The following is a 72,089-nucleotide window of genomic DNA, read 5'->3' as shown; positions in this document are numbered from 1 at the left end:
TACAAGCTATTGCTTGGAAATCAACAAGAGAAAATAGTGGTTTTATGGAATTGGTATAACCCATTCATTGCCATTTAAACAAAAGGATGTTATAATTTACTCAGGTTATAGTCAATTTGGGGAAAACTATGAAAGCAGGGCTGCTTCAAATGGTGTTGTGTGAAGTTATTCTCATCCATGAAGTCAAATGATGGAGTCATACTAGAATGTCGCTGAGAATTTAGTTATTAGGGTGGGAGGATTATGAAAGAAATAACAATGAATTCCTTGTGTTGAATTTATGGCTGAGATAGGACAGGAGTAATGTCTGAATATCTGGATGCAAATATTTTGACATATGTGTTAAAGAACCAACAAACTCTAGATTAAACCCTACCTCAGCAGAATTCCCTATATTCTTTCTAGAAAAAAGGTATCCTCTCCTTGCCTGTGGACTATACAGATGCCATATCTGAAGCAAAGAACTTGTAGGAGAAAAATTTTCTTCCGTTAAATCTGGCCCTGCCTCTGATTCTGTGTTGCTCAATTACTAGGGCTATTTTCTGTTTAGAATAGGTTGAAAGGAAATGTATTCCCCCATCAAAGAGTAAGTTTTATTTTTACTAAATTGCTTCAAGTTTAAATTAATATGTAAGAAAACAATCCCCTAAAAGCATCTGGCTAGAATGAAGGGTCACATTAGAAAATAGGGAAATAATTCATTCAATGGGAGAATGTGCCCTTGACTGTAGATTTAACACAATGTTAGTAAGGATGTTCATAGGGGGTCATTTAACATTATTAGAATGCTTTCTAGAACTTGAGCATAATGACTATTACAGAAAGTCAATGAGGCATAAATGTAAGAACTGTTTTGTAAGAATTGGATGGAGGAGTCAGAAAGCATATGGAGGTAGGTGACTTAGAATGGTTTCCCTTGTAAGAGTAGTGAACAAATCATAGGTCTTGCATCCCCTGAGCTGTATTGGGGGGTGCACTCTCCACTTAGGCAATAGGAATGCATGGATGAAGGGAGCATCTTTGTAGGAACCCTGAATTGAACTGCAGGTTTGGTGTGGCAGCAAAGGCATTTAAATGTTCAGAAGCCTTGGGAGCAAACACCAGCCAATATGAGGCCCCCAACACACATACAGTAGAGGACTTCTGGGTCTCTGTTCCTTCAGAGATGATGCACCTAACCTTCAAGAGACTGGAGGTCCCAGACAGTTTAGAGTACAAAAGTACTTCCCAGTTCTTAGACCTACCCCACCACAAAATTCTACATTTTCATTGAACCTGACTTACAAGTTGTAAACGATAGTATTTTCTCCTAATGATGGAGACTAGTAGAGGTCAGGTGATAAACAAAAGTGTGGGCCAAATCTGACTGACTGTGAGCTGATCCACAGACATGTTGCCTGCTCATTCTTTGATCACAAATATATAACTGGGATCAATATATAGCAGACGATAGAAGCATGGTACTATTGTGACTATGGAATAAATAATTGTATGGTACCAAGGGCCAAGTGGATGTCCTGAAAGTTTCCCAAATTACCAGGAAAGTAAATTAGCATTGATGCTACAAAGATTTGAGCCATGATTGAAGATTTACAGTAATCAGGGCTAGTGATGCCCATTCCCAGCGTACTATGTGCCTTCAGAGTTAGATGTACCATTGTAGAAACAGGGCCATATGGTGAACTTCACAAGGAGAAAGAATTAATTGTAGCTGTACAAGCTGTGACAAATCAAGACAGACTGATTACTCTTGTTTCCAGGACAGATCACAATGATGTGCAGTTTTCCATCTCCACCAGTAAAGGAAGAGAATGCTGTGCCCAATTGATTGACCCTGCCACGTGTTCATTTTCCTGTTCTCACTCACATTACAGACTTCTTCAACGATCCTAATCACCTTAAACTTTATGTAGCATTAAGTTTATAGAGTAGTCTACTGTATTGACCCATAATATTAATTGGATCTGAATAGGAGAAAGATGAAAGTCCTTTTGGAATTTTTCTGTAATTTTTAAATCATAAAAATGTTATGACTTTAGAAAATAAATGACACTTCTTTTGTGTATGTAACCCTTTAATCTAACATCAGAGATTTTTAGCGTGCCTTGAGAAGTTGGGATTTTTTTCCACCTAAATTTTAGAGCATTTACTTTAGATTTCCTATTAATCTCTAAGCTCCCTCTTGATTTTTTAGAAATATGATTTTCTGAAATATATTAATTTTACTTGTAGTACTGTCCATACTTCATTTCATATATCTAATTATCAAGTACTATATGCTTTAATTTATAAAAGTATTTAACTGTATTTCATGTTTTCTTTTAAATGCTCCTTTCATATTTTTGTTTACATGCCCAGATACATTTTGCATTAAATAATTTCATAAAAAGTCTTGAGAAACACAATTTTGAAATTAAAACTACATATAACTTTGAAAAATTTAAAAAACTTTCCAATAATTAGTATTTTTCACCACAAAATATTAGTACTTATTTTATATATTCAGTATGTTCTATTGTATAAGAACTATGCATGTTTTATGAGAATAGCCATCTAAATTCTATAATTACAGCCACAAATGCAATTTTATTAATTAATAACAATATATTTATAAGGAAGTATCAGTCATTATAAGAAACCAAATACAAATCATAGAAAAAATGTGTGATACTTTGTATACCTGATCTAAGAATAGATGTATATGGGTTGGGAGAAAAATAATAATAGTGAATGTCCTTTTGATATCACATAAAGTAATTAACATAATGGTTAGCTCAAACTGATGAAAGTTGTTTGCATATATTGGATACGCATGGCAGGCGGTCACGTGTTCCTGTATACAGGGGTCAATACTCTGTTTTCTTGCCACTTTATTCCCTAGAAATAGGGTTGCCTTCTGAACCTGCAGCTAGACTGGCAACTAACAATCCCCAAAGACATTTATTTCTGTCTCATACTACCTTCTGACACACATCTCCGTGTGTGCACACAGGCGAGTGCACACATATACACACATAGTGCTAAGGTCACAGGCATACATGATCACATGTAGTTTTCCATGTAGGCTGTGTGGACTTGAGCTCAGGTCCTTCTGATTGTCTAGCAAACATTCTTACCCACTGAGTTATCTCTCCAGCCTGTAAGCAATTATACTTTGCTATGATAAAGTTTTTCATATGTACTGAATAGTATTTCAGTCAAAAGAAATACATTTTACCATGTTTCAAATTTTCAAATAAATTCATTTAAAAATAACAGTGGTATCTCGGATAGCTAATGTAGTATATACAACCAAGCAGGGAAAACTGCAGTCACTAGAAGGAAATGTGTGAATCAAGAGATGCTTACAGTATTGTTTTAAACACTGTTCAGTAGTAGTTTAGTAGAAGTACCTCCTACTTCATTTACTCCTCATTTTAATGTTCTCCTAATCCTCTACACAAGTTTATCATCCAAGCAGTTCTGAAAGAGGTTCATTCCCATGACAGCAACGTTCCAGCCCACAGTACAGAGGCATTTTCTTGGCAAATGTGAAATTGCACCTGTTACCTGGGAGAAAATTTGAGGACACAGCCTTTATTTGAATTCCTCAGAGTTTATCTTAGAGCAAATGGTTTCATCAGATGTTTGATGGACTTGATTCACATTGTGAGCTGCATTAATACAAATTGGGAAAGCCAACTTTACATTCCTTTGCTTGTGAGCAAAATAAATCCCCTAAGACAAAACCAAAGAAGGATGACTGACCTAACAACTTTTGTGCTATTATTTGTTGAGGAAGTGGAAAGGGCCAGAAGATTGATTAAGCCAAATAAATAGGTTGGGGTTGACAATTTGGCCAACTTATTCTTCGCTTTGTTTACCCCTCTTCTAAGTACTGCCAAGTCTATTGCCATGCAAGCAAACATGGTTTCTGGTAAATTATCACTTTTTGGAAGTGGAGTTAATGCTTGTTCCTCATTTAAAGAAATGGATGTTAAGACTATTGTAAATACCCAGCAGCCTACTGCTGTTTGTGTTTCGGTTGAGTGGTTTAAATGGTTTATGATTTTGTTTCCTCTACAGACTCACGTGACTCCGTTTTGCTTGCCTGCTCAAAACTAATTCCTCCCATTCCTTTGAGTGCAGCTAGTGCAGTCTGAAGATCTTAACCCAGAGTTTAAGGAAACATAATTTTATAATTACTATTATCCTATCCATTTCTAAGCCTTTCTACAGGCAGCAAGACAAATACAACAAAATTCACAATTGCCTTCTCTCAGTAAAGCCTGAGTATCTGTTGAAGCCCATTTTAATGACAGGTTTTATACTGTTATCTGGGGCTAGAGATTCAATTCAGTTTCTTTTTTCTTTTATTATAAATTTACTTTTGATAGCGTCAGAGATTTGTGTGTGCACCTGTGCTGGGTCTCAAGTTGTGCCAGTTATTGGTTGGCTATTCCCTCAGTCTCTGCTCCATCCCATGCCCCTGCACTTCTTGTAGTAAGCATAAATTTTGGGTTGAAATTTCTGTGGGTAGGTTAGTGTCCCTATCACTCTTCTGTGGTTCCTGCTTGGCTACAGGAAGTGTTCTCTTTAGGTTCTGTATTGTATCCCAAATCAAAACCAAAACAAAACTAAATACCTCCTTTTTTCTCCATTAATTTATTTATTCACTTTACATCTCAATCGCAGCCTCCCATTCCCCCATTCTCTCCTCTCATAGCCCTTCCCCCACCACTTCTCCCCTTCACCTCTGAGAAGGGACAGGTCCCCCCACCTCAGGGAACCAACACAACTTGTCACATCAATTCACTGAAGGATTAGGCATATTCTCTTCCACAGAGGCCAGACAAGGCAGCCCACTTAGGGGACCAGGATCTACAGGCAAGTAACAGGGTCAGATCCAGTTGTTGGGGGACCCAGATGAAGACCAAGCTGCACATCTATTATATATGTGAGGGGAACTAGGTCCAGCCCACATATGCTCTTTTGTTGGTATTTCAGTCTTGAATAGAATTCTATCAAGTAAAATTCTAAGACGTTCATCCACCACAATCAAGTTGGCCTTATTCAAAAAAATTCAGAGTTGATCCCAACACATGTAAGACAGTAAGTATAATAAATTAGATGTGTAAACTTAAAGACATAAAAGTCATATCATCATCACAATTAAAGACCTTAAACAAAATCAGTAGGGTTTGATGATAAAATTCCTAGAGAAAATAGTACTGGAAGAAACGTACCTCACAACCCACAGTCAACATCACACTAAGCAGAGAAAATACTTGAGGCATACTATTAAAATCTAGAATAAGACAGAACTACCCACTATATTGCTTTTCAATTTAGTGCTGATGTGCTAGCTGGGAGAGTAAGTGGATATTAGCCATAAGAGGACAATCATGCTACAATCCCCAGACCCAAAGAAGCTGAACAAGAAAGGAGGCACAAGCAAGGATGCTTGAATCTCACTTAGAAGGGGAAATAAAATAGTCATAAGAGGGAACTCAGTGGAAGAGGGGATGGTGAGGAGAATGGTGGGGCTCAGGATCAGGTATATGAATGCACAAGAAAGACAGCCAGATGGCCATGATAATGAATGGAAATATGCAACTGACAGAAGAGGAGAGGTGGAAGGGGCATCTTATGACAGAGACCTAGGAAAAAGGAGGGCTCTAAGAGTCAGTGAGGTAACCTTAGCTGTGACTTACAGCATTTTGTTATTCTTAGCCATTTTAATTAGGGTGGAATAAAAATATCAAACTTAATATTCACTTATATTAGCCAAAACAAAACAAAACAAAACAAAACCATACAGAATATTCAAGATACAGTCCACAGAACTCAAAAAGTTCAATAAACTGAAGTGCCCAAGTGAGGACAACTCAGTCCTACTTGGGAGAGAGAAGAAAGCAATCACAACTGGGGAGGGAGGGAGAGAGGGAGAAAGTGAGAGAGGGAGGAAAGGAAGGAGGGAGGGAGGGACATGGGAGGGAAAGTGGACAGGGTGGTGGGGTGGTGAAGGGAGGAGAATGGAACCTGATCTGGTATTGGGTGAGGGGAAAGGGCTGAAGCCCTGAGGGCCAGCAGAAAGAATGTAAACAGACAACCTCAGGAAATAGGAGGTTGTGGGGACTCCCCAGAATGTACTAGAGACTTGGGAGGTGAGAGACTTCCAGGACTCAAAGGGAAGGACCTTAGATGAAATTCCAGACAGTATGTAAAGGGAATTTATAGTACGCACCTCCAGCAGGGAGATGGCATCATGTAAGGGATGTGGTTGCTACCCCACAGTCACAACTCTGACCTATAATTGTTCCTCTCTGAAAGAATTACAAGGATGGAGAGCCTGAAGAAATGAAGATCCAGCCACAGGACCAAAGTGGGATCCAGGTCAAGCAGTGGTCCCAAGGCCTGACATTTTTACTGAGGCTGTAGAGCACTCACAAAAGGGGATCTATTATGATTGCCTTCTGAAAGATCCAACAAGCAGCTGAAAGAATCAGATGTAGATATTTTCATCCATCCAATGGACAGAAGCAGTTGGCCCCTGTTGTTGAATTAGGGAAGGCTGAAAGAAGCTGAGAAGAAGGGTGATCCTGTAAGAGGACTAGCATTCTCAATTAATTTGGACCCCCGAGATCTCTCAACACTGGACCACCAAACAGACAGCATACACCATCTGATATAAGGCCCTCAACAAAAATACAGTTGAGGACTTCTGGGTCTGTGTTCACTGAGAGATGATACACCTAACCCTAAAGAGACTGGAGGCCACAGGAAGTTTAGAGTTCAAGTGGGGGTGGGGTGGGGACATCCACGTGGAGAAAGCATAGGGTGGAGAGGATATGTGAGATGTGGAGCAGTTGGAGGGTGGATGGGAGGGCAGGGAATGGAATATGGAATGTAAAAAATAAATTAAAAATTTTCAAAGTTTTAATTTAAATTTTCCAACTGCTAAGGATGCTGAACATGTTTTGAGATATTTCTTAGCCCTTTTTATTCTTTGTATTGAGATCTGTCTGCTTAAATTCCTTGCAAAACAGATACATACAAGTAGAAAAACAGGTCAAAATATCCCTAGTTCCAGGTGATATTATGCACAAGATAACCCCCAAAAATTTCCACAGGAAGAATCTAGGATATCTGACAATATCTAGGAAATTAACAATATCTGAAAAGGGGCTAACAGAGACTAAATCCCTAACAAAAGAGTAGACATGGGCTGGACCTAGGCTCCCTGTACATATGTAGCAGATTTGCAGCTTGGTGTTCATATGGGGCCCTCAATAGTAGATCAAGGCTGTCTCTGATTCTGTGGCCTGCCTATGGATGCTGTTCCTCTAGCTGGGCTATCTTGTCTGGTCTCAGTGGGAGAGGATATACTTAGTCCTACAGTGAATTGAGGTGCCTTGTTAACCAGTGGATACCTCCACCTTGTCAGAGAAGAAGGGGAAGGGGGAGTGGGGAATGGGGAATGGAGGGAAGAACTATCTAAGGGGGAGACTGGGAGGAAAGGGGAATTGTGATTAAGATACAAGGTGAGAAAATAAATTAATGGGGAAAAAAGCAAAGTGTCAGGTACAAAATCAATCTATAAACATTAGTAGGCTTTCTACATGCCACCAGCAAACACACTGAGAAAGACAGCATGAGCACTTCCATTATCAATAGCACCACACACAGTAAACATTGTGGAATAAACTATCCAAGGAGGTGATATTCCTTCATAATGAAAACCTCTAATCCCTGAAGAAAAAGATTGAGAAAAATACTAGGCAATGGAAATATATCCTATGTTCATGGAATAGAATTAATATTTTGAAAATGAACATCATACCAAAAGCAATTTATAAACTTAATGCAACCACGGTCAAAATGCCCATGGTATTCTTCACAAAAATAGGAAAAACATCCTAAAATTCATTAGCAATGAGAAAAGATCCCAGATAGCTAAATGAATCCTGAGCAACAACGATGATGATGATGATGACAATGACAAGATTACCATTTCAGACTTGAAGATACAGAGCTTCAATATATAAAATTCCAATACTATAGAGCTAGAGTAATAAAACAAACATGGTACTGTCACAAAAAATATACATGTAGGGGATTGGGGGGGTGGGTATGGGGGACCTTTGGGATAGCATTGAAAATGTAAACGAGGAAAATACCTAATAAAAATATATATACATGTAGATCACTATAAACTAGAAGACTCAAATGTGAGTCATATTTGCAGCCATATGATATTGACACAAAGGCATAAAGCATACCTGGACTCTTTCTTTTCTTTCTTTTTCTTTTCTTTTCTTTTCTCTTTCTTTTTTCCTTTTTTGTTTTTTTCTTTTACAAAAAGAAAGTCTTAAACAAATGATTCTGGAAAAACTGAGTGTCCATTGACAGAATGAAATGACAGCCACATCTATCAGCCGGTAGATTGATATAAATTAAAGACTTCAATTGGAACCTGGAAACACTAAAACTGCTACAATAAAGTGCAGGGATGACTTTACAAGATATAATTGTAGAAAATTATCTGAACAGATTCCATTTGCTCAAGAGCTAAGGCTGACTACTGTGACCTCGAAAAACCAACAAGATTCTGTACAGCTAAGAAAAAAAATCTACACAGCTAAGAAGAAAGAAAATTGGAGAGAGTATTTACCAGATATACTCCTGACACAATATTAATATCCATAATATAAAAAAAACTCAAAAAACAAAGTGTCAAGAAAACAAATGAACCAATTGCTTAAAAATATGCCTGAAATTTAAGCAGAGAGTTCTCAATACAATAAACTAAAAAAGGCTAAGAAATATCTCAAAAAAAAAAAAAGTTCAGCATCCTTAGCAATTAGGAATATGCAAATTAGAACAACTTTGAGATTTTTATTCTACCCTCATTAAAATGGCTAAGATAAACAAAACAACTAACAATGAATATTGCCCATGTTCTGGGGAAAGAAGAATTCTCATTTATTGCTGGTGGAGTACATATGCATAGCCACTCTGAAAATCAGTACGGAGAATCCTCCAAAGAACTAAAATAAATATGAGCACATGCCCAAGCTCTATCATTCCTTGGAATATGCCCAGCGGACTCAGTATCCTCCTTCACAAACACTTGATCAACAATGTTCATACCTGCTGTATTTACAATAGGTAGGAAGTGTAGACAACCTAAATGTCTTTCATCGATGAATGGATAATAACAATGCCATATAGAAGCATAATGGAATACTATTCAGCTGTTAAAAAGATTATCATGAAATATGCAGGAGAATTGATGCATCTAGAAAAAAAATATTGAATGAAGTAATCCAAACCCAGAAATACAAAAGCTTGGTCTTATTTAAAAGTCTTCTTCCTATAGTCTGTTCTCCATAGTACCTGAAAACACTATGAAAGCTGCCTAGGACAGGAAGCAAGGAAACAATTCTACTTAACAACAACATGCAACCTAATAACCATAAGAGCATGGCATGATATTCTTAAAGGTGTAGCAAATGGCACCTACGTGTCAGTCCTAACAAATAGCTAATTGGATTTAAGGCCTACTTAACAAGAAGGAAATTATGTCCAATACTGGACACTTAGGATATGGATTCTAGGGACACCTGAAATCATGGACATTAGAAAATATTCTAGTACTTCCACTATGCTAAACCAACTCAATTCCTTATTACATTCAAAATCTTGTCTTTACATACACAGATAAATTTTGCTAAAACACATTGTCAAAAAAGCTTGCTTATATACTGCATGGAGATCATCACAGGAACCGATACCTGAGCCCAATGCATAAATAAACAGATATTGATGAGTCCAACCACAGTGGATTGACTCATAACCTAGTTCTTGCATCTGTAGGGCATGGGACATCATGGGGGCTGGGTAGAAAGATTCTAAGGGGCAGAATACCAGGAAGTTCACAGTGTAACAGTCTCTCCTAGAAATGGCCAGATAAATCTGGAACAATAACAATACTAGTAGACATACTAACATTGAAGGGGAAAATTTTTTGCAGGCTCTATTGACAAGACAAAGACCTACAAGCAACTATTGACTGCTAGGAGAAGAAAGGTGGCTATTGCAGCTCTTCCTGCAGATGAGCCCTTAGTGGTCATCCGATACAGAGTGGTCAGCCATAAAACCATATACACTACAAAACACACACACACACACACAAAGCAGACACAGCCGGTTCTCCTTATGTGCTTGTGTGTGTATATGTGTATGTGTGTGTGTGTGTGTGTGTGTATTATGTAACAATATTAATCAAAGAAAGGCAAGCTATCAATTTAAGAATGGGGTGGCTTATGGAAGGGATTAGAAGGTAAAGGAAAGTGGGAAGTAATGTACTTACTTCTATTTTAATTAAAAAGAATTTTAAAAATTAAATAGAAGCTAAGTTTCTATCCCTCCATCTTTGTGTCTGTCTGTCTGTCTGTCTGTCTGTCTGTCTGTCTGTCTCTCTCTCTCTCTCTCTCTCTCTGTGTGTGTGTGTGTATGTGTGTGTATGTGTGTGTATGTGTGTGTGTGTGTGTGTGTGTGTGTGTGTGTGTGTGTGTGTGTGTGTGTGTGCCATGTACAGTAACCCTTGGAGGCAAGAAGATGGCATCATCTCCCCTGGAGCTAGAGTTACATATGAGTGTGAGCTGTCTGATGTGGGTGCTAGGAACTTAACTTGAGTCCTCTGAAAAGGCAGTATAGGCTCCTATTTGCTGAATCTTCTATCTAGCCCCTGAACCCAGTTTCATAGTTGTTTTTTTTTTTTGTAAGATGGTGGAGTCAAAATATTGACACAATGAAAGAGAATAGATGTCCCAGTTTTCAGAATGAAAAAGAGCTTTAAGTTAATTATTTAATCTCTTTGCTTTTTAAAACAAGGTCTCACCATGCAGCCTTGTCTTCAAACAGAGTCAAATTTGGGGGTTCCCAATCATCTCTGGAATAATAGAGTAAGATAAGAGAATAAGAATCAACTTAAATGGAAACACAGGAACAATTTCTTAGAGGTGAGAAGAAAAGCCACAAGGCAGACAAGCTGGAACTTCAACAGCTGCTCAGAGGCAAGAGTGGAGGAGAGAAGGGGAAAGCCATGCCATTCAAGCTCACAGGGGAGGACAGACATGGCTGGCAAGCAGGCACATGACAGGGAAGGAGACTTTGTGTGAGGAATTGCAAAATATTTGGGGCAGGAATAGGGCATGATGAGAAAAGAGAAAGAAGGAAAGGAAATGATTGCTTTTTTGAACGACCTATGACCCTTACCTTGACTGCTTCTACCTGCCACCTTCCTCATTGAGGCAAGGATTCTAGCAAAGAAAATTATGGCATCTCCTTAAAATTCCAATTATCCCACCTATCTCTTTGACCTGGCTTAAGATGAAACCGCCTTTTGTGATTTAGGCAAAGTGGTTGAACCAGTCTTATAGGAATGTGAGATACCCACCAACACCAGAGATTCTATTTCGTCAGGGGTGTGTGTGTGTGTGTGTGTGTGTGTGTGTGCGCGCGCGCTTGCTTGCTTGCTTGCTTGCTTGTGCTTTACTCTTATACTAGCTGGCCTGGACCTCTCTGTATACACCAGGTTAATTTCTTTTTTTTTTTTTTTTTTTTTTTTTTTTTAAGTTTTTTTTTTCCATTTTTTATTAGGTATTTAACTCATTTACATTTCCAATGCTATACCAAAAGTCCCCCATATCCACCCACCCCCACTCCCCTGCCCACCCACTCCCCCTTTTTGGCCCTGGTGTTCCCCTGTACTGGGGCATATAAAGTTTGCAAGTCCAATGGGCCTCTCTTTCCAGTGATGGCCGACTAGGCCATCTTTTGATATATATGCAGCTAGAGTCAAGAGCTCCGGGGTACTGGTTAGTTCATAATGTTGTTCCACCTATAGGGTTGCAGATCCCTTTAGCTCCTTGGCTACTTTCTCTAGCTCCTCCATTGGGAGCCCTATGATCCATCCATTAGCTGACTGTGAGCATCCACTTCTGTGTTTGCTAGGCCCCGGCATAGTCTCACAAGAGACAGCTACATCTGGGTCCTTTCGATAAAATCTTGCTAGTGTATGCAATGGTGTCAGCGTTTGGATGCTGATTATGGGGTGGATCCCTGGATATGGCAGTCTCTACATGGTCCATCCTTTCATCTCAGCTCCAAACTTTGTCTCTGTAACTCCTTCCATGGGTGTTTTGTTCCCAAATCTAAGGAGGGGCATAGTGTCCACACTTCAGTCTTCATTCTTCTTGAGTTTCATGTGTTTAGCAAATTATATCTTATATCTTGGGTATCCTAGGTTTGGGGCTAATATCCACTTATCAGTGAATACATATTGTGTGAGTTTCTTTGTGAATGTGTTACCTCACTCAGGATGATGCCCTCCAGGTCCATCCATTTGGCTAGGAATTTCATAAATTCATTCTTTTTAATAGCTGAGTAGTACTCCATTGTGTAGATGTACCACATTTTCTGTATCCATTCCTCTGTTGAGGGGCATCTGGGTTCTTTCCAGCTTCTGGCTATTATAAATAAGGCTGCTATGAACATAGTGGAGCATGTGTCCTTCTTACCTGTTGGGGCATCTTCTGGATATATGCCCAGGAGAGGTATTGCTGGATCCTCCGGTAGTACTATGTCCAGTTTTCTGAGGAACCGCCAGACTAATTTCCAGAGTGGTTGTACAAGCCTGCACTCCCACCAACAATGGAGGAGTGTTCCTCTTTCTCCACATCCACGCCAGCATCTGCTGTCACCTGAATTTTTGATCTTAGCCATTCTGACTGGTGTGAGGTGGAATCTCAGGGTTGTTTTGATTTGCATTTCCCTGATGATTAAGGATTTTGAACATTTTTTCAAGTGCTTCTCTGCCATTCGGTATTCCTCAGGTGAGAATTCGTTGTTCAGTTCTGAGCCCCATTTTTTAATGGGGTTATTTGATTTTCTGAAGTCCACCTTCTTGAGTTCTTTATATATGTTGGATATTAGTCCCCTATCTGATTTAGGATAGGTAAAGATCCTTTCCCAATCTGTTGATGGTCTTTTTGTCTTATTGACGGTGTCTTTTGCCTTGCAGAAACTTTGGAGTTTCATTAGGTCCCATTTGTCAATTCTCGATCTTACAGCACAAGCCATTGCTGTTCTGTTCAGGAATTTTTCCCCTGTGCCCATATCTTCAAGGCTTTTCCCCACTTTCTCCTCTATATGTTTCAGTGTCTCTGGTTTTATGTGAAGTTCCTTGATCCACTTAGATTTGACCTTAGTACAAGGAGATAAGTATGGATCGATTCGCATTCTTCTACACGATAACAACCAGTTGTGCCAGCACCAGTTGTTGAAAATGCTGTCTTTCTTCCACTGGATGGTTTTAGCTCCCTTGTCGAAGATCAAGTGACCATAGGTGTGTGGGTTCATTTCTGGGTCTTCAATTCTATTCCATTGGTCTACTTGTCTGTCTCTATACCAGTACCATGCAGTTTTTATCACAATTGCTCTGTAGTAAAGCTTTAGGTCTGGCATGGTGATTCCGCCAGAAGTTCTTTTATCCTTGAGAAGACTTTTTGCTATCCTAGGTTTTTTGTTATTCCAGACAAATTTGCAAATTGCTCCTTCCAATTCGTTGAAGAATTGAGTTGGAATTTTGATGGGGATTGCATTGAATCTGTAGATTGCTTTTGGCAAGATAGCCATTTTTACAATGTTGATCCTGCCAATCCATGAGCATGGGAGATCTTTCCATCTTCTGAGATCTTCTTTAATTTCTTTCTTCAGAGATTTGAAGTTTTTATCATACAGATCTTTCACTTCCTTAGTTAGAGTCACGCCAAGATATTTTATATTATTTGTGACTATTGAGAAGGGTGTTGTTTCCCTAATTTCTTTCTCAGCCTGTTTATTCTTTGTATAGAGAAAGGCCATTGACTTGTTTGAGTTTATTTTATATCCAGCTACTTCACCGAAGCTGTTTATCAGGTTTAGGAGTTCTCTGGTAGAATTTTTAGGGTCACTTATATATACTATCATATCATCTGCAAAAAGTGATATTTTGACTTCCTCTTTTCCAATTTGTATCCCCTTGATCTCCTTTTGTTGTCGAATTGCTCTGGCTAATACTTCAAGTACTATGTTGAAAAGGTAGGGAGAAAGTGGGCAGCCTTGTCTAGTCCCTGATTTTAGTGGGATTGCTTCCAGTTTCTCTCCATTTACTTTGATGTTGGCTACTGGTTTGCTCTAGATTGCTTTTATCATGTTTAGGTATGGGCCTTGAATTCCTGATCTTTCCAAAACTTTTATCATGAATGGGTGTTGGATCTTGTCAAATGCTTTTTCTGCATCTAACGAGATGATCATGTGGTTTTTGTCTTTGAGTTTGTTTATATAATGGATTACATTGATGGATTTTCGTATATTAAACCATCCCTGCATCCCTGGAATAAAACCTACTTGGTCAGGATGGATGATTGCTTTAATGTGTTCTTGGATTCGGTTAGCAAGAATTTTATTGAGGATTTTTGCATCGATATTCATAAGAGAAATTGGTCTGAAGTTCTCTATCTTTGTTGGATCTTTCTGTGGTTTAGGTATCAGAGTAATAGTGGCTTCATAAAATGAGTTGGGTAGAGTACCTTCTACTTCTATTTTGTGAAATAGTTTGTGCAGAATTGGAATTAGATCTTCTTTGAAGGTCTGATAGAACTCTGCACTAAACCCATCTGGTCCTGGGCTTTTTTTGGTTGGGAGACTATTAATAACTGCTTCTATTTCTTTAGGTGATATGGGACTGTTTAGATGGTCAACTTGATCCTGATTCAACTTTGGTACCTGGTATCTGTCCAGAAATTTGTCCATTTCATCCAGGTTTTCCAGTTTTGTTGAGTATAGCCTTTTGTAGAAGGATCTGATAGTGTTTTGGATTTCTTCAGGATCTGTTGTTATGTCTCCCTTTTCAGTTCTGATTTTGTTAATTAGGATTTTGTCTCTGTGCCCTTTAGTGAGTCTAGCTAAGGGTTTATCTATCTTGTTGATTTTCTCAAAGAACCAACTCCTCGTTTGGTTAATTCTTTGAATAGTTCTTCTTGTTTCCACTTGGTTGATTTCACCCCCTGAGTTTGATTATTTCCCGCCGTCTACTCCTCTTGGGTGAATTTGCTTCCTTTTTTTCTAGGGCTTTTAGATGTGTTGTCAAGCTGCTAGTATGTGCTGTCTCCCGTTTCTTCTTGGAGGCACTCAGCGCTATGAGTTTCCCTCTTAGAAATGCTTTCATTGTGTCCCATAGGTTTGGGTACGTTGTGGCTTCATTTTCATTAAACTCTAAAAAGTCTTTAATTTCTTTCTTTATTCCTTCCTTGACCAAGGTATCATTGAGAAGAGTGTTATTCAGTTTCCACGTGAATGTTGGCTTTCCATTATTTATGTTGTTATTGAAGATCAGTCTTAGGCCATGGTGGTCTGATAGGATACATGGGACAATTTCAATATTTTTGTATCTATTGAGGCCTGTTTTGTGACCAATTATATGGTCAATTTTGGAGAAGGTCCCGTGAGGTGCTGAGAAGAAGGTATATCCTTTTGTTTTAGGATAAAATGTTCTGTAGATATCTGTCAGGTCCATTTGTTTCATAACTTCTGTTAGTTTCACTGTGTCCCTGTTTAGTTTCTGTTTCCACGATCTGTCCTTTGAAGAAAGTGGTGTGTTGAAGTCTCCCACTATTATTGTGTGAGGTGCAATGTATGCTTTGAGCTTTACTAAAGTGTCTCTAATGAATGTGGCTGCCCTTGCATTTGGTGCGTAGATATTCAGAATTGAGAGTTCCTCTTGGAGGATTTTATCTTTGATGAGTATGAAGTGTCCCTCCTTGTCTTTTTTGATAACTTTGGGTTGGAAGTCGATTTTATCCGATATTAAAATGGCTACTCCAGCTTGTTTCTTCAGTCCATTTTTTTGGAAAATTGTTTTCCAGCCTTTCACTCTGAGGTAGTGTCTGTCTTTTTCCCTGAGATGGGTTTCCTGTAAGCAGCAGAATGTTGGGTCCTGTTTGTGTAGCCAGTCTGTTAGTCTATGTCTTTTTATTGGGGAATTGAGTCCATTGATATTAAGAGATATTAAGGAAAAGTAATTGTTGCTCCCTTTTATATTTGTTGTTAGAGTTGGCATTCTGTTCTTGTGGCTGTCTTCTTTTTGGTTTGTTGAATGATTACTTTCTTGGTTGTTCTAGGGCGTGATTTCTGTCCTTGTATTGCTTCTTTTCTGTTATTATCCTTTGAAGGGCTGGATTCGTGGAAAGATATTGTGTGAATTTGGTTTTGTCGTGGAATACTTTGGTTTCTCCATCTATGGTAATTGAGAGTTTGGCCGGGTATAGTAGCCTGGGCTGGCATTTGTGTTCTCTTAGTGTCTGTATAACATCTGTCCAGGCTCTTCTGGCTTTCATAGTCTCTGGTGAAAAGTCTGGTGTAATTCTGATAGGCCTTCCTTTATATGTTACTTGACCTTTCTCCCTTACTGCTTTTAATATTCTATCTTTATTTAGTGCATTTGTTGTTCTGATTATTATGTGTCGGGAGGAATTTCTTTTCTGGTCCAGTCTATTTGGAGTTCTGTAGGCTTCTTGTATGATCATGGGCATCTCTTTTTTTATGTTTGGGAAGTTTTCTTCTATTATTTTGTTGAAGATATTAGCTGGCCCTTTAAGTTGAAAATCTTCATTCTCATCAATTCCTATTATCCGTAGGTTTGGTCTTCTCATTGTGTCCTGGATTACCTGGATGTTTTGAGTTAGGATCCTTTTGCATTTTGTATTTTCTTTGACTGTTGTGTCGATGTTCTCTATGGAATCTTCTGCACCTGAGATTCTCTCTTCCATTTCTTGTATTCTGTTGCTGATGCTCGCATCTATGGTTCCAGATCTCCTTCCTAGGGTTTCTATCTCCAGCGTTGCCTCGCTTTGGGTTTTCTTTATTGTGTCTACTTCCCCTTTTAGTTCTAGTATGGTTTTGTTCATTTCCATCACCTGTTTGGATGTGTTTTCCTGTTTTTCTTTAATGATTTCTACCTGTTTGGCTGTGTTTTCCTGCTTTTCTTTAAGGGCCTGTAACTCTTTAGCAGTGCTCTCCTGTAATTCTTTAAGTGACTTATGAAAGTCCTTCTTGATGTCCTCTATCATCATCATGAGAAATGTTTTTAAATCTGGGTCTAGATTTTCGGTTGTGTTGGGGTGCCCAGGACTAGGTGGGGTGGGAGTGCTGCGTTCTGATGATGGTGAGTGGTCTTGATTTCTGTTAGTAGGATTCTTACGTTTGCCTTTCGCCATCTGGTAATCTCTGAAGCTAGCTGTTTTAGTTGTCACTGTTAAGAGCTTGTTCTTCAGGTGACTCTGTTAGCCTCTATGAGCAGACCTTGAGGGTAGCACTCTCCTTAGTTTCAGTGGGCAGAGTATTCTCTGCAGGCAAGCTCTCTTCTTGCAAGGCAGGTACCCAGATATCTGGTGTTCGAACCAGACTCCTGGCAGAAGTTGTGTTCCACTCACTAGAGGTCTTAGGATCACGTGTGGAATCCTGTGTGGGCCCTTGCGGGTGTCAGGCGACTCAGCTGGCAAGGTAGCCCGGGGCTCGAGTGGAGTGGAAGGGGTTTGTGCCCCAGATCAAGCCTGGGTAGCCTGCTTCCCTATGTACCGCAGTCTCAAGTTCCACGCGATTGGATTGGGGCAGGCGCTGTGTTCCACTCACCAGAGGTCTTAGGGTCCCGTGGGGAGTCCCGTGTGGGCCCTTGCAGGTGTTGGGCAAGACTCTGCTGGCAAGGTAGCCCGGGGCTCGAGTCTCGAGTCGAGCGGAAGGGACTTGTGCCCCAGATCAGGCCCGGGTAGCCTGCTTCCCTATGTACCGCAGTCTCAAGTTCCGCGAGATTGGATTGGGGCAGGCGCTGTGTTCCACTCACCAGAGGTCTTAGGGTCCCGTGGGGAGTCCCGTGTGGGCCCTTGCGGGTGTTGGGCAAGACTCTGCTGGCAAGGTAGCCCGGGGCTCGAGTCTCGAGTCGAGCGGAAGGGCACCAGGTTAATTTCAAATTAACAGAGGTCCACTTGTCTCTATCTATCCTAATGCTGGAAGACCCACCATGCCCAGCTAATTTAGAAGTTTTTGAAACTGAATCTCACAGCGAAATCCAAGCTAACCTGGAATTTGTTATGTATCCCAGACTGTCTTCTAACTCACTGCAATTCTCCTGTCTTGGCTCCAAGAGGTATAATAATTCTAGGCAAAAATCTTCCTTGGTCGACCAGAGCTTGAGAACTTAGATGTTGAGGTTGGACAGCTTTTGAGGCAAGAAAAGAAAATGAGGAAGGAAATAAGTCCCAAATAACAGGGACGTCATCTACTTTCTAAGTGGATCAAATAAATTCATGAATTGGAAAAGCCTATCCTTTGGTCTAAGGCAAAGTGGATACTGCCCTTTACAGCAATTATTTTCGTAACTAAATTAGGTCATCTGTAAAGGTTTGATTTTGGGGGCACTGAAATCATATATCACTATAAAATCTCCAGAGAGCCCTGACCTGCTACTGCATATAATTGAGACATCCCCACTTACATTAGGGACTAAATCAGTTGATTTTTCAACTCTTTTGTTCACCTCTAATTTATGTGTCCTCTTTCTAAATGATAATTTGACCCAGAACATCTTTGAAATGTCTGAGACATTTAGCAATCCCTCAAGGAGCTTTTAAACCTATGACTCCAAGATGAATTCAAAAGGCAGAACAAGTTAATGACTTTTAGGGGGGAAAATGTATTTGCTATGGTAGAACTCATATCCAGGAAATCACTCAGCATGAAATCTAAAGGTCAGGAGGGTAGGAAGGAGAAACACAGTTGCTTAACATTATTCTTTATGGTTCATTCCAAGCTATTTCTTAGTACTGGTCAGAAAAGACCCTATAATAAATCAGAGTCATTGAAGCTATATATTAGTGCAAGAGGATTGATTGGGGGACCTGGAAGTTATGTCTGGCTTTTCCACAAATTTCCCCATTACTCTAATCAAATTAATTCTACTGAGGCCACGTTTTCTCCTGACTCTCATCAAGTGAAAGGATTGATCAGAATCAGCAGAAAGTTATGGTTACATGTCAGAGAGTTACCTTGTGTTCCAGATATTTGTTTCAACCATTTAGGAACTGGTAAAGGATGGAGGCTGACTATAATTCACATGGGTGAAAAGCCTGGAAATTATTTTAGTGTGAATTAGCAAAAAACAAATGACATTAGGATGAGGCTAAAAATAAAAATGTAGGTCATTTGCTCACAAACAAGGGTCTAAAATTCTAGTGTTCAAAGAAACTGAATATATCATTATATAGGAAAGCTTGAGCGCTTTAAAAGGCTTTGCACAGCTAAGTTTTATATGTTGCATACATTACTCTCTGAACTACCACTCAATCAGCCAAAAGCTGTTTCTCTTCCACAGGACTCACCTAAGGCCATTAGAAAACACAGATGTTTGCAATGTGATTCATAACTGTACCAAAATTAGTTACGAAGTAGCAACAAAAATAATTTTATGTTTAAGGTCATAATAACATGGGAAGCTATATTAAAGGGTCACAGCATTAGGAAGATTAAAACCATTGGCTTGGAGGTATTTTGACCAGCTGCACACATGAAGTGCCTCCTTGCCATAAATATATATGGTTACACCTAATGCACCTGCATGACAAGAAGTCCCCAGGCTACAGAAGTTCTCTTGGATGGAGCACCACCCAACCAGCGTAGCATGCCTAATGAGGAGAAGGATGCATGTAAATACATACAGTTTGTCAGAAGTCTGCTGCGTCTGCCTCTGAGTATTGCAGCTTCAGCCATATAGACCAAACAATAAAGAAACCTTCTTATTATCTAAAGATGAATTATTTCCCATATCTCACAGGAGAAGGGGATGGATTCTCTTGACCAGTGCAGGATCTCATAGTATTCACCCACATCCTAAAATGCCTCAAATAACAAGGAGGCAAATAGCAATCACTCTCCCCTCAGCATCACCTGAATTATCATAAGAGAATGCTGTGAATGAGAACCTTATACCTAAGCCTGCCACCCTACTGCTATGGAAACTGCATCCCGATTCAACTAATCATGTTCCTTACCTTGGCATTCACTTCTTCCTCTTAGTAAAAGCTAATATCAAGGTCTATACCTTAACCACCCATTTTCCCTCATTAAAGGAGGATCCAATACATCCTGTGATTAAACTCACAACTTTGGAAATGTATTCAGAACATCCAGGCAGAGTCTTTGACAGTTGGTTTTTGTATCTCTAGAGTCAACAGATGATGCTCTTAAGTAATATCCAAGGCCTTTAGAGTCTTCATGAGGAGATGAATTAGATCAAGGAGATTCTCTCTAGCCTGTGCTTGCCTGAGTGCTTTGAGAATATAGTCTAGTCTCTGCACAGACATCAAGCTTCAGGGCCAGTGCTTGCTCTCTTAGCTTAAAGCATATAAGGAGTGCATAGGCTTTGGCGGTGTGGCGAGTTGAGTGGGATTGACCCCCATAGGCTCATATACTTGAATTCTATGTCAGCAAAGAGCGATTGACAACCTCTGCTCAGGTACAGGTCATGCCAGCCAGAACAGGTAAAAGCCTTGACTGACATCTCAACCTTCCCATTGTGTTGGTTCTGTTCCAAATTTTAAAGACCTACCCCGAAGACATTATTTTCCATGTCCCACCCTGCCGTACCTTTATTCATACATAGGGTCGATTTCAGGAACAGGTCACACCAGCCAGAACAGGTAAGAGACCCCAACCTGTCTTCTGAGCCTTCTCATTCTCTGGATTTGGAGCCGAAAGGCCCAAGCCATTGGCATCCCTGCCCAGACCTGCCCCTGCTGCTGTGCCACCTGCTCACCACATGAGCAGATACCCTGTGCTTAATTGCAGGCCTCACAAGACAGAAGAACAGAGATCCGCTGCTCAACCAAAGACTAAATTCCAAAATGTATAACAAATTTAAGAACTTAAGAGTAAAAACAAACAAACAAACAAACAAACAAACAAACAAAAAAACCAAAACAAATAATCCAATTAGAAACGGGGTACAGATCTAATCAGAAATTTCTCCACAAAGGAATCTCAAATGCCTGAAAAGTACTCAAAGAAATGTTGAACATCCTTAGCCATTAGGGGAATGCAAATCAAAATGGCTCTGAGACTTCCATTATATATCTGTCAGAATGGGGAAGAACAGAAACACTAGTGACCCTTCATGCTGGTGAGGATGTGAGGCAGGGCAACATTCCTCCATTGCTACTGAGAGTGAAAATGTGCACAGACACTATGAAAATCAATATGGTTGTTTCTCAGGAAACAGGGAATTGATCTACCTCAAGACCCAGCTATGCTATTCCTGGGCACATATCCAAAGGATGTGCCACCATACCACAAGGACACTTGCTTAACTAGATAAATTCATATCAGCTTTATTTGTAATAGCCAGAAACTAATAACAATCTAGATGTCCCTCAACTGAAAAATGGTGAAAGAAAATGTGGTGTGTTTACACAATGGAATATTACTGAGCTGTTAAAAAAATATGAAATTTTCCAGCAAATGGATGGAACTAGGGAGTACTGTAGAAGGCAGAAGGAACAAGAATACAAGACACAACTACAAAATGAACTAACTTGGACTTATAGGGATGCACAGAGACTAAATTGTCAATCAGTGAGCTTGCCTGAGTCTTACCTAGGCTCTCTGTATATATGTTACACTTCTGTAGCTTGTTCTCCTTGGGACTAAAAACAGTGGGAGCAGATGCGGTCTCTGACACTTCTGACTGATTTTGAAATGCTTACCTGCCCCTGGGTTGCCTCATCCAGACCTAGTACAAGCTGATCTGCCCAGGCTTGTTGAAACTTGATATGCCATGATTGTTGGGCATTCTTGAGAGGCCTGCCCTTCCATGAGAGGAAACAGAGGAGAAGCATATGGGGGTAAGGGAGTGGGATATGGTCAGGACAAAACATATGAGAGAAAAGAAGAAAAAGACTGGCACTGTTTGATAAGGATTAGGTTGTGTGTGGCCTTGTTGGTGGAAGTATGTCACAGGGGTGACCTTTAAGGTTTCAAAAGTCCAAGCCAGGCTCAGTGTCTCTCTCATTCTGATACCTGCAGATCTTGCTGTAGAACTCTTAGCTCTTTCTCCAGCTTCGTGCCTGCCTGTATGCTGCCATGCTTGTCACCATGATGAGAAAGAATTGAAACTCTGAACTGTAAGCAAGCCCTAACTTATTGCTTTCTTTTGTAAGAGTTGATGTAGTCATGATGTCTCTTCAGAGAAACAGAACACTGTCGAAGACTGACAGCAACACTCATGGATGTTTTCTAAGAAACTCCAAAAGGCAATATTTAATAAAGCTCTTTTAATTTGGTTATCTGTCTTTACAAATTATGCCTCTAAACAAACGATCTATTTTAAAATAGAATGACATTAACAGATTTTCTTACTGCTGTCAGTATTTGGTGACCTAGAGATTGGTTCATCAACAAAAGAATAAAGAGTGGGCTTTATTTAGCCTATGTTAATGCAGTCTATAAGTTATTTATTACACAATTAACATGACTGACTGCTATCCTCGTACTTCAGTTTTCTGAGTGTATGGAATGAAAATGCTGTAGAGAATTTTAGGGGGTATATTTAAAAAAAACATTTTAGTTATTTGGTGGCTAGGCGTTTGTTTCTTATGTAGGAGTCTGATGTCAGTGAACAGCTAATTAATGCTCCAGACAGTTGTATAATTGCATTTAACTCTATGTTAACTTTATGTAAAAGATTTTGTCATGTATCTTTGTCTCTTAATTCCTCACAAAATGTGCAGTTATTACCTAATTTATATTCTGGATCTTTGCCAATTGTTAAGCTTTACCATGGCCCCTTGGATGGACCCTCTTCTGAGGCACTCTAACTGCTGCTCCCCTCTTTGCCCTCTGTCAGCCTTGAATCAATTACTGAGATTAATGCTCCCAAGCCTCTAAAAGCTGTTCAAGTGACCTCAAAAAGGGGACCAACGGGCCACGGGCCATCTAAGTCATCCTTCTACTTGGTATTCTGAATGGGAGACTCCAGCAGCTGACCTGAAGCCATCCTTTTATCAATTAGATCTCTGTCTCACTAGCTCAGATCAGCTTACCATCCTCAGGACTAGCTCAGCTCCTTGACTGCTGAGGTACTCCAGTACTCAAAAGATTTAGATCTTACTAGCAGAATGGGATTTGTGCTCTCATCTGCAAGCATGTGTTTCCAGGCTTGCAGTTCCTAACTGGTTTGAAATGGGGCCTAGGGACATGGGCCAAGCCAAAAAAAAAAAAAAAAAAAAAAAAAAAAAAAAATGCAATTGCAAGCCTCCTCCTACATATGGTCTTCTAGTTCCCTCCCACTCCTCTTTTCTTTCCTTTCCTCTGCCTCCTCTTTTCTTTTCTTTTCTTTTCTTTTCTCTTCTCTTCTCTTCTCTTCTCTTTTTAAAAAAATTGTGTTATCAGGTTTTCTGCAGTCTAACTTCTTGTGTTCTTTTTATATTTTGAATATTAGCCCTCTATCAGATGTAGGGTTGGTAAAGATCTTTTCCCAATCTATAGGTTGCTGTTTTGACTTGTTGACAATATCCTTTGCCTTATGGAAGCTTTTCGATTTCCTGAGGTCTCATTTGCTCCTTTCCTCACTGCTATCCTCATCTGTACGTTTTTAGCCTGTCTCTTAAATGCTTTACTTTCCCCCCTGTATCCAAACAAAAGCTTCCAAATAAGCTCTCTGAATAACTTCCAACCCACAGCGGCTCCGTTTGTTTCTGATGCATCTGCAAAAGGTCCTTTAGAATCACTGTGGAGAAACTGGCTGAAAGGATCCTCATGCTTTCTACGCTAGGCCAGATACAACTCTTTATTATTGTATGGTCTTTTCTTTTTGTCCCTTCCTGTGGTACTTTGCAGCTCTCTACTACTTCTGCTAGCTCATTTTGGTATGACAGTTTTGACATGAGATCAGTCACTGTTACTCTGAATCAACTCTGTGTCCACTTTTCTCACTGATCTGCTGTGCTTCTCACCCCTCTGTTCCTCTTCCTCCTCCATCCTTTCCAGAAAATCTCTAAGTTCTACTCTGTAACCAAATCATTGGCTTACAACCCTTTAATAATTATTTTCCAATTCTCTTCAGGAATACAAGGGCAATCATTACCAGAGGACACCCTCTTCAATGTGCTCATAACATCTCTGACACAGACCTCCTCAACAACAACAAAAATTGCTACACTACCACCCCCTCTGCCATCCTGAAATTTTTATATTATTTGAAAGACAGGAATGATAATTTCCTGCTAAAAGACTTTACTTCTCAGCTTTCCTTGTGAACTCTGAGAGTAATTTTTTACTCCTATAAGGGGCTGCATCCAATCTTATATAGACACTTTAACCATGATGAGGAGAGTGTTCCTTTACTGGGAATAAGCATAGCCAGACTGAGCCGCTCTCTTTCTACCTTCTATCTGTCTACAGATGTTTTAAAATAATTCACAAACAGGAAGTAGGGTTCAACATTTGCATCATGTGAGGCAACTATGATATCCTTCCTTTCTTCACTTCTATATCCTCCCTCTAGTCCCCTTACCTCATAGACTAGGGATTTTCAACCTGTGGATCATGACTCCTTTGGGGGTGGTGTCAAATGATCTTTCTATAGGAGTCAAATCTCAGACATCTCATATATCAGATATTTATATTACAGTTCTTAATTGTAGCAGTTTACAGTTGTAAAGTACAGAAAAATAATTTTATGAGATCACAACACCAGGAGGAACTGTATTAAAGGGTCACAGTATTAAGAAGGTGGAGAAACACTATCCTAGACAGGTCTGCTTCTACTTTTACACCATTTACACATATAAGACTTTGTGGTCCATATAAATTCTAGGAAAGTATGAGTACATATTTCATTGTATCTATTTTAATTTCTGCAAACACAACTTTGTTCTCTGGGCTTACAAGTGTCAATAAGTATATATATACTTATTACATTTTCATTATCCACCCTTCTGTTGTTGGACAACTAGCATTGTTTCATAATTTATTGGGAATAGTACTATAGTAAGTATTAATATGCAAGTGCATCTCTTACATGGTAATGGAATTCTTATATGGCCGTTTACATGGTAGATATAAGTTTCAAATACCATGTGAACATCAAGAAAATTAACTGGTTCTGATCCAGAGCATGGATAACATAAAGTAGTATGTGGATGAATGTAGTCCAGAAGAAATGTATAGAGCATCCAATATCTGTGGGCTGTCAATGCTCAAAACTGAAAGCTGATACAGGGCCCTCTTTCACTTTGTGCAATCTCAGTGACTCTAGAAAAGACTTTTTTTTGGGGGGGGGCAGGCCACAGCTTGAGATAACCCCCCAGATTACGCAACCCAGAAGATGCAGCAATTTATAGATATTTATAGATAAAGGTGTTATGAAGTGAATGACTAAGTCTAAACTGAAGTATTTCTAGATCTTAGCTGAATTCCAGCAGTCAGCAGGCTTGTGGTCTTAGGTCTCTACAGCACCTTGCCATCAACAATCACTCAGCTCACCATATCCTAGTACTCAAACTCCTTAGCCATATCCTGGTATCTCTGAAACTCTTTAGCCACCTACCAGGTGGCCATTGTGGGTGTGCCTGGGCTAAAAGCCCCAGGAATCACCCATCCTTTGTGTCCCCAGTTCAGTTTATTCAGCCAAAAAAAGTTTTGAGTGAGAGTTCCTGAAAGCAAGGCTTTTCCTCAAATTCTTTATCATTTGATTGCATGGGTAATTTAATCAAATATGTTATTTAGTTGAAAGCCAGAGAAAAATGTAATAACTTTCTAAGTAAGACCATTTCTTACTTAAAAATGAAACAAGGCTATTTCTACTTGCTCAACCAGTTAGCATCTACTAATTTGTTCCAGCCAGCTGGAGCTTCTTTTATATGAATAAGCCGGGACAGTTTCAGTGGCCTTTAGCTCTCAGGGTTATAGCTGATAGAGTTAGATTCCATTAGCCCTCCACTTGTTCTGTGTCAGCTTTCAGTGTTGAGCACTGACAGCCCACAGATATTGGATGCTCTATACATTGACTCTAAGTGGTTCTCAGCAGTAATTCCAGCAGTCTGCAGGCTTGTGGTCTTAGCTCTTCACAGCACCTTGCCATCAACAATCCCTCAGCTCACCACATCCTGGTACTCAAACACTCTCTGGAACTCTTTAACCATGTTCGAAGTGGACCTTGTGGATGTGCCTAGGCTAAGAGCCCCAGGAGTCACCACTTCAGTGTCCCGACTTCAGTTTTTTTTTTAGCATGTGATAATGGCTACCCGCCAGCTCACAACAAAATCACAGGAATTAGGGCTATTGGGATATAGGCTGCTGTCATAAGGGGTATGACATTGATGTTTGGACTAACTTGAGTAGAGTGTGAAGGTTTTCAAAGAGCTAGCACAGTCGTTTTGCTTCGTTTTACAGGGCTGGCATGGCTGCCATTGGTCCAGGAGATGTGTCTTTCCCATTTATGCTGCAAAATTGCTGCATCTTCTGGGTTGCGTAATCTAGGGGGTTATCTCAAGCTGTGGCCTGCCAAAAAAAAAAAAAAAAGTCTTCTCTAGAGTCACTGAGATTGCACAAAGTGAAAGAGGGCCCCGATTCTCTACAACTGTTGAACTGTAGTTCTTTGGGTTTCTCCAGCAGCCATAACACCTGCATTGCTTTCTGCTTTTCAAGTCCCCTGTCTTCATTTATGTTGAGATTGAAGTCTCTATGAGCAGGCATGAAGCATTTAAAACATCTAAAGCTGTCATCATCAAAAACTCCCCTGACTGTGGAAGAAACAGTTGATGGACAGCTGGATGATTTCCAGCAAACCAGAAGGCATGAACCTGGAGTTACTACCAGATTCCAAGGACCTTCTACAGGTACAGTTAGGTCACCTTAGATATTTACAAGAAATATCTAATGTTAAATACAAAATTTCCCAGAATATTTATTTAACAAAATTTAAATCTAGCCAAATAGTCATAAGTAAGGTTAGGACATTTTAATATCCATTTCTAAATTATTTTTGGGAGGATTTTAATACAGTCCTCCTTCGTTTTCTTCCATTTAAACTCTCCCACTCTCCTTCAAATTCAGGTTTCTCTTTTAAATAATTTTTTATTGCATATATCTCCTATGTAGAAGAATGAATATATATGTATACATACATACGTGTATATATATATATATTTTTTTGCATTCACTAGGAGATAAAATCCCACCGCAAACTTCTTGATCCTCTGGCTCTTACAATCTTTCTACGCCCTCTTTCCAATGTTCATTGAGTTTTAAGTGCACAAGTGTTTTGTAGATGTATTCTCTATTTCCTCTTTCTCAATAAATACTCATATATCCTAGATTATTCTAAATGTCTGAGGTTTTTGTTAGGGGAAGGAAAGAATAGCTATTCTACCCTATTTCAAAGCATCTCTGAGATACAGGTAATGATCATTGCTAACTTTGTAATACATATGTTCTTAGGAAAATGAAACTCCTAATGCCCAATGATTCTGGGGAGCAGGCCTAGCCTTACTATTTGATGCTGTCTTGTCAAAACACTGTTATATGGTACTTAGTAATAGTGCAGAAAATTTTGTTTTTACAAAACCAAATAAATTGCATAAAGATGAATGATTATGTCCTGAAAACACAAATCTTGGTGATATTCATGTGTAATAATAATCCTTTAAACTGGGACTGGTGGGGTGCGAACCTGTGACCCAACCTATTTGGGAAGTTGAGGCAGAAGGATCTAGAGCTCAAAGCTTACCTGAAAGACAAGGTGATTCCAAAGTCACCCTATGCAATTTAGGAAGACCACGTCTCAAAATAAAATGGGGCAGCAAGGAGAGTTGGGAAATAGAGCCCAATGTAGAGTAATTATTTACATGAATAAGGCCATGGATTCAACACCCAGTATAAAAAATATGCAATAATCTAGAAATATTTAGTACGTATTTTACTTGGAACAGTGGACCAGAAAATATTTCACAGTATACAAATACTCTTAGATAAGTGGTTGTTAAATATACATGAAAATTTTGTAAGCTAAATATTATTATTCTCATTTTAGTATTGATAACATATGCTCATCTAATATAATGGGAGCATTAAGAATCAGAGGCAGAACTATGACATTTAAATTCAGACATCTAGTTTAGTAAGAACTTGTCCAAAGCTAATACAATTGCACAAAGAGAAAATTGGCAAACAGAATCAAATACCACCATCCACATAGAGCTACTTAACCATCTGCTACCTAACCTGTCAAGAACATTCATTGCAAGTCACTATGCTTCTCTTGGGGGCTCTGGAGCTGTTTACAGCACCACAGGCTATTTCAACTGTAGATTGTTTTCTTTAGAAACTTGAAAATTTTCATTCCAGAGTGAGAAACTCTTAGATAGAAAACTAATGCTCTCAGATGGAAGACAAATGAAAAATTGCGTACCTAAGTAGAAGAATACAAAGCTCGTATTTTGGAGCAGCACATTGTTGTTTTTAGAAGATGCTAGGCAGATACTGTTTACCAGTGTCACAGTGAGCCAGTGCCACAAATATGATCTTCAGGCTTAATACAGGGTTTTCATTCTCTATGTATATAAGTAAAATTTTAAATTATATTGATTTAGTGTCTCTCATACTCCAGAAATAAGGTTACAAATATTCTTGTTTAGTTCACAGGGCAATGGGAAAGTGAACTCTATCAGAAGAAATAGTTTTGGAATTCCATTCTTTCTGGCCATACGAAGCCAGATCTAGTTTCTAAGCTTCCATTTATTTGAGAAATCATGCAAAGGTATTAGCAATTTTCCATATGACTAACAATGTGAATCCATTAGTTAGTGAAAATGTCAATGCCCTAAGCTCATGGAAAGGAGTTTCTGTGATTATATAGACTGCAAGCTGTATTAACTGGGTGTCATCTCAGTGATAGTATCCATAATAGTATTTACATTTCTGTAATTAGGTACAACTGACTGTACGTGGTGAGCTTTCTCATTAAATCTAATTAGTGTTCATTGCTAGGTAAATAATGCTTGAAGGCCTCTGGTATGTCTTAAAAGTATTACTCTTATATGAATTCCTCTCTAATGAAGGCCTAATTGTATTCAATCAATAATGAATGAGCAATAACTTAGGCATAGACTAGAGGTAACAAAGAGTGGTAATTCAAGTGCTCCACCCTGCTTACTGTAAAGTTGCATAAAGTATTATAATGATACAATAGCTCAGTGAATGGTAGGAAGTGTCAGAGTTTAGATAAGGAACTAAGAGGGGAAAGATTGTGCAGGGAGGGAGTTTTATTGTTTATAGACAGTGCAATATACTAAATATCTTGAAATTCCAAAAAGGACTTGAACTTAGTCAAATAGTCCTCAAATGCATCATTTATTCATGGCATCCATCATGTTACTAGTCATAAATATATAAAAATTTCTACATTTTAGAATGTATTAATGTTTTGAGATTTCCCCCAGCACCCAAAATGCCACATTCGAAAAGAGCAATTTGTGTTGCCCAAATATTCTTGAGTGAATGCCCTTCCATTGGAGCATGGTCAAATTAGTCAGGGCTACACTTTCAGGGAAAACATATATTTTTTTTTCCAAAAGCTAACAACTACTAATAGTTCCATAGCTATGAATGGGAATTCATGCCCAACTTTCCTCTCCAAATTGAGTTTAGTATATCTTGAGCTTGCACAGGTATCATGCTTGCTGCCCTAACTACTGTGAATTCATATGTGTACCTGCCCTGCTGTGTCCCAAAGATATTGTTGCCATGTAGCATCCACCATCTTTAGCTCTTACATTCTTAAGACTCCTTCATCTGCAACAATACCTGAGCCATGAGTGAAGTACAGTGCATATATTTAATTTAGAATTTAGCATTCTTCAGTTTCTTATTCATCTCTGTGTTAATCACCATATACTACAAATAGCACCATCTAAGATGAGGGCTAAGGTAGATACAGTGATCTATCAGTATAATGATAAAGCATTAGGAGTTGGTTTATCAGCATAATAATAATAGGTTGTCTTCCAAGTCCCATGATATCTTGGTCTGGCAATGTTAGCAGGTATGGGTTTCATCTTGTGTAGTGTGCCATAAACCTAATTAGAAAATGGCTTGTTACTCCTGTGATGATTGTGCCACTATTGCACATGCCCTGCACATAGGTATGCCATGCCACGGAATGTCATGCCAGGGCAGTCAATGATGTATCACACAGGGTACATGGCTGGGCTAGAATGATCTTCTGGCACTATGAGAGCTAGAGAATAGGAATGAAGTTTCCGTGTGAGAACATGCTTGACTTATTCATATTCTGTGTCCCAAGCATGTGTTATCTTCAGCAGCAGGGAGTAACTATTAAGTTCTTGAAGGTTACTGTGCTAGATAGTTTTATGTTAACTTAATACAAACTATAGTCAACTGAGAGGGGGAAACCTCAGTTTTGTTTTGTTTTTGTTTTTTGTTTTTTGTTTTTAAATGCATCCAGTTCAGGCTGTAGGCAGACAATCTACCTTATGGCATTTTCTTACTTAGTGATTGAAGAAAGAGAGTCTAACCCATAGTGGGTGAGGCTGTCCCTAAGCAAGTGGTTATGGATTCTGTAAGAAGGCAAGCTGATCAAGCCATTCAGAGCAAGTTGGCAAGAAGGACTCTTCCATGGCCTCAGCATCAGCTCCTGCCTCCAGGCTCCTGCCTAGTTTCAATTTTTGCTTTGGCTTCACTCTGTGGACCATAATTCAATTCATGTACACCAAATAAACTCTCCCTTGCCCAGGTTGCTTTGGTCATGGTGTTTTATCACAGTAAAAACTACAAACTCAATAGTAGTCAAGAGCACTGGAATAGCCTGTACTACTTTTTGGGGGTGGTGTCTATGGGACCTCACTAGCCAATAATTTCAGAAAAGTAACTTAATCCTGGCAGTGAACTTTTCATTTGTAAGATCTTGGTATTTAGTAGGGGCAGTATGTCCTACTGTTTATATATTTTTACAATTTACCACAGGAGAGCTATCTAACTCTATTTTCTAACTCTATTTTCAGATCTTCTGACATCCTCTTCAACTTTTATGGGCACTGTACACACAGGGTGCATACTCATGCATTCAGGAAAATTACTCAGACATAAAATAAAAATAAGAAAATCTAGCCAGATGTGTTAGGGCAAACCTTTAATCTTAGGAAAATGAAGCTAGGGAGATCTCTGTGAGGTCAAGTTCTAGGACAGTTAGGGCTATAAAGAGAGACCTTGTCTCAAAAGGAAGGAAGGAAGGAAGGAAGGAAGGAAGGAAGGAAGGAAGGAAGGAAGGAAGGAAGGAGAAAGAAGGAGAGAGAGAAAGAGAGGGCGGGAGGGAGGGAGGGAGGAAGGAAGGAAGGAAGGAAGGAAGGAAGGAAGGAAGGAAGGAAGGAAGGAAAAAGGAAGAAAAAAGAAATATTTATTTTTAAAAATAGCACAGAGTTGCAAAAAAAAAAAAAAAGAGAGAGTTAGAAGAAAAGAATCCTGCACAGCTGATAATGTGATAATATAAAGCATGGATCATTGTGTTGGCTAGTTTTTATGTCAACTTGATCCAAGATGGATTTATCTGAAAGAAGGGAACCTCAAGTGAGAAAATTCCTTCATAAGATAAAGTTTTAGAGCATTTTCTCAATTACTGATCAATAGGACAGGGTCCACAGGGTCCAGCCTATTGTGGGTGATGTTATTCCTGGGCTGGTAGTCCTGGGTTCTAAAAAAACAAACAAACAAACAAAAAAACAAACAAACAAACAAAAAACAGGCTGAGCAAACCACAAGGGGTAAACAAACCAGTAAGCACTAGCCCTCTACAGCTTCTGCATAAGTTCCTGCTTCCAGGTTCCTGCCCTGCCAGAGATCCTGTCCAGACTTCCTTCAGTGATGGACTACAATTTAGAAGTATAAGCCAAATAAACCCTTTCGTCCCTAAGTGGTTTCAGTTCTCATGTTTCATCTCAGCACTCCAACTAAGACAATTACTAAACAAAAATCTTAATGCCAAGGGTGGGGTACCTTCTTATGAGCTGTTGGTCAGGAAGGCCCCAGCGGCCCACAAACAATTCATTGCCATTTCTCTTGGTTGCCCACCAGGACAAGGTGATGAGATATTATTGTTGGAGATGCCATATGCCTTGATTTAAGAATACAGAGAATCAAGCTCTGATTGCACTGGAGCTTCCCTCCTGCTGGCTAGGTTTTATGATGCTGCATTGTGTCATTCATGTTCCTGAAGAGTAGGGAAGGAACAGCTTCAAGACTGTTACCATCAATTTCTAGAGAAGATGTGAACACTGGCTCAATACTGTCACAGCTGTTATGTGAGTAACCAACTGTTTTCAACTTGGATACCAAGCACATTCCACAAGAGGCGAATTATGCATGATAATCTAAACACGTTGAAAACTCCATGCCTGAGGATATCTTAGGCCCCGAGGACTAATTTACTAATTTGTTTAGTTAGATTGTCTATATGTCATGCTGCTTTCAAAATATCTTTTTCTACCACACACAAATGTAACTCTCAGCCTTAATCAGAGAAGTTTCTCTTTAGAATGAATGGCAGTGAATACAGGGACATACAATTGCTCAAAGTACTGAGGATAACTGATGCTTGAATGTGCAGCCCTTAACCAAGTATGTATACCACTCCCTTTCACCCTTTCAGGGTAGGGCAACATCAAGAAGAAGGAAGCAGAAAGAATGTCAGACTGGGAGATAGGGAGAAGACTGAACTAATGCAATTATACTTTCACAGTAGCTGTAGCTATCTGCCAGAGGCCTTCATAAGACAGGGCCCAGCAACACATACTTTGAGAAGAATCTTCTGGGGACCTACTCTCCCCTTTGGATTATTGACTATTGATGATTCTGGGGAGGTGCAGACATACTCAACTGACTTTACCAGCTCCTGATGGATAATGCCAAACTTATGATCACAAAGATGGCCAATATTAAACTCAATGAGTCACACAATGGAACAAAAAGGCATGGATGGAAAAGGTCTATATGCCTGAGATTGTCGAGAAAGGGTTAACGAATGTTATGAATATTAAAATTAAAAAAAAAAAAGAAATCCAGGCCCATTGTTGCCATTAACCAGCAGTAACTCTTAGAGTTAACTGCACATGCAGAGAGGCAGAGGTGGGAGGATTGGCTGATGAACCTGACACTCCACCTCCTATTAGCAGAGGCTGTAGCAGCCCCTTAACTGCTTTCCTTTATCTTAAAATTGAGATTAAAAAAAATGTCTATCCAGAGAGCTTTAGCACTTTGATGGGTTTAACAAAGACAGACCTTAATTGGAGTTAGGACTATATCTACTGATTAAATATGCCTAGGTCGATTAATATCTGAAAAAGTCAGATGCTAAATAAAGGCATAGAATAACAACATCCCTGCAAAAAATCCTACCTTAGAAAGTTGAGAACATTCTATGTCAAATCCTTACCTGGGAGAATTGGGTGGAACTTACTCTAGAAATTTAATACAACATGACCAGGACAGAGTACTGCCTTCTTAATTCTCTAAAAAGACCGAGAAATCACATTATAGAGATACTAATGTTGTCTTTATGTTCGTGTCTTTACCTTTCAAAGATATAAAGGTCCCTCATGCATCCATAAAGGATAAAGGATTTTTGCCCTTTATGTTGCTTTTTCTTTGTAATATGGCTAATCATAATGATTCAGAAGATTATTTAAGTATGATATTTATATAGAATTTATATATCTCTTTTCCCTTTCTTTCCTAAACTATAAATCCTCAAGCCTCTGATGAAATTTGACATGAATAGCACAAGAATGTTTACTGTATTATTTAACAAAGGAGCTCAGATGATCAAACTCTTTATTAAAAGGAATGCATTTGCTCTCCCAGACAACATTCCTCTAGCCACAAAGACATATGCAAACACTGGGAAAGTTGAATCTCATGACAGCCAGATAAATACAACTATGATCAAAGAAATTATATCTGTAATTACGCAGATATTGCCTTTCACCAGGACTTTGTCTTAGGAAGCCTTTTGATGTGCAGTGCTTTGAGGGAAAGAGGAGTTACATGACCATGTTTAAAAATTCTCTATGCTGTAACAGATCTGGTCTAAAGATGTTCAGTGATTGCTCAGGATGTATGTGGACTAAACAATGTTCTTTATCTTTTCTTGTTTCATTAGCATGTATTAATCATAGAGACTGAGCTTCATTGTAATATTCTCATACATGAAATGTAGTGCATCTTGATCACCTTCACCCTGTTGTGTTCTCTTGTGCTTCTCCAACTTCTGTTCATTCTCTTTCTCTTCTTTTTCCTGGTTCTCCTGCTTGCCTGGATTCCTGGGGGCCTGGAGGCCTGGAGGCCTGGAGGCCTGGAGGCCTGGAGGCCTGGAGGCCTGGAGGCCTTCCTCTTATTTCCATTAGTGTTACTTACAGGAGCATAGAGGTGAGGTGACTTTTCATGAGCGTGGACAACTTACCAGTGGCAATACCACGAAAGAACAGGCCTTCATTCACCATTAGCTACCTAAGATGTCATGATGCTATAGGTCTTCAAGTCTCCATACCATGACAGAGTAGGAGAATCCAGGTCTTGTGCAGGTTCTCTGCAGGTAGTCATAGGTGAGGGGAGTTTTAAAATGCCATGCCTCTTCGTTTCCAGAAGGTGGGGTTTCCATCGTTTTAACTCTTCTCCTGACTTACATTCTTTGAATATCCAATTTTTTTTTTCATGATCGTTGAGACTCATAGCCTGTTTAAGAATATTTAATGCTACCACTCTCACCATTTATGAGTCTCCACAGTTACTGGTAACTAGTAGTAAACAGAGTTTCTTGGGCCAAGGTTGATTACAGCTAATATGTAGGTGTGGGTGTGATTGTTGAGGGGGAGACTTCCCATTAGCAGGACAATAGCTGTAGATTCCCCACTAGGGCCTATGAAAAATAGTATCATCATGTTGATCTAGCCTTTAAGAGAGAAACTGACTATTCTGAGTGCAACATGTGGTTAGAGTATTGCACACAAATGTGTGTTTATATGTGTGTTTGTGTGTATGTCTCTGGTGCGTGTGTGTGCATGTGTATGTTTATGTATGTCTCTGTGTATGTGCATGTGTGTATGTCTGCGTGTGTGCATGTATGTATATCAATCTTTGTGTTTCTTTTTGTGTGTATCTAATAACATCAATGGAAGTAATTATAATATCAACACCATTTTACTGCATATTCTGAATTTAGTGCAGTTCATTATACTGCATATTATGCACCCAGCATTATAGTCATTTTTTATGAGAATAAGAGGAAATCTAACAAATTAGAATAGAATTCCATATTTATCAAATCAGTTATTCACCTAACACATAGGTTCTCTGCTCTTAGCATACATGGACATAAAAAATGATGGAGTTCTTTTTCTGGAAAAGAACCTCTCCATTTAGGGGGAAATGCAATAAGTCATGGGAAAACATCCCAATGACTCCATATTATACACAAATTATGTCAAATAAATGCAAGAAAAAAAGTGAGTCAAATGGGTAGCAGGTAAACCAACATGCATCAAACAACAGAACTGACTTTGTGAGAACGGTGCAAGACCACGAAGTGAATACTTGGTTTCCTAAGCACAAGCATGGCAAATGTTTTGCACACATATGTTGGCCTTCTTGTCATGCAATAGAAAGTAGTGGAAGCTCCCAGTGAAAAGAGGGCCTTGTTACAGGAACTTCAGAAAAACAACCTTAGCTGTCAGAGGACAGTCTTAGAAATGGTATTGTTCCAGATATGAAAATAAGTTTCACTAAGGGAAGATAAATATTTTACAGAGAGATTAATGAGAGGAATAAGTTCTAGGTCACTTTTATACAGCATGGAGACTATAGTTAAAAATAACAATGGATTAAATATCAAAAATTGCTATTAAAAGTTGATCTTAGATGCACTCAGGACAAAAAAAATGATGTCTGTGAAATGATAGATATATTACCTTGATGTAGGTATATATACATACATATATACATACATATATGACATTACATTATTTCTTAATACATTTATATATACATATAAAATTGTATTTGCTACTAAAACTCAATAAATAATTAAATTAATTTTAAATGCCCCTAAGTAAAATTGTATGTATAACAAAATAAATAAATCTAATATCTTTGGAATTTGTCTGCCGTTATAGAAACATATACCAAAAAGAAAAAGAAAGATAAATTGTAATAAACAGTAATGTCTAAGAATTGAACAAAGAGATCCTGAGTTGAGGCTTCTCTTTATCCACTCAAAAAATGTGTTTTGTGGAGTAGTTCTTGTTCTGAAAATATAACAGTGCTCAATAGAGTTTCTGTTCTTTCAAAACTTACATCTCTATCAACTGTTATTGGCAAGACATCTGTTTGACTCCTATGAAATTTATCTGTTGTACGCTAAAGTCTCAAACACTGATGAATATATATCTTGTAAGTTTCCTTGCCCCTATTAATGTTTTTAAATATGTAGAGTGATGTTATAGTTGTATATGCATCACAGCTTGTTGTGTGAACTAATTCATTCAGCTATTACTGTTATACATATTTTATATGTGGAAGAGTATATTGCATAAGTGCAGACAAATTCAAATTAAGCCTATTGTATTCAGAGGCCTCATGGAATAGTAAACAGTTGTGACAGCATTTGAAAGCTATCAAATGTTCACCTGTGCAAGGCACTATCACTGTCTACAGTATGCTTTTAGTCCATCACTAACCTTAGGTCAATATTGTACCATCTTCCATATGCTATCCTTCAGCTAGTCCTTTAGAAAACTGCAAATATATTCCATGGAACAACACACAATGCTCTTAGTTTTCCTTGGTATGGCATGATTATATATCGAATTGGTGCACCGGCTTGTTTGTTTGTCTACATTCTTATTATTTTCTCAGTTTCAATAGTGGAATTTCTCAAATAGGTATAAGTCGGTAGTCAACATCTAGGCTTTCTGGGTTTGTAACACACTCATATATGTGTTCATTTCTGACTAGAGTCCCAGTTAAGATAAGATGTATCCAGGTCCTACTGTCTTCTTCTCTAAGCATAGCTCTCTGTGCTGGCATTAAGAAGAGACAGAAGGCTCTGCAAGATCAAACATCTGAACTTTTATTGATTTGTTGATCACCACAAATTAAATGGCTCTCTACTGACTGACAAAATTCATCATTCAGTTGTTGGTATGGGATTCCAAGTACCAAGGAAAGAAGCTACGTTGTCTGCTTCTTATCCTTCATTGCTTCCAGGTATGGGCATTCTGGATTTTCCATCAAGATACTGAGGCCAGCATAGATCTAAGAAACACTTTCCTGAGCTCAGAGCTCACTTCCATGTCTTCTCATGGTGCACACCTTGCAGCTCACCTGGCTGGTGTGTACATGTTTTCATGGCATTTTTAGGTAACTTCCTTTCACATGGCAGTCTTATGAACTCTGGAAATACATTTTAATTCCAGTGTTGAAATCATATCCAAACAAAATATTGTTTTATGATTACAAACATCAGCCTACTCAAGAAAGCTTGCTACATGCAGGTAAATATGCATGATATATTTTAAAGCAAAATCATCTGAAACCTACACCATATCAGAAAGCTGTCCAAAACCTCTATACCTAATACTGTGTATAAAAAACTTACAGGATTGAAATAGCCCAGGGTTTCAGTTATTTAGGATTTCCTTGGTAGAGACTAAGGTGTATTGTGAAGAATGGTTGGGAAGAAGGCTTGCATGATTGTGATAGGAGAAAAAACAAAATAGACTAATACTGTAATAGAAGGGAATCCCTTGGCACTATCAAGGGAATATAGAAAACAATTTATGTTTGCAGCACAGTAATTTCAGCAGATGCTAAGGTTGGACATTTTGATAGAAATCAGCCTATCAGACCTTGTGGGCCACTTTAAACGATTTATATATTTAACTTTTGTTGTTCTGGACCTGTGAAACATATGCTTAGATAAAGAGGAGCTATGTCGGCAGCAGACCTTTCTTAGCTTCAAATACTTTATATAACAGCATTAAATGTTGGGTACTCAGGAAAGATGCCTGAGTAATGTCCTGTAAGCCATGAATTTGGGGGAAATGCAGAAGTAACATTATTTATGTTGCATGCAAAACTAAGAGGGTCAGAATGAAGATCTCTGGTTAAAATTATTTGAAGTTTTAGTCAAAATTATATGATCAGGTAACATTGGTTCTGATTTTTAGTGTCTCTTGTATGTGTGTATATGTATTCCTAATATATATTTCACATATTAATATATATAACCTTAGAGAATATACCCACATTTTTATCGGTCAGGGAAATGGAGTCTATATAGGTAGTAAGAGAAGTAAACATTAATAGATAATAAGTTTGTATTTGTATATATAAATAAATTATTTATTACATAGTTTATAAATATATAGCTTATATGGTTTATAAATATACTTATTATTTACATATAAATGATTGTTTATTACAGTATCTATCGGGACTCTATTTCCTTGACAGGTAAAATTGCAGTGATAGCCTCTAAAATTCCAGATGTCATATTCTAGCCTTGTACTCTGCCACTCAGTATGACAGTGGACAACCCACCCACTTCTCAGAAGACCACTCCTCAGCTTCCTTTAGAGAACGGGGAAGTTGAAACTACTATATATTTTCATGTCACTTCCCAGAACACCAACAGAGCTGAGCTCTCAGATTTCAAATATATAGTCAATGAAAGGACTTACAGTGACTGCATGTGGATTAAGTAGACCTAAACAATAGTATATATTTATAGAACATGTGCTTTAAAAAGAAGTTAAATAAGAATTTGCAAGCCCTTTTATTCAGGTTTCTTAAGTACACAAAGGTAAAAATGGAAACCAAAGGTTTGTTCAAGGGCCAAGGGCACAGCTAAGAGCCCACCCTCAACTCCTCAGTACTCCCCAATTGTTGCAAGAGTATTTGTACCGGGAGGAAAACAATATCTCAAGACTGATTGCAAGACAATAAGTTATGAAATCTGGTTCGTTCACATTTTTCCCTTTTCTTCCCTCTGTCAGGGTAAGCCTCCCATGGAGAAGTTTATACCATGCAAAGCATTCAACTAAACACCTGAAATATGTGTATGCCACCTAGGGATTCTTACTGTGGCACAGCTCCAATCAAAGGCCCTGGAAGAAAAGTGTGTGTGTGTGTGTGTGTGTGTACCTGTATGTGTGTGTGTGTTATGCCTACAAATTCTACAGTTTGCAGCTGTTCAAACATTTGTCCTTTCATTTTGCAAATAAGGAATTCACAGAGAAGCAGCATATTTCTCCATCCATTTTACATCTCTTTAAATGTTGGAATAAAAATGAATTAAGAATGCACACAGTTTTGACTTAGGCAAGTTTGGCTTCTTAAGATTAATTTGCAAACTGTCCTTTCATTTAAGCCATCTTCTGCTGAGAGCAACATCAAACCACTAGCGAATGCCACATTAGTCATTGAAGTTAATACTGGCAGCTTTTGACTTCAGTTTTTTTGCATACATAAAAGAAGGCATCAGAATGCACTGTGAAAAGACAGTGAAATTAGAGTCTGCTGGTTCTTACCACTGTGGTGACAATGTGGGTGAGAGAGGGTAAGCAGTTGCCACTTTCTTATAGAGTTTATAGACAGCTTAAATGAGATCATGTATGGGAAGGTGGTTTTTAAATGTCTGGGATAAGACACATAAAGGATATTAAATTAAAGGACATAAAATCAATTTGTAGTTTACAGATAAAAAGCAGCCATTAAACAATTCACCCAAAAACTAAATTGAAGTAACTCAGAATCAGAAACACTGAGTCATAATTTTAAGTAACAATCTTTCAACTCTGTCCACTGGTTCGTGTTATATTCTTTCTTTGTCTTTTCACTTTCTTTCTTTCTTTCTTTCTTTCTTTCTTTCTTCCTTTCTTTCTTTCTTTTTATTTTCTTTCTTTCTTCCTGTCTTTCCCTTCCTCCTCCTCTTCATCTTCCTCCTTCTTCCTCTCTGTCTTTCTTGTTTCCCTCCTCCTCTCTCCTCCTCCTCCTCCTTCTTCATCTTCTTCTTCTTTCCCCCATTGTGAAATTCATCATCTTATAAGACAAAATAGAAGAGTAACAATCTATCTCAAAGATCAGGAAGAACTGATTGAGATCTCAGAATTTTTGAGTTTAAGCCTGAACTCTCTCCCTCACTAGTTTTGAGATTTCCCCCCTTTTTGTACTTCAATGGAATCTTTCTTAAATTCAGAATGAATTAACATGAAGATCGTAGGGTTACTCTTAATATTGTATGGGCCAGCAGATATATAGCACTTGGAACGATTCCTGGAATGTGGAAGCATTCAATACACATCAGCAATTCGTGTGCCTATGCTGCTCCATTAAGAAGGTCTCTTGTACCAGACTTGATATCACTCATCATAATGCAATGTTATATTAAGGCATACTAATTTTACCATACTGACTACGAGGTCAAAGAGAGTATTTAAGACAGGACTGCAGAACTCTTGAGCAAAAATCCAACTTCAAGATAAGCCATATAATTCACTGTTAAAACACCTGGCAGAGTCATCTCTAAAACAGGCACGCGTTCCTTATCAGTTCTCATTTGAGAAAGACTGAGATCTTTGAAGGGATTAAAATTATTAGCAGATTACAAGATTAATTATTTTCCATACATGGACAGCATTTTAGAAACCTGACAAATAGGAGTGTCCTTTGACACAATAGATCTACAGTAAGCAGCATGCACCAGAATCACAGATCTAATTATATTAAGCTGTAGCAGAATTTGAAGTTGCTTTTGGCCCTATCTCTAACCTAGTGAACTTGTAACTTTTCTCCTTTGTATTCCTGTAAGCAATCTTTCAGTAACCATTTATTGATTTGAAAGAAATTCTTATTCCCCAAGGAAATACATTTAGTATTTGATAGTTTAGATATTTAGATTTTTTTTCATGACTTTGAATCCAACTTTGTTTTATGGTAAGTCCTGTATAAATAAATCAATCTCTAGTCCAAAGAAAGTAATGTTCTATAAATACAAGACTAGGCAAAGTACTATGAATGCTATTAGCCTTATAAAATAATCTGTATTTGAGGACTGTGAGATAGTCCCTACCACAATATTCCTAAAAATTTCAGGCTTAAATATGCTTTCCAGCTACGCATGACTCTTTTTGCTCTCATTTTTGGCAAGAACCACATCACTACCTCATCTTTTCTCCCTGAATCCACAGTGTGTTGTTACTTGATAATCATTGTCTCCTGCTTCCTGCTAACATTCATATTTAGATGTAATGTATACTCCCTTTTACCTTCTTCTGACCTAACATCTATCACTATTGTCAATATTTCTGAGCCACTATCACTTTAAAAAACAAGATGCTTCTATCCAAGCGCTTTTCCCCAGGAATAAACAACTTTCTAAAATGAAGCTGTCCATCTAACAACGTAAGAATGGGTTTTATATTTCTCATCTCTTATAGTCTCAATAGCTAGTGAAGAAAAAGCCAGGAAAAGGTATGATCTACACTATGCATGCACACAGAACATGGGATGCGAGCCCTTCACCTTTGCACTGGGATTGAACTTCAAATCATCTTAAATAGTTTCAAAAGTAAGCATGATAGCTAGAAGATACACTGACAAGAGCAGAGCCTAGTTCCCATGTTCTCTTACCTGTAACACTAAAGTTCATCTCAGTTAACTCGTAAGTGTTGTGTGTTAGAGAAGACAGTATTTTCCAAACTTAGACCCTAAACTGCTGGCCCAATTAAGATATTTGTGAATATCATTGTTATTATTATAGGGGGGCACTTTGGCATCAAATGCTGCAGTGGATTGAATCTCAACACTGGGGCTATTACTTCAAATGGAGTATTTTAGACTTTGTGAACATTTAGCTCATTGCTCATATTTGCCTCAGTTGCCAGTAGAAATGTCACCAGGGCTAGTGTAATGTCTAGTCCCAGTAAAAGCTTCCTACAACTGAAAACCATGAAGCTGTGAACTTTCAGATATACTTCTCTGAATATGTTTCTTAGTGTAGACATCCAGTTCGTTTATATCTCTGCCTACACAGACAGAGAGAGCAAGCTGAGTGAGAACCAATAAAAATAATATTTGAAAATACTTTGTCTACTATAAAGATCTACATTAACGTGTGCAGTGCTGTCTTTAACTCACTCTGTCTTGGCCAGTTGGAGACCATCATCCCTCCCATCTCAGTTAATTACTTACTCAGTTTAAGTTAAATATACAACACATGCTTGTTGTATTACCATCATCCCTGCTTTCCCACTTAAGACTTCTTTGGGCCTCCCTGGTCTGTCTTGCTAACTGCACATACTGAGGGAGTTATATAATTCAAGCCATATCTCTGGTCCCCATTCAGTTAAGGGGCTTGGCAATATAGAAAGGAGTCTACAATCTTCAAGAGAAGATGAGAGCTAACATCCAAAGAAGAAAGAGAGGTGGCAGTTCAAGAATGAACTATTTTTCAGATTACGAGTTTAATACGGGCTATGATGGAAATAAAATAATCAAGGAAAACATTGCCACTTGCCTAATGACTACAGGTTGCTGTAAGCTGAGGTGGAAAAACGTTTAGGACAAAAAAAAACCCAGCAATTTAAATTTTGGATACTTCAGGTCTGGGGTGTATGATAGGCAGCCACACAGAGCTGTATAGTAAATATTTGGATATGAGAATTTGGAGATGAAGGGAAAATGGAGTCTGAAGTTATAAACCTAGCATCATTGAGATATCATATTGAATTGATATGAAATAAATTAACTAGGCAGTGAGACAACACAGAAGAAAATATAATATATATCCCATGCCTGGATGCCTCTTGTCCTGACCTAAACAAAGAGCCAAAAGGAGCTAAGTGAAAACTTCGCTTATGTAACCTATGGTGTACACATCTATTTAGAATCTATGGAGTTTGAGAATGTAAACTAAAGTGTTTAATTAGTCAACTTACTATCTGCCCCTGCCTTAAAGCACCACATCTAAAAGAACCATTGTCACAGGCTTGCCAAGAGCTGAGGTTATAATTTACAGCCATTTACAGACAATGTACATACACACTTTAAAACACACTCCAAATCTGAAATGCCTCTTCCGTTCCAGGGCATAGAAATAAAGGACATAGTTGAGTTTGCACTGTGGAAGTCTTTCAAAGAGGACCAGCCTCGAGGTGCTCAGAAACATTAGTGGCCAATGCAGAAGCTTAAGAGTTTCCTCGACACTAGGACAATTGACTCAGTCATCACTTCTTCAAATCCAGCCCCAGGAAACTCACAGATAAGTTTACGGTTTAAATCAACCTAATGAGGAATCTACAGATGTGATAAAATGTTAAATAGTCTGTTTTCAAACACCTTACAATTTCTAATGGCGTGCCTTGGCTGCCTTTGATTATTAAGATGACTCACTATTATAAGTAAATTCCAATTTGAGTTTTTAGTAGCTCAATGTATAGTACATTGTTAGAGAATATCCTCCATTTTAATGATATGAGGCCTGTGCTCCTGGGAAGGAAATGCTCCATTCAACGAAGTAAGCCATGCAGAGCATTAAAACTATGGCAACCCCTACCACATTTTATAATTCTTTTTTTTTTTAAGGTCAGTCTCAGTTGCAGGAAAGACCTTGAAATATTTAGTTACTGGTTAGTGCTTTCTGTTTGTTTCCATATAGTCTGATCCGATAGCTGTGCATCTTACTTTTGTGGCGTAACTTTCTTTAGGCTTGTGTTTTAATAGAAACCTCCATCTCTGCTGACTGGCAATGCCCTCCAGTGGTCATTTTGGGAAAAAAAAAGCCTGAAATAAGGACTGAGTTCCCATAAGCCACAAACTAGGCAGTGATAAGAAAGGGCTGCTAATTCTAAAGCTTATACATCTTTAAAAATATGGTTCTTCTGATATCTCAACTCTTAATATTCTTTCCAAATGTTCTTCTCTCTTTTTTTCTATTACTTCCAAACATAAATCTGCATCCAGTATCAATGCCATTTTGATATAGATTTACATGCTTAAACAGAGCTTGTGGTAAGATGGGAAAACGCAGGCACAAAGTATGTATGCTATTTTGGGCTTGCATGAGTCCTAGAACAAAGCAGAAGATTATTTGCAGAACGTTTTATTCCTGGAAAATAAGTCCAAAAACAGCATTCACAGCATGCTTTTCCCAAAATATGTTGCCTAGTGACCAAATTGAATCAATTGTCAATTGATCTACTGGGAGCCTCAATGGATGGTCTGTTTGGCTACCCATTATGAGAAAAAATGAGCTTGCAGGGTTCAGTCTGCCAGTGGAGAAAAGTGGAGCTGGGGACAGGAAAAGGCTATGTTAGTAAGAATAGGAGCGTAATATAGGGAGATGATTATGTTCATGCAAAATGTAGAGAAGAGAATTTGTGGCAAAAGGATACGTGTATATTTTTGAGGCTTTATAGTGATAAAACTGCACAACAATCCAACAAGCAAACAGTCATTTGCCTTTCACATCTGAGAAAACTTAGTTAAAGACAATTACACAATTGGACATGTAATGAACACCTGCATGCAGAATACTTTCTTTTAAAAGGAGCATTATGACAGCATTATATAGTTTAGAGACAAGTAGTAAGGATAACAGAAAAACAAGCATATATAGTTAAAATTTAATAACTGTATTTGTGTGTGTGTGTGTGTGAGAGAGAGAGTGTGTGTTTGAGTGAGTATGTGAGTGAGTGTGTGTGTGAGTGTGTGTGAATGTGTGTGTGTGAGTGTGTGTTCGAGTGTGTGTGTGTGTGAGTGTATGTGTGAGTGTGTGTGTGTGAGTGAGTGTGATTGAGTGTATGTGAGTGAGTGTGTGTGTGTGTGTGTGTGTTAGTGAGTGTGTGAGTGTGTACATGCATGTGCGGTAGTTACTCAGGTTGGACAAGTTTAACAAAGCAGAATGTGTAGCTGGATACCTTACCCAGAAAGTTATTCTGTTCCTCTTCTATAAGCTGCACATTCCAGACCCAGGTAACAGCCAATTGTGTTTCTGGAGCCCTCTCTTTTGTGTGCCTTCCTAAAGTGTCCTCACACAGGTTCCCAAGATCCCACCCAAACATGATGTGCTCTGAAAAGGCTCTTCTCTCATATGGACACCAGATCTATGGGACACAAGCTCTAACCTCATGATACCGTGCAGCTCTCATTACCCCCCACAAGGCCCTGTTTCTAAATATAGCACAGCAGGTTGAGATGTGGGACTTTGGCTTATAAATCTTTGGAAGGCTCAATTCCATCTGTAGAATATATTTTACTTTACAAAGTGAAAAAACTTAAGAAGAGACATCAAAATATTATTTAATATACTTAAATTATACCCTGCAAAGTTAACATAATCCATAACTAATCCAGCACTCAAAGGGAAAGAAGATTAGATGCCTAACACCAACCATAGAAAAAAATTGACAAGACCTTGGATCAAAGCTTCGGAAACTGACCTGCGGGAAGCAGGCTTAGGAAATAACACCAAAAAAAAGGGTGTAAAAAAATTAGATCACACTAGAACTCATCTCTACCAAACTTGACTTTGTTCTTCCATCGCAGAAACCACTTTCCCCCTGAAAGTTTTCATAATTCCATCTTCCAAAACAAACACAGATGTGTATTCAAGGATCCAAGAAATACGGGTGGAGAGTGGGGAAGTGACATCAGTAATAGAGGAATGCCTTATGGGGCACAGTATGAACCCTGTTACCCCTGTGCTTGGAACTAAATCCTGCTGGGGAACCAAAACACTGCAACAAGCTGCAACACACTGCGCTATCCATGAGGGATGAAACTGGGCACTTATCTACCCACTCCATCTTCTGATGCTGGTTAATCGTCATTCTGAACAAATTCTATACAATGCCCAACTTTCCCCAAGTGTAAATCTCATGTGTTTCCATATTCTGAAAAAAAATCCATAATGGTACCTGTTCACAATAACTCTTGACCAGATATGATTTTTAATTGTTGTTTATCCCCACAAAGTTGTTGGTGCTGCAAGCTTGAACCCAGTTTCATCTCAGTCAAGTCAGGTGTACCTCTATCTCTTGCTTCAGCTATTGAAAACTCTCTTCTATGCTCTTCTCCCTTCATTATGCCAGCATGGAGGTTATGCTACATTTGAAAACATGACTGAAATGCATCAACATGCATACTATCACCCAATTCTCTGCCTAAGACCCTGGAATATTCCTGGAGTGCCATTTAAAACAGCTGTGAACTTTTTGGCATCCTTTGGTTTTATTTTATAGCCCAGCCTATCCCAGGTACCTCTCCCTCTACAAATGCATGTGTGGTCTCACCATCTGACCTTCCCTGCCCCACACTTGGGTGACCATCATGGGTGGAAACCTAGTTTGGCCGAAAGTGGATCTCAAAACCTAGCACAGCCCATTTATAAAAATAAGTCCTCTGTCTGTAAGGAAAATAATACAAACGGGAGCTTTTGGGTTGTCTATACCCCAGGAAGAGGTTATTTATGCTAACAATAAAAACGCACTTTTTGTACACACTAAAATAAATATTTTAAAAATATTAAATGCCCTGATTTCTCAAGCTAAGTGACTGTTCATGCACAACAGAAATGTCACAAAGAGGAAAGAGAACCTGTAGAGACCATATCCAGAGGTTAGGCACGGCTCCTGGTTGAGGAATGGAACCACCCACCCATCTCCAAATTTTAACTCAGAATTGCTCCTGTCTGAAGGATAAACAGGGACAAAGAGTGAAGCAGAGACTGAAGGAAAGGCCACCCGGAAAACTACCCCAACTGGGGATTCATCCCCTATGCAGCCACAAAACCCAGACACTATTGCTGATGCCAAGAAGTGCTTTCTGACAGGAGCCTGATACAGCTGTCTCCTGAGAGGCTCTGTCAGAGACTGTCCAATACAGATGGGGATGTGTGGGGACTCCAATGGAGGAGTTAGGGGAAGGACTGAAGGAGCTGAAGGGGTTGCAACCCCATAGGATGAAGGTCAATATCAGCCAACCAGACCCCTCAGAGCTCCCAGGGACTAAACCTTCAACCAAAGAGTACACATGGAGGGACCCATAGCTCCAGCTGCATGTGTAGCAGAGGATGACCTTGTATGGCATCAATGAGAAGGCAAGCCCTTGGTCCTGTGAAGGCTCAGTGCCTAGGGGAATGCCAAGGGCAGTGAGGCAAGAGCAGATAGGTGGGTGGGGATGGATGGGTGCCTCATAGAAGCAGAGGGAGGTGGGATGAGACAGGGGAGTTGTGGAGGAGAAACCTGAAAAGAGGATAACATTAGAAATGTAAATAAATTTAAAAAGAAATTTCATAGTGGTTTCCAAAGAGAATAAGACAGGAATCTAGAAATGAATGCTTGTAATTCAATAGATAGTCCACAGGTTGAAACTTTAAGTTTTCAGCTCATCCTTCTCTTATCTCCTCAGTTCACTCTTGTTCATTAACCAAAATCTGCACATGAAATGTCTCAGTATGCATGCTTTCTCTCTGTCTGCTTTGCTATAGTCTAAGATAACTTCCTTTTCTTCCCCTTCCTCCTCTTCACCTGCATCCCATCTCTGTTACTTCTTTTCATCCTCTTCCTCTTTTCCCTTCTTCATTTTTAAGACAGGGTTTCACTGTTTGCTCTGGAAGTCCTGAAACTCACAGAGTTCCAGGCTGTCTCTGTCTTCCAAGTCCTGGAAGAAGACCTATATACCACTACAACCCACTCTGAGATCCATTTCTTTTGCTATAATCTTTCACAGAGGAACTGTAAAATTCTTTCCATCATTTCATCCATGTTTCTCCTCACTCTTTCCTCAATTTTACTTCTGAAACTACAGACAACAGTCAATTGAAAACAAATAACATCAAGTCATTAAATATTCACAGTACTCCTGTTTATTGAATAAAGTCACATATAGCATCTTTATAATAAATATATATTACTACTAACTAATAACTTATTTATTTTAAGTTCTTTCTAATGTGACAACAGAACCCATTGTATGTGTGTCTCAGGAGTTATATTTGAAACTATAATTTCTCTAATACCCATCATTAACTACACAGAACACTTGAAATATCTTTCTTCATTAAAAATACCTAGTAATAAAAAATTGCAGTTCCATTTTTTTTCCTTAGATCATGCAAAAAAAAAAATCAAGGTAACATTTTTAAAAGGAAAAGGAAAGCCAATAAAAGGGGTAAGGGACCCTGCATAGGAGAACCAGCAGCAAGGACCAGCTGGTAGATGGGTCAGAAAGAGTAATCGGATGTGGTGAAATCAGATTATGTACATGTGTAAAAATGCCATTTTGAAGTTCATTTTTGCCGAAAGTGGATTTATTTTATTTTTAATTGATTAATTTTTTTACATCCCAATCACTGCCTGCCCCCTCAAAGAGTCCGACCTTCTCCTCTGAGAGGGTGACCCCCCCCCCGATATCCCCCCACCCTGGTACCAATGGTGCAATGAATAATGTGCCTGCCTATGTTTCTGAAGTACTTTATTTTGAACATTTATTTATGTAATAAAAATAAAGCTCATTTTGAAAGCATCTATTGGATGGAACACAGGGCCCCCAATGGAGGAGCTAGAGAAAGTGCCCAAGGAGCTGAAGGGGTCTGCAACCCTATAGTTGGAACAACAATATGAACTAACCAGTATCCCCAGAGCTCGTGTCTCTAGCTGCATATGTAGCAGAGGATGGCCTAGTCAGCATCATAGGGAGGAGAGGCCCTTGGTCTTGCAAAGATTATATGCCCCAGTACAGGGGAATGCCAGGGCCAGGAAGCAGGAGTGGGTGGGTTGGGAAGCAGGGCAGGAGGAGGGTATAGGGGACTTTGGGGATAGCATTTAAAATGTAAATGGAGAAAATATCTAATTTAAGAGAGAGAGAGAGAGAGAGAGAGAGAGAGAGAGAGAGAGAGAGAAAGCTGTTTAAGAACTTTAGCATATTGACCACTAGATGGTGATAGATCAGATTTTTATCCGTGGTTTCTCATGTGCTGAGGAAATAGCCTAACACATTTGTTTCTTTTCAGGATTTTCTCAGTTCCTCCATAGTTTCCTACAACCTTAGACAATGACAATTTGAGACTGTATTGCCCCAAATGAAGATAAATCTTTTTTTCTTTGATGTATATTTTTTTAATGTTTCAAAAAAATAGTTTTGCAGATAATAGTTTAGCAGAAAAAACAATTTTCTGCTATGGAGTTTGGTCAGATCCAGGCCAGCTACCTGCAGTGTAGATCATTTATCCTATAGCATGTGGTCCCACACACATCACTCCTGTCTGGCTTATGGATGATCTTAGTGAGCATACAACGTCAACCTCGGCTGTGAGCCGGAGCTCCCGGCTATTCACACAAGGATGAGCTGCAGAGAGAGGGGTACATGAGTGGATTTCACAATTGACTGGAAAGACTCTGTTATGAAAACATATGTATTTTAAAGAAGAAACATAACACTAGCATGCACAACTACAAAATGTTAGCACGCTTACAATTCAGTTTGCTAGCTGGCAAAATTCATTTCTTCCATGGGCCCAAAACAGCTTACAGTGGAGAGAAGGGCAGGAAACGAAAGAGAAATAACAACCTAAAGCCAAGGGTTGACCCAAACATCAAAGGTTTAGACCCACTATTTTATCCAAAACCCATATTTCTCTGTTGCTAATTTATACTAATTACCTGACCCTTTTTTAGCTGCCAGGGTTTCTTTAGGTTTGTCCTGTCATGCTTAATAATTTATACATATATTTTACATGTCTTTATTTTCTGCCTACTACCAGCAAAATGTGTGCCTCATAGTTTATGTCATAAACATCCACAGAATGCAAAATATCCCGTGTCTGCCATATAGCAACTACTAAAGAAGTGTTGGTATATAATTGGTTCAAAAGAAGCATTTTAAGGTATTGCAAAACATGGTTAGCCTTTAGCAGTGAGACTCATTTCTTTTAATCTTCTAAAGGTAGCTCAGCTAATTTACCTGCTCCAAATGCTCACTTACATATAGGAGTTGAGAGTCTATTCCCGGAACAAACTAAATTCATCAGCTTGTGAGGGCAACAGCTTTGCCTGGAGGACTTCACTGACATTTATTCACAGAAGGAAGCCACCCTAGCATCAGAATGAGCTGAGCAAGCTGTAGGTGTTGCAAATCAGGACTCCACTTAGAAAACCCACACAGCATGCACCAACAAAAATCCTGCACTTCGTCTTAAGGAACATGCACAGATGTGTGTGTGGGAATTCCTTAAATAAGAAGGATGGAATATAATTTTAGATCATGATGTTGCAATTGAGTGCTATGGGAGTGTGTCTAGGGAAAAACAAAACCAGAAGAACAGGGCATTTTAAGATAGAATGTGAATAAGAAAGTCTGAATATCCAGCACATAAGACTCTGTCAAGATTCCCTTTTGGATTGCATTTGAAAGCATGGATGGTCAAATGTATAAATAAATGGTGATTGTGTGTGCATGTGCATGCACACATGCATGCATGTGCACACACATACTCCTCTATTACATTTTTTTCTTTTCTCACAATTTACCATAACTAACAACAACTTGATCTATTTGGACCAAAATGAAAGCAAAGGTAAGTGCTCACAAGGCACGTGTATTCATTCACTAATTCACTAATTCCTCCTACCCACACCTCTCATTTTCCTTTAAAGAGAAAAGGCTGATATATAATTTCCTGGGAATCAATATCAAAATATATGTGTGTCTCGGGAACTAAGGTAAGAAAGATGACTGTCCCCTTTTCATCACCAGGCAGTCCTAGTTGAATAATTCTGCAAGGTTGACCATGCATTCTTAAACACTGTCAACTAAAACATCTGGACCTCAGGAATTTAATCATTTCTTCCAGGGTCTACAGTGAGGTTTTGTAAGAATTTGAAATTTCACCTACTTTGTGCTTTTCTTTTGCTCCTCAATCCTGTAGGCCACTAGGATAAGAAAGCAATCGAGGTAATAAAGCCATAACCAGCCCAATTTACTATGGCCCACAATGTTCCTCCTGCTAAACATTGACAGATGAAGTGTTTGGAATTGTTATGACAGTTTCATACTAGGGAACGGAGAACCATCAGTCACATTTCTACAGACCCAGAAGACAATGAAAGGCTTAGATCTACTAGCCTAGCAATGTGTTTTAGTTAATATGTTATCTAAAGTAGAAAGAGAGATAAAATAACAAGTAGAAAGAAATGATATGGATACGTCTTTTTTTTTTTTTTAAGATTTATTTATTTATTATATGTAAGTACACTGTAGCTGTCTTCAGACACTCCAGAAGAGGGAGTCAGATCTTGTTACGGATGGTTGTGAGCCACCATGTGGTTGCTGGGATTTGAACTCTGGACCTTCGGAAGAGCAGTCGGGTGCTCTAACCCACTGAGCCATCTCACCAGCCCGGATACGTCTTTTGATAATTGTTTCATTAATGGATGTAGTAGAAGACCATGAAATATATTCTAGGAACGCTCTTGGTGACAATTTTTCAATCTAATGCACTTCAATAGCCAACCTGTAGAGCCATATGTGGTGACAGTCTGATAAAACAGTACATCTGATCTAACAAAAATAAGACACTTGGAGCAAGCAACTAGATATGGCAAAGAAGGAGAGAAATAGAGAAATGATTCTATCAGGTACCCTTCATGGATCATTTAGAGTCACCTCAGTCTCACCTGCTCTTAATCCATGAGCAGCTATTTGGACACAGTGTCCCTCATGACACTAAAATGGCTTACAATCTTATACTTCTATATTATAACTTCTTCCCAACTAAAGACACCCCTCTTTGATTTTTAATTACAAATACATGCATGAATGAGTGCAAGTGCCCACAGAGTCTAGAAGAGGATGTCACAGTCCTTTGGAGCTTGAGTTATAGGCTTTTGTGAGCTGCAGTTGTGAGCTGCTAAATGTGATTCCTTAGAAGCTAACTGGGTCTACTCAAATTGCAGTACAATTTAACTACTGAAGCATCTCCTCAGATTCATTTAGAGGTACCTTATCAGTGATGGAAATAGGAAGCTGGGAGGGAGACAATTCTTGAGTCCAAACAAGTACACAGAGAAATGTGAGCAATTTAAAAACTTACATGGTAAACTTCTGGCGAAGAAAGAATGTGCATAATTGATGGAGTCTCTGTATGTGTCAGGGCACATAGTGATCCCTGAAGAGATGAGAAGGAAAACTCAGTTCAGATTGACTTTATTAACATGGATCAAACTCTGGCCAGTCAGTTGCTAGAGCATTTACTATCAAAATATATAAACACAGGATTTCAGAAAAGGTTCCCAGGCAACAATCATTTCAATTCCAGGTGCACAATAAAGTTTAAAGTGTGACTACATAGAAATTCCTTTGCAAGGTACATGTGACCTTAAAGATGGGCTCTATAGCTCAAGGGCCTATGATCTGTTGTGGTGTTTTAGTAAGGATGTTATTGCTATGAAGGGACACCATGACCAAGGCAACTCTTCTAAAGGCAAATATTTAATTTGGGGCTGGCTTACAATTTCAGAGTTTTATTCTATTATCATGGTGGGAAGCAGCATAGCATGCAGGCAGACATAGTGCTAGAGAAATTGTGAGGTCGATATTTTGAACTGAAGGCCACCTGGAGGAGACTGGATGTGTGTCACACTGGACAGAGCTTGAGCATATATATATGAGACCTACAAGCCTGTCTCTCCAGTGACATACTTTCTGCAACAAGGCCAGAACTACCCCCAAGAAGGCCATGCCTTCTAATAATGCCTCACCCTATGGGCCAAGTATTCAAACACGGGAGTCTATGTGGGACACATCTATTCAAACCACTACATGTGGTGTCCAACTAAGATAACAGAGGTCAGCAGCCTATAAAGTATATATGATGTATACTCTAAGAATGGATTTTATTAATGGTAGCTAAAATTAAAAGTTTCAGGGAGGGAGTGTCTGAGACAAGTATTCTGAAGAATTTGGATTAAGTCTGCCACCAGAGATAGTGAATGGCCACCAGGTTGTTATCACTACCCACTCCCAGATTTCTGGGTGGGAAAAATAGGTTATTTAATCTTCTTCATTAGGTAGAGGTAGCTGGATACTTAACATTTCTGGTTTTAGTGTGATCTGTAGGCAAAAAGACCTTCATGCTTCCAACATATAATGTCCCTTTCCCCCTGAAGATGCCCTGATGTGTAATTTATGGAGATTCTGGATGATATCCTTTGGCTATCTGTCATATTTCATAGTTAATTCAGTAGCCCACTCTTTTGTATTATGACCACTCCTGGGAATTGTACACCCTCCTTCCCTTTTCCTCCATGTCTTATATCACTTCTTGCTGCTGCTTCTAGGACTCTATCTCTTTAGTCGACATATACAATAACATATTTAACTATGTTACATTTTCCTCGGGTTTTCAAGGAATTCAAGCCAAGCTTTGTGGAGAGTACTTTCAGTCCATTTCTATAAACAATAGTTGAAAGATTAATCTATACTAGTCACACTCAGAGAGCTTTGGAGCCTCCAAATGGGCACCCTTATTTCTAAACATCTTGTTGACATTGACTCAATTGATCATGAAAACCATCACCTTCACATTGACCAGGATAGCCTCTTCTTCAAATTGTTTTATCAAATGCATTAGATTGACACCTGATCCAGAATCACAAGATGAGAAAAAGAGGGAGACCCAAGCAAAGAAGAAAGCCTGAAGGGAGGCCACTCTCTATAGTGTAGCACAGTCAGAGAAACTAACTGCTGAGAGTGGGGAAGTGAGTCAAAGTGCCATTCCTCCCAACCCGAGTCCCCAGCTATGTGTTTTCTGGTCCTGTGAGGACCAAGTTAGAGCATCAACTCAAGTTAGAGCATCAGCATCATTATCATCACAACAGGGCAGGCCAAGGTAAAAGATCCTGCACCTATAATGATAGTGAAGGCCCCATGACTGGCAAATGCCTATACAGGCATGTTTAGTGATCTAGAATCCTTGGCCTCTGTTTATGGACTCTCAAAGGAGAGACTATAAGATGGGAAAAGGACATGGAATTTGAGAAGTTTTCCTCTCTCTCTCTCTCTCTCTCTCTCTCTCTCTCTCTCTCTCTCCCTCCCCCTCCCCCTCTTTCCCTCTCTCCCTCTCCCCCTCCCCCTCCTCCCCTCCCTCCCTCTCCCTCTCCCCCCCTCCTCCCCTCCCTCCCTCTCCCTCTCCCCCCCTCTCATTTCCCAAATGTCTGCAGTTCCATTAGCTGCTATGAGTCTTGTTCTCTATGTGTAAAATGATCCTCTTCACACGCCTCACACCGATGCAGTAAAGATCAGCAAGGGAATACTTGTGGAAGTACTTTATTAACCACGATGAGGAAGATCAATATCCCTGTGCTATAAATATGATCTCTGTCATTCCTAGTCAACACTTTCTTGTTTGAAGAGGTGTTCATTCCTCATCATATTTAACCAAGCAAATTGCAAATACATAATTATCTTCTTGAGCTATCAATAACTGGCTGAAGTAAAAGGTTCAATTTCAAAAGCTCTTTATACTGAAAATCTTTTTTCCTTTACCACTGTGGGGCCCTAATATCACCAAGACCTTGGAGGATAGCTCTAGTCCAGGAGAACAGACCTAAATTATGGAATATTTTCATTTATTTCTTCTTTATTAAAAAAAACAGACTGTCTTTAACTGGGATGAACTAGAGCTGATTTGAACTGAGAATATTGTAAAAAATAGTTGTTAAGCAAGTATTTTTACCCTTCATGTCTTCCATTCTCAAATGCCATGAAAATTCACATTGGTTGAGACTGGAAGGAGAGTGAAGAAACTATGAATAAATGAGTAAAAAAAATTCACTTTCTTCTATAAACACCAACACTGTATATATATTTATATTTCTAAGTATCTGTCTGGACAATTTAATGCAAAGATTTAGTATATCTAAAGCCTGTTCTTCTCTAATGAAAGACAAAAAGGGAGTGGTTTTGGAGGAGAAGGAAGGTGGAGAGGAACCGAGAGGAGTAGAGAGAGGGGAAACTTCAATGAGTACATATTTTTGAGAAAAGAATCTATTTTACTACAAGGAAAAAGGAAAACATATATTTGAATAATTTTCAAATATATATTTTTATAGTTCATATTATGTAAACATATATGTTTATATGTATGTATATATATATGTGTGTGTATACACACAATGTTTAACACATGTGTTCACACACACACACACACACACACACACACACACACACACACACACACATATATATATATACATGTTAAACATGTTTCCACTAAAGGGAAGAGGAAGACAACTCTCCTCTCCCCCTCTCCCTCCTTGTCCTTTGCCTGGGCTACAAATTAAATTTGACTAGACCGTTTAAAAGGATAACTATGCTTAGTCACACACATTCACACAGGAACTCACAAAAATGTGTGATTCAAAGGACAACTGACTAAAGCTTAGATAGCACTGTGGAATCACAGACAGGAGGCAGGCTTGGGGCTTCCTGGAAGAGCCTGGAGACAAGGCAGGGGAGGTAGACAGGAAATGCATTGAGAATAAGTACTTCCTGTTTGTACAGAAAAACAAAACAAAACAAAACATTGTCTCTGCTCTGCCTCATCTGGGTACAGATACAAACAGTAATATAGATTTTCATCTTTATAGAAAGGCACCTACTCAAACTATGCGTATTTTTATAGTTTCCTGAAATAATCTTTAGCCTATAAAGAAGCATATTTTTGTAGCAATATTTTGGGATAGTGCCGGAAGCCAACCCAGCCAGGAGTGGTTTCAAGTGAGACACAGCATAGGGAGCAGCTTTGAAGACTGATGGTCTCTGGCCTTTTTAACTCTAACTATACTGAATATTTGCTGATAACTTCTAACACATCCTTAAAACTTTCTTGCTTATTCTATGATTAAAACCTACTGGCTTCTTTTCTTTTTGTTCTGTGTTTTATAAGATTATAACTCTCCGTGCTTTATAACTTTAAACTCTTTATGCTTAAATACATTCTAGGAAAACTTAATTCTTACTGTTTTGTGCTAAAACAATTCTTTCTTACTCTTCTGTGATTTATTAAGCACAGAAATCTTAACCCTTACTCTCCTGTTCTTCAATAAGCACTGGGGACATGTAACTCTTTATTAGCTATTACTAGTGCTTTCTTGAGTACTAATATCTTATGTATGTATGTGTGAATGGGTGTATGTATGTCCCTCAACAGTAGGGAATTAGGTAAAGGAATTTATTGCTAGTGTTCCTTTTTCATGTCCAGGCAGCCAGAAATCTCTCTGGGTAGGCTGTTTAATTGTTTGTAAACCAGAGAGGAAGGAAAGGAAAAAAAAAATCAAAATGCTTAATACAGACAAGTATCCACAGACACATATATATTCAATTCATACACTCACACTCTCACACTTTGGCCAGGTCCAACCAACTGTCATTATCAACTCCACAAGTATTCATGTATATACACACACACACACACACACACACTCACACTCACACTCATACACATACATACATACACATACATACATACATACATACATACACATACATACATACATACACATACATACATACACATACATACATACATACACATACATACACACATACATACATACATACACATACATACATACACATACATACATACATACATACACATACATACATACAGGCAAACAGACATATACATTTGAATGGATGGCTAAGTGGGATAGAACTCTCCAAGCCAAACCATCCCACCGACAACTTTATTTCCTTTCTCTGGTCCTTCTATATATTGTTATACAAAAACTTCTCTAGATATTTGCCTCAGAGATGAAATGATAGGCAAAATGGGAGTTACAGAAGGATGTTGATATTAATTTCAAAGCAATGTTTCATTCTATATACTCATTATAAGCTCAAAGCAACAGTTTTTACATGGCCTTGCCTTACCTTATCACAGGACACATCTGTGGCTTTTTCCTTGAAACTAAAATGTTTTTTCTTGAACATGAATTTGTCCAAATTTATATTTTAGTGTAATTATAAAAGTTTGTTGTTTCTCTTAATATGCAGCCTTTACTTACTATATGAGGAGTGGATACATTTTATTCTGGATTCTAAATTTATTACATCTTTCTAGCAAAGCAACTAAGACCATCTCTTAAAACTGTCTTTTTAAATTATTTAAATGAAATCAAGAACTCTATAGAATCATTAATTCATCTAAACACCATTAATTTATGAAGGTTCCTTTTGTTTATCTGCAGAATATCTGATCAGTAGGGTGGGATAATGCCCAGAAATTATTATATCGTTTTAATAATAAAAGGAAAGGCATATAAGCTGCAAGAAGCAATCCTGAGATGATGTCTCTTTCGAACCTTGCCATTGAACTCACCCATAGGAGACCATGCAAAAACGGAGGCTCATGCCCAGGAAGGCCATCTGCTAGCCTTAGCTTAACTTAATATGGTTCCTGACAGGATGATATGTTCCAAGACTCAACCCCATTTTTGAAATTAGAGAACCATGAGGTGTAGGTGAACTTTGACAAAGGATAAATATGTCTCAGTTACACTACAATAATTGAAATATAACCCAACATGTACATGCCCATCTTTAGCTTCTTTCTCAAAGTAGCTTTATCTCTCTGACTTTTGGACAAGCACACTCTGCTCATTTTACTCATAGCCTATTACAATCAATTCTTTTGTCTGGTTGTATTAGTTTTCTGTCCCTTTATTAGTATACAAATTTAAGATATCTTAGTTTGAAGCATTCTTCCTCATTTCCTTTAACCATGTATTTTATGTGATCTAGTTGGTTTTTTGTTTGGTTTGGTTGGTTGTTTTTTTTTTTTTTTTTTTTTTTTTTGTTGTTGTTGTTGTTGTTTTTTCGAGACAGGGTTTCTCTGTAGCCCTGGCTGTCCTGGAACTCACTTTGTAAACTAGGCTGGCCTCGAACTCAGAAATCCACCTGCCTCTGCCTCCCAAGTGCTGGGATTAAAGGCGTGCACCACCACGCCTGGCCAGAGATCTAGTTTTTAATGCACAGGCTTAGTTGCCATTGAATGAAGACAATACATAGCATATTAACCCCAAAGTTTCCTCTGAATTGCAGGATTATTTTTAAAACTTTCATTTGCTGATTGATTTAAGGTATAATTTTGTTTTGTTTCCTTGCACGTCTATACACCATGTCTGTGTGTGATGCCTTAAGAGGTCAGAAACGGTCATCTTTCCCCCTGGAACTGAAGTTATAATTGATTGTTAGTCACCATGTAAGTGCTAGGAATTAAACGCAGGGATCTTGAAAAGAGCATCTAGTAGTGTTCTTCACTGTGGAGACATCTCCCCTGCTTCATGAGTTGTAGGATGCTAAAGCCACTGCCAGAGCAACAGTCAGCTTGGATGCTCTTGTGGTCCTCAAGCACCACGACTTGAAAACGCCCAATTGTCAGCATCTGTCAGTGATCCCTGTTGTAGAACTTAAGATCATTCATTCAATTATGTCACATACATCCCTTCATACTCTTATGAATTCCGGTGCCAGACACTGCCTTTTATGTTTAGAATAGCATCAAATAAAACATGAAAATTCCCATCTACATGAAGGGAAATAATTCTCTTTGTTCACATTCATATCTATATGCCCCACATCCATCAAGCTCCACCATCTTTACCACCTAGTGGTCCTTAAATCTTTGCATTTTGTTACAGCACAAGCACCAGCTAGTCTAAATTGCTGTCAGCTTTCACTTGCACCATTACCAAAATAGCCTCCCAGCTGGTCTCTCTTTCTTATTCATATCTCTATCTATAATCACTCTTCCTGTAGCCAAAACGATCTTTACAAAAAAGTAGTCACATCATGCATTTTTCTTGTCCAAACAATTCTCCATTGCATTTAAATTAATGCACAAAATAAGGGTAGTTCATAAAATTCTGCATTACCTGACCAATCATTAATACATACAACCTATTTTTTTATAATAAGTCACAAAGAAATTTATTCTAAAACTAATTTTCTCCTTCTCCGTATGTTGTGCCTCAGCCACACCAACCTGATCAAATTTTCTGGAGAACACAGTTCATTCACCGTAACACTTAGTAGGTGCTGATTCTCCTACAGAGGAGGTTGTTCAGCTCCATCTCCACACCTCTGTAACAAATCAAACCACTACATTTCACAACTGAATTGTCTCCTGCGTGGTGGTTCTTGAGGCCTTATGCTGGTGATAAAGATACATCTCTGCAGGCAAAAGGTTAATCCCAATGAACCTATTGAATATAATGCAAATTAAAAATCCACTTAAAACCATGAGTCTTTATTATAAGACTTTTTATAAATTAGCTTCTACTATCTTAAAAATAGTCAGAACACTTACATTAGCCTATAATTGGTCAAAATCACCCACTACAAACCAATTTTATAGTAAAATAGTGAATATCTTTTGAAACCTATTGCATGCGTTACTGAAAGTGAAAAGGCAGAATAATAGCATAGATACAATTTTGTATCATTGGTTTGTGTTTGTGTGTTTTTGCTTTTGACCCAAAGTCCTCAATTTGCTATGTACACTATGCTGGCCTCAAACTCATGTAGATCCATTTTTTTTTCCTAGTTTCCCAAGTGCTCAGAGTAAAGGTATTTGCCACCAGTCACTACAGTTTCTGTACCCCTATCAAAGTGTAAACTTCTAAACTCAACCACTATAAGGTGAAAATTTTCATATTCAGTGTAGGGAGATAATGTTTTGCTTTTATAAAGTACTTGAAAATTATAATAGAATAACTATAACACAGTAAAGAGATCTAGGTCTTCCCTCACAAAATAAATGGAAAATGTAGTAAATACAGCAAACGCTTCTGCAAAAATCCCAGAGACCAGTTAAAATAGGAAGTCCTTGCATCTCATACAAGGATAAGCAAATGAAATCAGCTGATTATGGAAATGCATGGGACTCCCAACTGTGTCATCAGATCCCTTGCCCTGTAGTCAGAGCCATATACTCCTCCTTCCCGGAGAAAGGGAGATGCTGACACTAGGTTCTACCTTGACTGTATGGACTAGAATTGGGGCTGTAAGTTGAGCATGTCTGGGAATGGTTAATTAAATGTATACAGGAGTAGGCAGTACCACTGATGTACAACAAGATAGAGTGCCAGGAACATTATTCAATCCACTACCCATGCTGTCACAATAGTACATAGAAGCAACAGCATGTACCTCCTGTGAAGAAATGGGCAATTCTTTTCCAGTGAGCTGAAATACACTAAGCCAGATAAATAAAATGCTTCCAGAAGTGGCTTGCTAAACCTATAGAATATACAGCCAAGCTAAGTAGAGAAAGTCTTCCAAGTATGAAACCTGACTGTAAAATCAGGGAGCCCAAATTTCAAATAATCTGATACATAAAAAATCGGTCATATTTTTATTTATTTATTTATTTATTTATTTATTTATTTATATTAGATATTTTCTTTATATACATTTCAAATGCTATTCTGAAAATTCCCTATACCCTGCCACCGCCCTGCTCCCCTACCCTCCCACTCCTGCTTCTTGGTCCTGGCATTCCCCTATACTGGAGCATATAAAGTTTGCAATACCAAGGGGCCTCTCTTCCCAATGATGGTCAACTAGGCCATCTTCTGCTACATATACAGCTGGAGAAATGAGCTTTGGGGGTACTGGTTAGTTCATATTGTTGTTCTACCTATAGGGTTGCAGACCTCTTCAGCTCCTTGGGTGCTCTCTCTAGCTTCTCCATTGGGGCCCTGTGATCCATTTTATAGATGACTGTGAGCATCCACTTCTGTATTTGCCAGGCAATGGCATAGCCTCATACAAGACAGCTATACCAGGGTCCCTTCATCAAAATCTTGCTGGCATATGCAATAGTGTCTGGGTTTGGTGGTTGATTATGGGATGGATCCCCCAGTGGGGTAGTCTCTGGATAGTCCATCCTTTTGTCTTAGCTCCAAACTTTGTCTCTGTAACTCCTTTCATGGGTATCTTGTTCCCTATTCTAAGGAGGAACGAAGTATCCACCCATTGGTCTTCCCTCTTCTTGATTTTCTTGTGTTTTGCAAATTGTATCTTGGGTGTTTTATGTTTCTGGACTAATATCCACTTATCAGTGAGTGCATATCTAATGACTTCTCCATTGCTGGTGGGATTGCAAGCTTGTACAACCACTCTGGAAGTCAGACTGGGGGTTCCTCAGAAAATTGGACATAATACTACCAGAAGATCCAGCAATAACTCTCCTGGGCATATACCCAGAAGAAGTTCCAACTGGCAATAAGAAAACATGCTCCACTATGTTCATAGCAGCCTTATTTATAATAGCCAGAAGCTGGAAAGACCCCCAGATGTCCCTTAACAGAGGAATGGATACAGAAAATGTGGAACGTTTACACAATGGAGTACTACTCAGGTATTAAAAACAATGAATTTATGAAATTCTTAGACAAATGGATGTATCTAGAGGATATCATCCTTAGTGAGGTAACCCAATCACCAAAGAGGTCATAGCATATTTAACAAAATGAATTCACAGCCCAGAAACCTAAGAGAGAAAAAGTAACGGAGCTAAGAATCAAGATTCAATTACAAAGATGCCCAGTATATTAAATGAATAAACAGATAAAACCAGAAAAATATGCATAAACAAATCAAGACTCCTAAGACGGGTAGAAATGTGAAGAAGAATCAGCCAGAAACACCATTCTAACAATCCAGTTTTTGAGTTGAGCAGTACAAACCAGAAAATCCCAGACACCATCAAAATGCCAGGAGAAAATAGAGCAGAGTGGCACACATAATTTACTTAAGTAAACAATTGTCAGATCTTTCCTACATCTTAGAAGAAACGGACTTATAAGTTCAAGAAGCTCAGAAAATGTTCACTATGATAAATAAAACAAGACAACATGTAAGTCTCGTTAATGCAATGAGAATGAAGCTAAAAATCAGAGAGAGAGAAATGACTTACCATTAACTTACACATAGAGTTCTTAATAGGACTATCAGATGCTGGCAGAGATAATATATTAAAAGTACAAAAAAAGGAGAAAACATCCATTCAATAATTCTCTATCTAGCAAAAATATTCTTCAGGATGAAGAAATTAAGACATAAAAAAGTTTTAATACCATAATTGTTTTATAAGAAAATTCTGGAGAAATTCTTAATGGAGTAAAACCAAGAAAAAAATCACACATAATATATAAGTTTCTGATAGAAACATAATATACATGCTTAAAATACAAATATGGTATATACATAAATAGATATATAGAAAAATATATAAACAAATAGTTTTCAATACAAATGTGTAAAATATCACGTAAGTTTTACCATTAATAGCAATGTGGGTGGGAGTACAACTTAAAAGAAGTAGAATTTCATGAGTAATTGATACTAACTGTCAGGGAAGAGTATGACCATGCTACTATGAAGTATTTAATAACATTTCAATATATCTAGAAAGATTATATATATATATATATATATATATATATATATATATATATATATGAACAGAAAGATGAGAAACTAATCAAAATAAACATCTACAAAAATTAGTAAGATGGGCCTGTAGTGATGATAACTCAGTGGTAAAGAGCACTAGCTGCTCTTCCAGAGGACCTAGGTTCAGTTCCTAGCACCGACATGGTGGCTCTCAATCATCTCCAGCACTTGAGGATCTGATGCCCTGTTCTGTTTTCCATAGGCATCATGTGCACATGTGGTTTACAGTTACACATGCAAGAAAAACACCCTGAACTTAAAAATGAACATAAAATGAATTTAATTAATGAGACATAAAAATTGTAAGAACAAAGGAAAGTATTTAAAAAAGGGCAGAAAACAAAAATTCAATTATAAGTAATCCTATGCCAGTAGTTTCTTTAACTATATACACATTAAACACACCAGTTAATGTAAAATAATGGTGACAAGAAACAAGAATACTACACAGTGATCAAAGGAAGACACAACTTTAAGAAAACATGCACTTAACAATACAGCTCTCACTATTTCAAAGATTGACAGAAATAATGAGGAAATGGGTAACAATACAAAAAAACCAATGTAGCCTATTTCAATATCCCTTTGGAAAGTCTGTATAGACTAACCAAACAGGAGCTGTGCTGGAGGGGAGATGAGTCACATCATAGATGAAACAACCTGGAGGGGACACAAAAGAAACAAACCAACAGAACAAAACAGCATTTGATGCAGCAGAATACACAGGTTTACTGGTTCACACACGACTTCCTAAAATAGTACACTGGGGAAGTCAGAAAAGGAGTGCTACCAGTTTAAGGTATTATAATCTTATTAAGTTTTTTGTTTGTTTTTTGTTTTGTTTTCTAGAAATGAGAAACTAGCTATGGAAAGAAAATAGGGAAATCCTTAAAGAGATGGAAATCAAGCATCCTCTTACATAATCTATTTCAAAGCATGAGTCAGAAAAAAAACCCAGAGCACCTGGAGACAAATGGAAATGGAAAAGAGTTTGTGAACCAGGAGGACACAGAGTAAAACGGTACCAAAGGGAAGCTCACCGTGGTAAATACTTGAAAAAAAAAATCAACAGGCAGCGTCTCCTCTCAAGGAACTGGAATAGGAAGGCCAAACTGAACTTTAATCTAGCAGAAGTAAACAATACAAATAAGATAAATAGTGAGCCAGTAATTGATCAACGAAATTAAGAGTGTGCACTTTTTAAAAATTAATTTATTTTTACACTCCATATTCCATTTCCCTTCCCCCACCCCATCCACTCTCTGCTCCACATCCCATGCCTCCTCTCTAACTCCCACACCTCCACACGTAGATGGCTCCACCCGCCCACCCCACCTGACCTCTAAACTCCCTATGGCCTCCATTATCTTGAGGGTTAGGTACATCATCTCTGAGTGAACACAGACCTGAAGTCCTCTACTGTATGTGTGTTGGGAGCCTCATATCAGTTGGTGTATGCTGTCTGTTTGGTGGTCCAGTGTTTGAGAGATCTCAGGGATCGAGATTAATTGAAACTACTGGTCCTCCTACAGGACCGCCCTTTTCTTCAACTTCTTCCAGCCTTCCCTAATTCAAAAAACAGGGCTCACCTGCTTCTGTCCACTGGTTGGATGCAAACATCTGCATCTAACTCTTTCTGCTGCTTGTTGGGTCTTTCAGAGGGTAGTCATGATAGGTGCCTTTTTGTGAGCACTCCATAGCCTCAGTGATGGTGTCAGGCCTTGGGACCTCCCCTTGAGCTGGATCCCACTTTGGTCCTGTCACTGGACCTTCTTTGCCTCAAGCTCCTCTCCATCTCCATCCCTGTATTTCTTTCAGGCAGGAAAAATTATGGGTCAGAGTTGTGACCGTGGAATGGCAACCCCAGCCCTCACTTTATGTCCTGTCTTCCTGCTGGGGGTGGGCTCTATAATTTCCCTCTCCTTACTGTCGGGCATTTTATTTCAAGTCTCTCCCTTTGATTCCTGAGAGTCTCTTACCTCCCGGGTTTCTGGTACATCATGAACTATTCACATTAAATGTGAAAAAAAGTTCTGCAACACTCGAATAGCAACATACATCCTATTTTAAACTATGCAAGATACACAAATACAATATGATATAAAATCATAATAAAAAAATACAATATGATATAATGCAGTGGCAGCAGGAGTAAGGGGGACCTGGTGGGCCCATACAAAGATATCCACCTGAGAAATCATGGCATGGGACAGTCCTGATATAAAGAAGTGTTACTGGAGGAATGTAAGTGAGCAGGGACCTGGAGAATGGGTAGAGCCAGAGAAAGGCTGGAACAGAGAAGTACAGAAAGGAAGGAAGAGAGGAAGAAAGGCCAGGGACATGTGGTGTGCAGGTTTGTATACTCTTGGGCCAGGGAGTGGCACTATTGGAGGTGTGGCCTTGTTGGAGCAGGTATGTCCCTCTCAGTGTGGGCCTTTATACCTTAGCCCTAGCTGCCTGCAAGTGAGTATTCTGATATCAGCCTTCAGATGAAGATGTAGAACTCTCAGTTCTGCTGCACCATTCCTGCCTGAACTCTGCCATGCTCCTGTCTTGATGATAATGAATAGAATCTCTGACTTGCCAGCCAGACACAATTATATTGTCCTTTATAAGACTTGAATTGTTCAGGGTATCTGTTCACAGCAGTAAAACCCTAAGACATGTGGAACAGAGGTGAAGGTAAGGGAAAGAGAGAGGGACAAGATGGAGCGTAGCAGGGTAGCAAGCAGTCCTTTTATATGCTGTTGCACCTGGCTAACACAGTGGTCCTGGTAATAATGGTGGTAGGTGATGACACAAGCTATGTAGATAACTGTTGGGTGGAGCCTAGAGGAATAAATTGTCTGTAAGCCAATAGTAACTGCAAAAGCTGGGCAACTTATAAGAAAACAAATATTGATTTTTTTATATTCTGGGGACTATGAAGTTCAAAATGAAGGCACCAGGAGTTTTTTTCAGGAATAGAAGAACCTTTCCAGATTATAGATAGTGCTATCTCTACCTATAATAGCAGAAAGAATTAATAGCTCACTAGTGTCTCTTTTATGAGAATTCCAATCTCAGCATGAATGCTTTTTACTCATGAGCTAATTATTTTTTCTTATAATACTATCATTTTCAATGACCAATTTCAACATTTGATTATCAGGACATATAGACCTCAAATAAGCATTTCTCTAAAGAACATATGACAATGGCCACTGAGAATCTAAAAAAAAATGCACACTGTCCCTAAATATTAGAGAAATGAACATAAAGAACCATGGTGAGATATCATTTCACTTTCCTCAGTATGGCCAATGCCATTCTCTTAGATTTCCTTGATTATTAAGGCCTTGATACTTCAAAAGAGCACATTATAGGTTTGGTTTTTGTTGGGTTGTTTGTTTTCCATCTCTTTGAGTTTACCTCTCTGTTGGAAATATTATAAATACTGAAGAGAGTGACAAGAGAGATAAAGTGTTAATTTTTTAAATTATCTTTCCACAAGAGTACCCAGGTATGGCATAATGTGTGTCTGTGGAACCAGGAAGCTCACTAGCCTGGGGGGTAAACAGGAAGTGAGCCAATGGCTGGCTGTATGTCCTAGAGAAGAAAAACTCCAATTCTTGATGGCCATGACCCACAGTATCTTTTCCTACTGTTGGAAGTAAATAGCTGATGGGGTGTTGGGGCTCTGACCAGCCAAAGAACAAAAAGAAGAAAGTTTACCCTGTGGAGCTGTCTTCAAGCTGTAAAGAGAGCTTCAGGTTTTTTGGATTCATCACATGGGGTTGGGTGTAAACAGATGCTGGGTATGGCCACCAACTCTAATCAGCCAAAGGAGAAAATGAAAGATATTTGGACTGAAAGTCTGCCTGTGAACTGCATAGAAAGCTTTGGGAGTTTGGGGTAGTCATCACTCATGTTGGGTAGACTTTCTGATTATACATTGGTTTCTAAGTTACCTCTGCCCCCCCTTTAAGTAACTCCGCACCCATCCTTCAGCTTGTAACCCCAATTAAAAACAAAAAAGCAAGCAAACAAAAAACTGGTTCCTAACATGGAAGGGAGAAATCCCAGAGGACCCAATCTAAAGACAAAGTGCTACAGACAAATTAGGAATGCTGAACACTTGAGATATAGTCTTCCCCAAGGATGAGCCCTGGATTGATTACTCAATACCAAATGTGGAACACTGAAATCTTACATAGTCAAGTGACACTAAATAGACTGAACAGCTTATATCTAACAACTGAAAAAATAAAAAATAAAAATAAAATAAAATAAAATAAAGAGGCCATGGTTTTGAACTGGAATAAGGAGGGAGGACACGTAAAAGGGGTTGAAGACAGGGAAAGGGGAAAATATTAAAATTACATTTTAAGTTTAAATTTGTCTAAATAGTTTTTAAAAAAACTAATTTATTCACCAAATTGGACACTGATGCAATCATTATCTTGGTGTGCTGTGGGCTGTGGGCTGCATTCTGGAATTAGTTGGCATATATGTGTTGAGTTTCCCCTAGCAAAATCTATCACAAATCAGTATGCACTTTAAAGAATACACACATACATGTACATATATATTTGTCAGAAGCAATCTAGGAAAGGCTATGGCAAGCAAGTGAGTTTTCTGGAGATGGTCCACAATCTGGTATGGTTGTGATGGGTAAGTTCTGAGATTTAAAGCCTGAGAGACTTTAACCTACTTGTTGCTGGTATGACTTTTCCTGTCAGTATTAGATAGCCCAATGATTCCTGGGCATCAGTCCACCCTACTGGGAAAACATAAAAATTGTTGCTTTAAACTTATAATGAATTTATGAAGCTAATAACAGATAATGGATGCTTAGTCAGGTACTAGTCTTAATGGAAAGACATGTAAATAATTCTTCTGTAACTCTTTAAGTTTTATCAAACTATGATATGAATTATTGCATTCCACTTATTATGAACTTATAGAATGTAAGAATGTGCAAAAAACTATGTGTTCAATTATCCCAAGAAAGCATAAAAACCAAGAAATACAATAAAGCAATGATGTAGCCTTCTTTGGTTTCATCTAGTATGTATGTCTCTGTGTATGCCTGAATTTTCTCTTTTTTCCCCTTTCCTTTCCTTTCCTTTCCTTTCCTTTCCTTTCCTTTCCTTTCCTTTCCTTTCCTTTCCTTTCCTTTCCTTTCCTCTCCTCTCCTCTCCTCTCCTCTCCTCTCCTCTCCTCTCCTCTCCTCTCCTCTCCTCTCCTCTCCTCTCCTCTCCTCTCCTCTCCTCTCCTTTCTTTTCTTTTCTTTTCTTTTCTTTTCTTTTCTTTTTAGCTCAAGAATAGTTAACAACTTCGAGCCTGGCAAGCAAGGGGCTCTTGAGCCCTAGAGAAGAGTCCTAGTAACTAAGCCTTTTTTTTCTTAATCCCCTGCTGCTATCAACATAAATTAATCTCCAGAAATCAGCAGCTTTTAGCCCTAGAACAGTGAAGTGTCAAAGAAGATAATAGAATTACCAAAGGCAAATCTGCTTTTGCCCTGGTTACAACTGACTCCATACTTCGTTGCTGCTTTCCTCAGTTTACCCTTTTTCTTTCTGAATTCTAGCTGATTTAACTCAGCTCTACGGGCTCAGACTCCTCTCCACGCTGAAGATTGGATCTGTCTTCTCTCTCAACCTCTGAATTGCTCTCCTTGGTCTCGTACTAACTTTGACAATTTGTTCTAATCTTCTGGCTCCTTCTTATTCTCTAGCTGGTTCTGTCTTCATCTGTGTCTAGCTTGTTCTCTCTTCAACCTGTCTCGCTATAAGTGCTTTGGTAAAACTGCCTCCTCTCTTTCTCTGCACTGCCCCTCAAGTAGCTTCCCTTTTCTCTCCCTTCTTGTGAGAGTTAGGTGTATCTATTCTGTCAAATCGTTCTCTGATTCATCACTCCATTAGACACACCTTTCAATACCACTCAATTAGACATCACTTTCAAACAAGGGTGCTTCCTTCTACACACTAAATTGACCTTCCTTGTTTAGTATTAAACTGTGTAGTAAGAGTGTGTGCAATTGCTCCCAGCTAGAGCTTTTATTGGTGTGTGTTAAGACTGAACCACACAACTAGAAACAGGTATTTTCAGGAAACAACACAATCTTAAGGATCACAGTGTGATTAAATATCCTTTAATAGATGATGGATTGGCTTATGAAGTTAAAAAGAAGGTTTGAGAGTCTCTCAAAGATTATCAAAGGCTATGTGGGTAACATATTGGAATTAGAAACGGAGGCAAGTAAACCTTTACTTGACTGGGACATCAATGCTGTGTTAGGTAGGACTGAAAAATCAGCAATGACTAATAAAAGACCAGCATCACAGAGGTGAAATATTGTAGTTCCTCACAGTCAGCACACAGAAACTATGACCCAGGGTGGTCCAAGGTTACACCTTAAGCTAGAAACACAAATAGATGGCATATAAGTTTCCCACATGGTGTTGCTTTTTCAGGCATGAAAGGACAATGAAGAGTAGCTGATGCTTGGCACAATGTGTCAGGTTGGGATGGCTAAAAAGAGTTCAGAAAGTAAACTGAGAAGCCTCAGTTACAGCGAGAGGTTCCAGGAATGAGAGACTCATGAGAGAGACTGAGGCTTGGTACCATCTATCAAGAGGGCATAAAACCAATTATATAGTTTAAAATGTCCTCAGGTAATTCAGTGTATTACTTTAGTGTATCCTGTCATAGTTTACATAATATTTACTTTACTTTCTAACACAATAATTCAAATATAAAAATATAACCATAATTTAGCTGAAAACCAATTCAGAGGATGAAAAGGGATGCTAGTAATACTGGTCCATTATGCTAAAGAAGTTCAGTAATCAACTAAACAGAATAATTGAGAAAGAGGAGCATTTAGCCCACATAATGATTACATTTCAATTAAACAACAGAACATTGTGAAAGTGGATTAAGAAAAGATCCAACCATATGCTCTTTACCAAAAGCATACCTTAAACATAGAGCACAGATGGTCTTAAATGTTAGAGTAAAATGAAAAGAGTACAATAAATTAGAGAAGGCTAATGTGTTTATCCTCCAACATTGAAGCATGACTTAAGATACAAAGTATGCTACAGATGAAGGTCACATTGAATGAGAGCAAAAAACAAAACAAAACAAAACAAAACAACAAAAAAGCCCCAGCAGGTTAAGAAGATATGAGAAAGACTATTGCTCACACTTTCAGCACTCCTTAGTTGCCCATAGTTCTTTGTCTAGGGTTGAGGTATCTGAGTGTTTTCCACTGATGTCAGTATGTCCATTGGTTGTTTTCCTTGTGAGAGGTGGATTTAGGAAGCCATATTGGTGAGAATTCATGGGTATAGCTTTTCTAACATAACCTTCTCAAGATAGAGCACACCAATTCATTACTTTATAACACATGATCACCCCAGAATACATATAATACAAGCAACATTATAAAGGTTAAGCATATTATATTTATATATTTAATAAATTTATACACACATGCATATATATACATGTACACATATGCATATACTAATACACAAATATACACACACATACGATTAAAGAAAAAGAGGTCACAGGTTTTAAAGGGAACATAAGTGGCCACATGGGAGGAAAGGGAAGGGAACTAATGAAGTAATGATATTACAATGAAGTAATGATATTACAATCTCTGTGGTAGTTTTAATGAAAATAGCCCCCATGGGCTCATATATTTGAATGTTTCCTCAACAGGTACTAGTGCTATTTGAAAGGATTAGACAATATGAACTTGTTAGGAAATATATTTGTGAAGGTGGACTTTGATGCTTTCAAAAGCCTAATTCAGGCACCGTGTCTCTCTCTTCCGGTTGTTTGTGGATCTGGATGTAGAACTCTCAGTTCCTTCTCTAGTACCATGTCTTCCTGCATGCCACCATGCTTCCCACCATAAGGACAATGAATTAAACCTTGGAAAATGTAAGCAAGCCCCACGTTTAATGCTTTCCTCGGTAACAGTCATTGTACTGCCCCACATCTGCTCCTATTTGTTGCTGAATGAAGTCTCGCTGTTCTCTTTGATGACAGAATAGTAGGAGCAGGGGCTGTCCTTGGCTTTTTTGCCTATTTGTGCCACTCTTTTTCTCCTACTGAGTTTCTATGTCCAACTTTGATATGATGGTATGTTGTACTGGTTTCAATATCATGGGGCTAATAAATAATTCTGGAAATCAATACAGTAGTAGTTATTTTTTAACCAGCTATTACCCAAATAAAAGACACAAAGACCTTTGGAATTCTAGTAAGCTTCAAAACACTGGACCTGGGCAGATATCAACCCTCTAAGGTATTTTATCTGCTTTCATGCCTTGAATGCCAATATATTACTTGCCATATATTTTACTTGCACTGATCCTACTTCATCAGCCAAGCCCTCATGGTCCATATTATTCCAGGGTGACTTCCTTCTTTTTTCATCTCCTCTTTCTTTTGCGGGGGTTCATACCTGAGAACCCAAGCCTGGGAACGTTTGTCCTGCTTACCTATTTTCTGTCCAGCTCTTCTACAGAGCTACAGGCTCTCAGCAACTTTTATTAACTAATTAGGGAGGCAAGATTTATACAACAAATGCTTGCGCACATAAGAATCTGCTTGTCTTGGGCAACCAGATCTTGGGATACAGAATTAAACATTTGAATACAGAGCAACAGACCAAAACCCAGCAGTATGTGCCTTGTCTTATTGTAGTTTATTACAGCATATTTTGTTAAAGTCCCTGAGAAGTATGTTCTTTTCTGAGGGGAGATAGGAGGGCTGGGGGAGAAGGAGGGTTAATGGAAGCCAGGATATGAAAGGATTTAAGAAAGAAAGAAAGAAAGAAAGAAAGAAAGAAAGAAAGAAAGAAAGAAAGAAAGAAAGAAAGAAAGAGAGAGAAAGAATTGTCATGGTCATGTTGTGTCTTCTTAGCGGTAGAATATTGACTAAGATCATTTCGAAAACTGAAAGTATTAATATTAAAAATAAAAATATATAAAATAAAATATATATACTTCAAAATAAAGAAGACAGTAATATTCCCAACACATGTATGCAGCTAAGGCAGACACCAGTTTTCCTCCGTCTGAGTGCTAACACTGGTGAAGGTGATGCAGAATTCTCTAGCTGCATGGTAAGTATAGTGGTTAAGATTACGTATCAACTTGACAGACAGAATACTCAGATTAAATACTATTTAATTAGGGGTATGCAAAGATGTTTCCAGATAGAGTTAGGATCCTCCCCTTATTGGTCACAGGTCCTTAACTGTATTGAGTGTTGGAATAGAACAGAAAGCAAAGAAAAAAGGAATTCACTCCTTCATCTCCCTCACCATTGGCACTAAAATATCCCTCCCTCCTTCTGCC

At 38.5% G+C, this 72,089-nt stretch overlaps 1 long non-coding RNA gene across 1 annotated transcript in view; it reads left to right on the top strand.

Annotated features, from left to right (window-relative positions):
* Window positions 1–70,986: 70,986 nt before the first annotated feature.
* The window catches only part of Gm20319 (predicted gene, 20319), a 40,821-nt gene continuing 39,718 nt past the window's right edge, over window positions 70,987–72,089 (top strand). Inside the window, exon 1 of the long non-coding RNA NR_105063.1 lies at window positions 70,987–71,032. This is a non-coding gene — a long non-coding RNA (predicted gene, 20319). The remainder of the gene's footprint in view (window positions 71,033–72,089) is intronic.

This window comes from Mus musculus, chromosome 16 (assembly GCF_000001635.26).
Source record: "Mus musculus strain C57BL/6J chromosome 16, GRCm38.p6 C57BL/6J".
In the NCBI taxonomy this organism is placed as follows: Eukaryota; Metazoa; Chordata; class Mammalia; order Rodentia; family Muridae; genus Mus; species Mus musculus.
Note: the sequence above shows the minus strand (reverse complement) of the source record. Positions and strands in the feature narration are given on the sequence as shown.